Here is a 60,948-nt window from a genome sequence, read left to right as displayed (position 1 = left end):
TCTCCGGTTCAATGGGTTGATTGTCTACAGCCACTATTAAACATTTCTGAATATGGATGAGAAAGTCAAGCAACATTCATATCTTCAGCATTCACAGACCTTCTGCAGACCCCCTCAGCAAGTGGGGCGAGTGGATCTACTAACATTCAGGTGGAGAAAGGAAAGGAGAAATGGGGGAGTTTAAGCTTAGTGAGAGCAAAATTACTCCATTCAGCCTTCCAAGGCCAGTTGGGGTTGTGAGAGAGGTTTCTGCTCAATGTGGGACCTGGAGGGAGAGCTTTGATGTTGATAAATCTGCCCCAAATTCATTGGTTTAACTTGGATCGAAATACCATGTGAGTGTGCTCATCCCCATATAGCCCTACGACTATTGCCATTCCACTGTCCCGTGTCTCTTGAGAGAGCCTCTTCGCATGTTTTCCAAAATCTGTGTTCATTCTTCCTTTCTTCTCCTTTGTTCTTTTTGCTCAGAGATGTGACCAGCCACTGCCCCTCTGGGGCTTTCATTTGCCAGGAGAAACATCCCAAAACCAGCACTGTTTAGCTTGATACCTTTATAATGTCCATGTCAATTTTCAATAAAATTCAAAGAAATGCTCAGTGGCTGTGTGATTATTAGGTGATGCCTTAGGAGGAGTGGGTGGCTTCCTTTCAAGAGGGTGATTTGAGGGGCTCAGGGAGGCACCGTTACCCTGTTTGTAACCTTCCTGGGTGGGCTGCTGTGCCCAAACCCCCCATCTGGGTTTGAAATTTCCACGGGCTTGCTGGGTGGGGGAAGTCCTTTACTTTTCTTTCATTAGCATGGATTTCACTGATCCGTTGAGCTCATCTAGGATAATAGATGGAGAAAGTGGAGTGCCAGATCCTATAGAATAAGAGTTGATTGAGTTTTAATTCCAGAAGGAAAAGGACTATGCTGCATGGCTTCTCTTATTACTGTGATGTGAACATCCTGAAAATTCATGGGCATGACTCCAAAAGCCTTCTATAAATAGGATCCACTAGAGAGGGAAGCTTCCTTGTCCCTCCCAGCATTCAAGTGGGCAAGAGGGACAGTGGTCGGTTTTTATAATTCTGGCCACAATCGTGGTGGAATTTCCTTCCCTCGCCTTCATTTCCCGAATAGCCAGATGCTGGAGACCGGAAAGTGGTCGGTACCCTCTCCGCACCAAGCCCTTGGAGACCTCTGAAGGGAAGGGGTACCAGGGAAAACGACACTGGCCTGCATCTGTGCAACTCGCACCCTAGAGAGCAGCCGAGCAGGACAACAATCGCCCGTGACGTCACTGAGCCCCCCGGCATCCTGGAGGTGTGGAAAAATACCGGTTCTGGAGCCAGACACTTGCTAGCTGTGTGTGTTTGGGGGCAAGTTGTGATCAAAACCTCCCTGTAAAAGAATATCAGCAACTCCCTTGCAGGGATGATTGCAACGGTTTCGTGAGTTACTGTGAACTAAGGAGGTGGGTGTTCACTAAAGGAAATCCCTACTAAGGACGGAGTTTCCCCTTTACTAGAAATATCTTAGGTTCTTCCAATCCATGGTTTCTCACCCTCAGCACTATTATTGTCTTTTGAGACCAGATAATTCTTTGTTGTGGAGGCCGACGCGTGCATTGTAGCATCCCTACCCACTAGATGTCAGTAGCACGCTATACTACCCCATCCCCAGTTCTGACAAAACTGTCTCCAGATAATGCCAAATGTCCCCTGGAGGGCAAAATTGCCCCAAATTGGGAACCATTGCTCTGAGCCATGGGTCAGCAAACTTTTCCTGTAAAGGGCCAGCAGGCAAATATTTTAGGCTTCGCAGGCCACATGGTGTCAGAAACTATTTTACTGTTCTGCTGCTGCTGCTGCTAAGTCACTTCAGTCGTGTCCGACTCTGCGTGACCCCATAGACGGCAGCCCACCAGGCTCCCCCGTCCCTGGGATTCTCCAGGCAAGAACACTGGAGTGGGTTGCCATTTCCTTCTCCAATGCATGAAAGTGAAAAGTGAAAGTGAAGTTGCTCCGTCGTGTCCAACTCTTCGAGACTCCATGGACTGTAGCGACCAGACTCCTCCATCCATGGGAGGGTCATATAAACACAGGGAGTGTGACTGGATTTGGCCTGTGGGCCACCGTTTGTCAATCTCACTTCTAATGCATTTTGGTGCTTGTTAACACATCACAGGTGGCGCTAGTGGTAAAGAATGTGCCTGTCAATACAGGAGACACAGGTTCAATCCCTGGATTGGGAAGATCCCCTGGAATAGGAAATGGCAAGCCATTCTAGTATTCTTGCCTTGAAAATTCCATGGACAGAGAAGACTGGTGGGCTACAGTCCATGGGGTCGCAGAGTCAGACACGACTGAGCATGCATAGATGAATGCATCACAAAACCTAAAAGTCTTAGAAGTGACTGGCTGGTGAAAAGAAATCAGAAATGAAGGCAAACGGCTGATATTTTAATACAAGTTGGTGGGGAAATGGGCTTGGTTAACTAAAATTTGTATATCATTTTCCTAGAGCATAGATGGGGGCAAGGGTCTGCTGGGGTGCTCAGAGCCAGTTCCTAGGGACTTGCTAAGCAGTGAGAAGGCCAACTGCTTCTAGGGACAGAACCAGGCTTCTAATACCTTCAAAATGGCTAAGCAACCTTGGCTCCAGTTGTAAGCAACTGAAGTTAAGCAGTGTCCTTTTGTGTTTGAAAAGCCCCCACTCAGCTGAGTACCCTTGATGTTCATCTGAAACTATCACAACATTGTTAATCGGCTATACCCCAATACAAAATTAAAAGTTAAAAAAATCCTGCCATTGAGGTTCATGTCTATCTTCTCCTTGAAGCCTTTCTTGACCCCATCCACCTGTTTTGATCTCTTCTTCCTTTTCAAAAACCTCCTGGCTGAAATTGTTTAATCTTCTCTGCTTTTCATTTGAGAGACTTCATTCTTCAAGAGATGTTAAGCTTCCTTTAAGGTAGGAACATCATTTACAGCTCCCCAGCGGGCCCAGGAAAGTGCCAGACACACAATAAAGAGTGATTAAGAGATAGTTAGATGGCGATTCTTCTGGAGAAGGAAATGGCAACCCACTCCAGTGTTCTTGCCTGGAGAATCCCAGGGATGGGGGAGCCTGGTGGGCTGCCATCTATGGGGTCGCACAGAGTTGGATACGACTGAAGCGACTTAGCAGATGGCGATTCTTCACCAATTTAGGGAGCTATTGCACTTTTGAAAACATTTAATTTTGAGGTTAAATAACAATAATAGTGCAAAGTACACTCACATGCTCTTGACCCAGATGTATTTTGATAATATTTTGCCCCATTTGCTTTATCATTTACATTGAGGTGCCCTCTTCCCCCTCCCCTGGAGCCAAATAGAGAAAGATACATAACATTTTTTTCTGAACCACTTGAAGATAATTTACAGGTATCATGGCCTTTACTCCTAAATATTTCAATGGGTATTTCCTAGCAATAAGGATATTCTCTTACATAGCCACAGTTACCAACTTCAGTAAATTTAACCTTATTATACTACTTTAACCTATTGAATAGTATGTGTGCATGCTAAGTCACTTCAGTTATGTCCAACTCTGTGACCTCGTGTAATGTAACTTGCCAGGCTTCTCTGTCCATGAGATTCTCCAGGCAAGAGTACCGAAGTGGGTTGCCATGCCCTCCTTCAGAGGATCTTCCCTACCCAGGGGTGGAACCTGAGGGTCCTGTGACTCCTGCATTGCAGATGGATTCTTTACCCACTGAGCCACCTGGGAAGCCCATTGAATAGTATACTTTACACCAATTTTTCTTGCCATATAAGATTGGCTCTAGAATCATGCACTGTGTCCTGTTACTTTAGTGTCCTTTCATCTGAAACAGCCTTTCTTTGTCTTTCATGATACTGATATTTTTGAAGTGCCATTAAAAAAAAAAAGATTGTTGTCATTTTGGGTCAAGGTGTTGCCCAATTACTCCACTATATAATTATTTGCATCCTCTTCTTTGCTACTAATAAACAATCTGTGAGGAGAAAACTGTAAGTCCATGCAAAATCCTCCTCATCAAAAAATTCCCCCTAGATTTAGCATCTACTGGTAATTCTTGCCTGAACCAATGATGATTTTCTGACTCCAGCATTCCCTTCATATTTACCAGTCAGCACATGGTATGCTATTGTAAGCGAAGGCCCTCCCCTTTCCCTCATTATTTATCTACTTGGTCTCACTGTGGACTTATGGCCTCCTATTTTTTCAATGGCTCGTTACTGTCCTTAATAATTTGGGTACTCAAATTACCAGGCTTTGGCCAGCTCCTAGCTATTGCTTTTAGTCCATTAGTAGCCATTCCTCAAGAGGATATTGCAGTGCAGAATACTCTGGTTAAGAACTTTTGGTGATCTGATTTCTGGGATAATTTATGAGGGTGGTGCTGAGCCAGGTTCCAGGTTTCCCTCTTTTCTTCACTCACTGGCTCCCCCACAGGAAAGGGAAGGGAAGGAAGCTCAGAGCTGACAGACTATGTGTGTATGAGTGTGTGTGTTTATGTTTCATGTAAAAACAGTGGCGGGAGCCTGTGGTAGAGCAGAGAAAGATGATGGAGGGGAGGAGGACAGGTGATTACATGAGGTTTCTGGATTGTATTAGGATGACAGTGTTTGCCATTATCAGACTTCCCTCCTCCATTTCTCTTCAACCATTATTCAGATAATTTACTTCTGCTTAGGGGTTTCAATTCCTGCTCAGTGAGAAAACATCTGCGATGTGTGAGAAGGGAATGGACTGAGCTAGGTTGGCTGAAGAATTAGGAAAGAAGGTCCTGGAGAATCATGGGAATTTTTGTTTTGCTTCCTAGAGATGAAACTGCTTATTCCATAGCAGGATTTATAAATGCACTCCAGCTATGGCTGTTCCAGAGCAAATGGCCTCTAACAACAATTTCATCGCCTTTCACTCTGTAATCCAAATTCAAAAGTCAGGTTGGAATTATTTGTTCCTATATGATGGAAGAATTTTCATCCAATCTGAGAGGAAGGCGTTTTTCTTTTCTCAATTCCTTTTCTAAGAAAGATGTGTATTGATTGTAATGCTGATACTGATAAAAGTTGGCAGCTTAGGTGGAAATTAATCTATCTTAAAATCAGCTTAAAATGTAGGCCCTAAGAAAATGAGTTTCACAAATTTGAGACAACAGGAAGAGCCTTTATTCATTCAATCATTCATTTAATTCAACAAATATCTATGGCGTTCCTACAGGAGCCAAATGTAGGTGCTAAAAGCAAGACAGATGAGTTCCTTGCTCTCATGGTACTGTCACAGGGGGTGAGGAGGAGTCAAACATTTTTTTGAAGTTCAAAAGGTGGTACATACTGTGAAGAATAAAAAAACAACAACAACAGGGTAATATAATGGCAAATGAGTGGGGAGCACTGGATGAGAAGTCAGGTGACCTAGATTCTGATCGCAGCTTTGCCAGAAGCCACCTCTACAGACTTCAGTTATCACTCTACCTCTCCGACCTTATTTTTCTCATACAATAATGATTGGAATTTATGATCTCAAAGCTTCCTTTCTAGTATCAAGTTCTTTGATTTCATGGTTCAAAGACTGTCATTACTTCAATAAACATGAGTACCTACCACAGAGTCAAAAACAGCACTCCCTATGTAATGGGAGAGACAGGCATGAAAATAAATCATTATTAAAGTGAAAAATGCTGTGATCTTCTGCTCTTGTCAGTCCAAAACAGCCCTACATATAAATATGTCACATAATGATCAATACATCCTGGGGAGTGGCGCAGAGCTTCGGCGGATCCAGAAAAACTGAGTGGCAGCAAGTGGAGTCCGCAAGCTAGTATTTTTAAAATGACCACACCAAACAAGACACCTCCTGGTGCTGACCCTAAGCAGTTGGAAAGGACTGGAACAGTACGGGAAATTGGGTCACAAGCTGTTTGGTCACTCTCGTCTTGTAAACCAGGATTTGGAGTGGATCAATTACAAGATGACAATCTAGAAACTTACTGGCAATCAGATGGATCCCAGCCTCATTTAGTGAACATACAATTCAGAAGAAAAACAACAGTGAAGACATGTATTTATGCGGATTACAAACCTGATGAAAGCTACACTCCAAGCAAGATCTCAGTCAGAGTAGGAAATAATTTTCACAACCTTAAAGAAATTCGGCAACTTGAATTGGTGAAACCAAGTGGCTGGATTCACGTTCCCTTAACTGATAATCATAAGAAGCCAATTCGTACATTCATGATACAGATTGCCATTCTAGCCAATCACCAAAATGGAAGAGATCCCCACATGAGACAAATTAAAATATACACACCAGTGGAAGAGAGCTCCATTGGTAAATTTCCTAGATGTACAACTATTGATTTCATGATGTATCGCTCAATAAGGTGACCTTAGAACAAAAGTCATTAAACATCTTATCAGTTCATATTAAATCTGGTATCTTTATTGAAAAATAAATTAATTATTTTGCAAAAAAAAAGATAAATACATCCTAAAACAGTTAAAAGGGGACAATGGGTAAAAGTCACTTCATCCAACTGTCCTCCTGCTATGGAACACTGAGTTCTAGGCAGGACTATTTCTCCCCACCAACGCGATAATTAGTTCCAGGACAACAGAGAAAACCCAGTTTCTTTTCCCTTTGTATTGACTATACTGAGCACACAGTAAGTGCTGTGTAAATTCCTACCGACCGGGGGCTTTCCTGGTGGTCCAGTGGTTAAGAATCTGCATTCCAATGCAGCGAAGCCCGGTTTGATTCCTAGTCCTCGAACTAAGATACCACAATTAGACATAGCCTGGATGCCCCAAGGAAGACCCAGTGCAGCCAAATTAATAAATACATAAAATTGTTTACATGAAAGATACCAATCCCAACCTTATATAAAATAGATATATAAATTTCCGCTGACACTCATTAACTACTTCTATAGCACAGACGGGCAGACAGTGATTGAGGGGCTGGAGACCACAGGTCTAGTGAAAACGTTTGCCTACAGAGTGAGCCATTTGTTGCTGTGCACCTTTTAGTTTGGGGGCCCCTTTTGTATTTTGTAATATTCTGCACGTTTTAAATTGATACAGTTAATACAGGATTATTTGAAACCGTGATCAGAACTGTGTGAACACGATGCTTGTATTTGTCAGCAATTGGGATAGAGTATGGACGATAAGTGGGTTTGGATGATTTTTTTCTTAAGTATTTGGTTTTTACTATTACTTCACAATAAAACAAAGCTAATGGTGCACGACACACAGATAGCTTTTCAAGCTATCTGAAGAAAGGGCGCCTCGGAGAGCTTACATTAAGAAAAAAAAAAAAAGTGTGATATCCATTTCAAACCCAAGTCCCTCCCACTGTCAGAAACCCAGGGGAAAGCGTCAGGCGACCTGCCAACAGTCACCTGAGAGAGCCTTCTAGGGAGTTAACGGAACCATGTTCCCAAACCTCAGAAAAATCTTTCAAAAATCCCCTTCCCGGAGCCCCGCCCCACGCTTGTGATCACAGTACGTCAAAAGCCCCCTAGTCGTCATAAGAGGGGAAGAAAACGTACGTCGCGCGAGACTCAGCGACGGGATTTTGAAGTTAGGGAACAGCCGTGGCGCACGCGCACTGGTCTCACAACCTCAGGGCGGCACGCGGGTAGGTAGACTAGAACTCAGAGAAGGGGGAGCAGAGCGTGCAGGTGTCTTTTTTTTTTTTTTTTTTCCTTTTCCAGCGCAGTGCTTGAATCTGAGGATCGCCGGAGGTGCGGAGCGCTGGGCCTGGCTCGGTTTCCCCGGCGCGCGTGTGACTCTGCCGGGTGCCCTCGTGCTCCTCCACGAGTTGCAGGAGTGCAGCGGGCGTGTACCCGGGTTGCCGGGACAGGAGCTTGTGGTCGCCTTTCCCTTTTAAACGGTCGCCCCTCACGTACACACTCCAGTACCCCTGAGAGTTGGTCTTCGCGCCCCCCGCGCGCCCCTCCTCACCCGGTTCCTCCCACCAACCCCCGTTCCCGCTTGCTCCTGATCGGGAGTCGACTTCATCCCTGGGGTCCCTGCTTGGGGGCGGAGAAGATGGCTGGCGGACGTCTGCTGTTGGGGGGCGACTTCCTGTCGCCGCCGCCGCTACCCCCCCTCCCGCCGCCGCCGCCGCCGCCCCTCCCGCCGCCCCCGCCCGAGCCAGTGCTGGAGCAGTGGCGCTATAGCCACGAAAGTGACTGGCAGTGGGCTCTGCGGCGCAGCTTCATCTGTCGGCACCTGCACAGTTATCCCGGGGCTGCCCTAGACCAGCTCCTCGCGCTCTCCGCTGCCTGGACCAACCACGTTTTCTTGGGCTGCAGGTGAGTAAGGTGTGAGGGTCGGGCTGGGGACCCGGGTGGGGTGGGGATCAGTGAAGAGGGTCGGGATAGGGAAGGAGGGGGCGAGTATGGATGAGTGCTCAGAGACTGGAGATTTGGAGGTGCTGGAGGACTCCACTGTTGGCCCGGGGCAGGCGCGGGCGGGGAGGGCGGTTGGCTGAACGAGGTAGCTGCAGATGACATAACAGCTAGAAAGGTGCGGGGATCGCGGGAGAGGCCTCTCCAGGACCAGGGATGGAGATGAAGCAGCGCCTGGGAGAGGATTGCCGAGAGGTGGTCATTGTGATGGTGTTTTGGAGGGCGTGGGAAATGACGAATAGCAGAACCTCGGACCTGCGTAGGACCTTCCAGGGATGCGGTATCCGCAGAGAATATTCGACAGTCGGGGTTCCGGGGTCTATGGGGGGAGAGGAGAGGGGCTCTGCGGTTCTAATCCTAGTCTCTGGAGCGTCCTCTCTTTCCATTCCCGTTAGATTAAATAGCAGCCGCCTAGCTGGGTTTTACTGTTTTCTCTTGGGGAGGCGGTTTGTATGAGGTCTCTCAACCGCAGGGTCCGCCTTGCTTGTAGATTTGCGCATAATGTGTCTGGACGCAAACAAAGAAATGGTTATATCTACTGTAAAAGCGGATTGCCCTCATTTCACCTTAAATGTGATCAGTAGGATTAACATTTGGCCTCTGAGTGAGGTATGTGTTTGTCGCCGCCCCCCCCCCCCCGCCCCCGCCGCGCCCCGCTCCCCTTTCTTAGAACCTAGTGCCTGTTCTGAACAGGCCTCTTTGAAAGCTCTTTGCATTCAATGGAGACTGCAGTATGGTTCCAACGCATTTTTTTTAAAACAGACTACTTAGACCACTGTCCTTCAGAACCTTCAAATCGGCCCTATACTAGACTAATCATTCCTTTGATAGACTTGAGAGGTTTGGTTTTTTTTGACACTTGCTTCAGGGCAAATTTTTTAGGAAAGATGAGAAATTATGAAAAATGATCAGATCAAATTCAACCAGTTCAGTTCCAGGAATGATTGTAACAGATACAGATAAATAAGATTGTCTGTGGTTAATGCTTAATTATTGAACATAGATAGCATCCAGTGTGATACTTGTTTTGCTTCCATAACACAAAGATATTTTTTCTGTCTTCTCTAGATTAGTGTACTTTCTGCCTCCAGAGATAATGACTATTTCACTGGAGGAACTGGTTATGACTGGGAAAGCCTCAGTAATTAATCAAGTCAGATAAATCTGACTTGCACTTAACAATATTGTTCTGGCAATTGGAATGGTACCTTTATCCTATAATCTTAGATGTCCTTAATATCACAGAAGCCATGGGAAATCTGAATCCTTTAAGAAACAAACTTACAAGAGTTGCTATAATGTTACCCAATAGCTTAACTGAAGAGTAATGTTTACATTTTATCTGTTAACTTAGATATAGGAGAAAGGGAAGGGGCAATAAAGAATCTTGGAAGCTAGGGACCAAGTGTAATCTTCCACTTGAGGCAGGCTTTATGTCAGCTGTCATCTTCAGGTGAGTAAAATCTGTATTCCAGTACTTGTTAACGTCGGTGTTGGCAGAGCTCTTATTTTCTGGTCTATTTTTTCTGTGACAGAAGACTCTTCTTTTCTCCCAGGGGGACTGCAGAATGCATGGTGACACAGCCCACTCTAAACTGAAATCATTAATTTGTCATTGAAGGCCCATTCCCTGACTTTTAGAACAGATTATAAGCAGTAGCCAGAAGAGAACTCTTTGCATTTTGTTTCCCACTTGCAGGACTTGCTGTGTTCTAATTTAGCTGGAACTGAAAGAACTCCTAGGTCAGGGATAGCTTTTAAAAATCCTTGATCATAAGACCAAGCCAGGAGGAGCTCACATGAGCAGGGGAGCAAATCATGTTTCAATCCCTTTTGGTGATAGTGGCTATTCTCAGGGAACAAGTTTTAATATCTTCTTGACCATCTGTAACATGTTTCTCAGACTTAAGCAGCATCAAAATCTTAGGCTTCTTAAAACACAGATTGCTGGGCTCTACTGCCAGGGTTTCTGTGAGATGGGACCCCAGAATTTCTGTTTCTAACAAGTTCCCAGGTAATGGATGTGGGACCCGAGAATTTCTGTTTCTAACAAGTTCCCAGGTAATGGATGATGCTCATCCAGGGACTACACTATGAGAACTGTTGTCTTATAGGATAAATAAAACAATGTTTTCTAATCTGCTTTTTGATCATTTTTTCCCCTCAGTCTAGGCAATCGGGAAGCCCAAATAGCCGAAATTATTTCTCTTCACCTTTTCTTGTCTGTTTCATAAAAATAAACGTGTCAAGATTTTTTTTTTCTGTAGGCCATTTCTAACATATATCTTGTGGCTAATGAAAATTTAGTGCAGTCTTATCAACCTCATCTACAGCACAGACATAATTGTTCATATGAATGCCAAGGGACCTGTGCAGTTTTTACTTAAAATTGTTGATAGTGCGTGTATGTTTAATAAAGCAGAATGTTTGGTTAACTGGAGCATTCAGCTTTCCAATCATTCTTCATCAGTAGTATTAGAAACAGAATCCAAAAAAAAGAGAAAGAAACAGAATCCTGATCTATTGACTTTTGGTGAGATATTAATCAATAGAGAAAATATATCCTAAAATGAATCCAGTTTGCCACCTTGATTATTTGTCTCTTCTTGTTGATGTGAGACTGACGTTTGGAAGGAAGATGCTGACTGGGCTCATGTTGTGAAACTAACTTTGCACATAGTAGGTAGAGTGCATCAATCACCAGCTGATGAAATATGAGTGGGAGCTTTTAAAAGCTGTATCAGTAATCTTAGTTGTATGTTATTCACTATGTAGGAGTCTTTTGAATAGGTTTGCATAAATAATTTTATACTTGGAAATCCTAACCTTTGCTTAGTTTTCAAACCTCACCTTTTAAATTTGGACCTAGTAGAGCAGTTTAATAATTTTTTTTAATTTGAAAGAAAGCATCTATTACTGAATATTTATTAAATTTCAGGTGCCATTGTATATCATAAATACACACCTATAAGCACGTGTCTTTTTTCAAGAATGTGAGATTCATGAAGTCAGATGTCTTTGTCAATTAGAAATCATCTTTTTGTATGCTAGGTATGGTGGCACAGTTGTGATTTCCAAAAAGCTTAATACATGATAACCTTGGAAAACCTTAAAGACCAGCTGGGGCTTTTTGGTTTTCTTTTTTAAGCATTTACAACCAAATGGGTTGTAAATGCATAGTATGCATACATCTTAAAATTACTTTGTTGGACTTGCCTTAATGGTACTTTACATCATGATCCCTCCATGAGATAAAATACTGTATAGCCATTAAAAGTCATGTGCTAATGACATGGAGAAAAATCTTATGACATAATAAATTAAGAAAAACTTCAAAACCCCAGCAGATTACAAATCAACATAGATGATCTGATAGTGATTTTTTTTTTTTGCAGGGGTGGGGAGAAGGTGGTATGGGAAGCATAGAAAAAGGAATAAAAAGTAAACCCCCAAATGTTAATGAAATTATCAGCGGTTGGGTTTGTAGGCGTTTTCTTGATGGATTCTCTAAAATTTCTGGAGTAAAGGTGTTACTTTTTAAATCCACTAAAAAAAATGCACTATGGAAAACTGAGTGATGAAAGCTCTATTTACTGCCTTGGCTTATTTCAGATTTGTGGAACCACTTCTTTATCCCTGGGTAGGTACTCTTTGGAGAATTTTTTGAAATAGGACTGAAATCCTAGTGGTCTTCATAGTAAAGATTAATTAAAGATTAATGTAAAGATTAGTATTTGTTCTTTGAATAGTCAGGTGTTAGGTACTACACCGGAGAAGGCAACGGCACCCCACTCCAGTACTCCTGCCTGGAAAATCCCATGGACGGAGGAGCCGGGTAGGCTGCAGTCCATGGGGTTGCAGAGGGTCGGACATGACTGAGCGACTTCACTTTCACTTTTCACTTTCATGCATTGGAGAAGGAAATGGCAACCCACTCCAGTGTTCTTGCCTGGAGAATCCCAGGGACGGGGGAGCCTGCTGGGCTGCCGTCTGTGGGGTCGCACAGAGTCCGACACGACTAAAGTGACTTAGCAGCAGCAGCAGGCACTACACAGTCTGTTCCATTACTGTTCCAGCTGGTTGGGATTCTTCAGTATTATGACTTCCTAATAAAGGGCTGAGAAGATGACTATATTGGCAACCAACACAAAGGTTTATTTTTATAGCCTATGGGTGATGTTAAATTTTGTGGCAAATGTAATGAATAGGGAACAGTAAGTAGGTATAATCATTACTAATGCTGGAAGAAACCAGAGAGAAAATGTGAATGGAGTGGGCCCCAAATGCATCATTCATGCACACTGAATGGCATACATGCCATTACACTTGGATACCATGTTTGGAATCAGTCTATAAAGATCTGGAGAATTTTAACTGGAATTCAAGGTGAGTGGTTTGGTTGTAGTACCAGTTTTGGTAGCAAAATTGGCAACACCAGTTTAAGATTTATAGACTTTATCTCATTTTCATAATCTTTTGCTTTCATCTCATACCTTAGAAATTGTACTCACAAATCTTTTTTTAAATTATTTTATTTGTGGCTGCACTGGGTCTTTGTTGCTGTGTGCTGGCTTATTCTAGCTGCGCCCAGCAGGGGCTACTCTCTGGTTGTGGTGTGTGGGCTTCTCATTGTGGTGGCTTCTCTTGTTGCGGAGCACAGGCTCTAGGGCACGCAGGCTTCTATACTTGCAGCATGTGAGCTCAGTAGTTGTGGCGCAACAGCTTAGTTGTTCCATGGCGTGTAGGAACTTCCCGGCTAGGGATCAAACCTGTGTTCCCTGCATTGGCAGGAGGATCTTATCTACCACCAGAGAAGTCCCCACTCCCAAATCTTAATGAAAGTGATATATATAATGTATGACATTTTAGGCTATGCTTTTTGATGTTTAGATAAGACTAAATAAAAATAAAATTACAGCATTTAAATACTGGTGTTAGCAGCAGCAGTTATCAGTGGGTGCGGGACCTATTGTGTTGAAAATGGAAAATGTTATCCTCTTTGAAGTTCAGAGCCTACTCATGTAGAGGAGTGCTAGTTTCTCATTTTCAGAACTTTCTTGGGGAATTCCCTGGTGGTCCAGTGGTCCCTGGTTGGGGAACTAAGATCCCGCAAGCTGCACAGCATGCCCCCTGCCCCTGCCCAAAGAAGAACTTTCTTCTCACATACCACTAGAAGTCTTTTTTGGTCTTAGGCTTAGAAAGGCTCTGAAGGTGAGAAGAGTGAGTAGATACCATGATAACCAAAACTTCACTTGAGCCCATAGTTTTCTCTGCAGGAAAGTGATATTCTGTCAAGGGCAAATGTACTTCATAAGGAGTCCTTTTTATTTTTTTAATATAAATTTATTTACTTTAATTGGAGGCTAATTACTTTGCAATATTGTATGTCTTAAAGCTTTTTAGTAAGGAAGATCAAACACAAAAAGTAGAAGAGGTTAGTGGACACTCATGCATGCGTCATTCAACTTCAGCAATTGTCAACAGTCTGTCATGCTACCCTTCTCATTTCGTCTTGCCCCTAGTATTCTGTGCGAGGTAGTCCAGAATATATTAAAGAAAACCTTGCCATCATTTCTCTTGCGAATATTTTAGTATGTATCTGTACCGGATAATTTTTAAAAATAGAGTCATAATACCATTATTCATACTCAGAAAAATTAATGATAATTTCTCAAAATGATCCAATAATGTTTTCTCCATTTGTCACAGAATAGTTTGTTTCATCCACCGTCCACACATATCTGACTGATCTGTCACCTTTAACCATTCCCTCTCCTTTTATTTTCATGCTGTTTATTTGATGAAGAAATGGACTGTCACATAATGTTTCCTTCATTATGGATTTGGCTGGCTGTATTCTTGTGGTGGTGCATAACATGTTTCTAGGAGGTAGGGGCTTGATTAGGTTTGGGTGCAATTATTTGGTGGTCAAAAACACTTTTTAGATCTTTGCCCTGTCATATCACATCAGGGACACATGTCTGATTGTCCCATTTTTAGTGAGATTAAGATGATAAAGTTCTCCAACAACTTTTTTCAATTGAAAATTTTATTGACATAATTATTGATTCACCTGTAATTGTAGGAAATAATATGATGCCCTGTGCTCTTTACCCAATTCCCGCAATGACAACAGTTTACAGAGTTAATATATCATAATCAGTATAATGACATTGTTACAACCTGCAGTCTACACAGATTCCTCCAGTTTTACTAATACTTGTGTGTGTGATTCTATACAGTTTATCACAGGTGTAGGTTTGCATGTCCACTACCATCATCAAGATATTGAACAGTTCCAGTACCACAAGGATCCCTCACATTGCCCTTTCACAACCACATCCATTTCCCTCCCACTCATACCCAATACGGCGTGTATCAATAGTTTATTCATTTTTTTGCTGAGCAGTGTTCCATGGTGTGTGGTAAAGACATCTGGGCTGGTTGTAGTTTGGGGCTGTTACAAATAAAACTGTTATGAACATCCGTGTACAGTTGTTTGTGTGCACGTATGCTTTTATTTCTCTGAGATAAATGCCCCAAAGTGCAGTTGCAAGGTCATGAGGTGATTGCATGTTTAATTTTATAAAAAACTTTCAAGTTGTGTTCCAGAGTGGCCATATCATTTTATATTCCCACAAGTAGTGTACAAGTGATCCAGTTTTTCTGCATCCTTGTCAGCATTTAGTGTTGTCACCATTTTTCACTTTAGCCACTCTGATAGATACAGAATAATATCTCATTGTGGTTTAAGTTGCATTTCCTTGGTAGCTGATGATGTTGAACATTTCTTTTTATCTGCTTATTTGCAATCTGTATATCCTCTCTGGCGAAATGTTCTATTCATATCTTTTGTTCATATATACACATTATATATATGTATATATTTTACTGTTGAATTTGAGAGGTCTTGAGGTCTTTATACTAGATACTAGTCTTTTGTCAAGTATATGGTTTGTAAGTATTTTCTTGCTCTCTGTAGCTTGTCTTTTCATCCTCTTCACAGGATCTTTTGAGAGCAAAATTTTTTAATTTTAATGAAGTCAATTTTATTAACTTTTTCTTTTATGGATCATACTTTTGGTGTTAAGTATAAGAATTCTTTGCCTAGCTGGAGATCTTGAAGATTTTCTTCTGTATTTTTTGTAAAAACTTTTTAGTTTCACATTTAAGTTTATGATGCATTTTGAGTTAACTTTTGTATATGATGTGAGGTTTAGGTTGAGGTGGTTTGTTTAGGTTGGATGCCTACTTTGTCCAGCACCATTTGATAAAAAGACTCTCCTGCCACCATTGGATTGCTTTTAGTTTTATCAACAGTTGAACATGTCTGTGTGGGTCTGTTTCTAGGTTCTTCCCCATCAGCTTTTCACCTGATAAGCTTTTATTGTTGTTCAGTTGCTCAGTTGTGTCTGACTCTTTGTGACCCCATTAACTGCAGCACGCCAGGCTTCTCTGTCCTTCACCATCTCCTGGAGCTTGTTCAAACTCATGTCCATCGAGTCAGTGATGCCATCCAACCATCTCATCCTCTGTCGTCCCTTTCTCCTCCTGCCTTCAATCTTTCCCAGCATCAGGGTCTTTTCCAATGAGTCAGCTCTTCTCATCAGGTGGCCAAAGTATTGGAGTTTCAGCTTCAGCAACAGTCCTTCCAATGAATATTCAGGGTTGATTTCCTTTAGGATTGACTGGTTGGATCTCCTTTTAGTCCAAGGGCCTCTCAAGAGTCTTTTCCAACACCACAATTCAAAAGCATCAATTCTTTGGTGCTCAGCCTTCTTTATGGTCCAACTCTCACATCCATACATGACTACTGGCAAAAGCATAGCTTTGACTAGACAGACCTTTGTTGGCAAAGTAATGTCTCTGCTTTTTAATATGCTGTCTATGTTGGTCATAGCTTTTCTTCCAAGGAGCAAGCGTCTTTTAATTTCATGGCTGCAGTTACCATCTGCAGTGATTTCGGAGCCCAAGAAAATAAAATCTGTCACTGTTTCCCCATAGTTTGCCATGAAGTGATGGGATTGGATGCCATGATCTTCATTTTTTGAATGTTGAGTTTTAAGCCAGCTTTTTCATTCTCCTCTTTCACCTTCATCAGAGGCTCTTTAGTTCTTCTTCACTTTCTGCCATAAGGGTGGTGTCATCTGCATATCTGAGGTTATTGATATTTCTCCCAGTAATCTTGATTCCACCTCATGCTTCATCCAGCCCGGCGTTTCACATGATGTACTTGGCATATAAGTTAAATAAGCAGGCTGACAGTATACAGCTTAGACCTACTCCTTTACCAATTTTGAACCAATCCATTGTTGCTTTTTGACCTGTGTACAGGTTTTGCAGGAGGCAGGTAAGGTGGTCTGGTATCCCCATCACTTTAAGAATTTTCCACAGTTGTGATCCACACAGTCAAAGGCTTTAGTGTAGTCAATGAAGCAGAAGTAGATGTTTTTCTGGAATTATTTTTCTGTGATCCAACAGATATTGGCAATTTAATCTCTGGTTCCTCTGCCTTTTCTAAATCCAGCTTGAACATCTGGAAGTTCTGATACTGTTGAAGCCTAGCTTGGAGAATTTTGAGTATTACTTTGCTAGCGTGTGAGATGAGTGCAATTGTGCAGTAGTTTGAGCATTTTTTTGGTATTGCCTTTCTTTGGGATTGGAATGAAAACTGACCTTTTCCAGTCCTGTAGCCACTGCTGAGTTTTCCAAATTTGCTGGCATATTGAGTTGCAGCACTTTCACGGCATCATCTTTTAGGATTTGAAGTAGCTCAACTGGAATTCCATCACCTCCGCTAGCTTTGTTCATAGTGATGCTTCTGAGGCCCACTTGACTTTTCACTCCAGGATGTCTGGCTCTAAATGAGTGATCACACCATTGTGGTTATCTGGACCATTAAGATCTTTTTTCTGTATAGTTCTTCTATGTATTCTTGCCGCCTGTTCTTAATATCTTCTGCTTCTGTTAGGTCCATACCATTTCTGTCCTTTATTGAGCCTATCTTTGCATGAAATGTTCCCTTGGTATCTCTAATTTTCTTGAAAAGATCTCTATCTCTCCCATCTTATTGTTTTCCTCTATTTCTTTGCATTGTTCATTTAGGAAGGCATTCTTATCTCTCCTTGCTAAACTTAGCGGCCATTGATGATCATTTATTGTTGCATTATGGGTTGCAAAATGGTAGGAATCTATCATTCCTTCATTTATTAGCTGGAATGCTTCTGTAAAGGAGACTTTCTTCATCAACTCTTTAGTTTTTCCTGAGGTACAATTTGTACAGGGAAATGCTGGATAAATGCTTGCTTTCTTTTATGTTACTTGTTTTGGGAATAATGACTTGATTCCCCACCGTCCTCCAAAGGTGACCAATAATGAGTTTGTAAGTATTACTGTGAGCTAATGGATGTTTAACGTGCTTGATGTGTTTCAGTCCACTGTGGTTATTCTTGATATTCAAGTTGGCTCACTTCTGAGTCCGTTTGACAACAACCCCTGAGGTCTTTGACAGCGTCCTTGTTTCCAGGCATGAAAATATCTTCCAGATTCTACATTTCTTGGCCCAGACTTGGATCCAGCCACTTCTTTCAGGACTCTGATTCCATTTGGTGGGAAATGATAGAAACCACAATTTGAATGTTAACAATCCATCTCTTATTAACATTCTGAGTACTTTTACATTATCATTATCATATATGTATACATGATATACACCATATGTATATATGTATACATGATATACATCATAAATGTATATATGTAGATAAAAATAAATTACGAGTTTATATGGGTACTTTTAATTCAAATTAAAGATATGGTCTTCACCTAAATTTCTTAATATTTGTGTTTGTATGTCTTCTAATGACAGTAACATAATTGCTCATTTGATACATAACTATTTTAGGGCAGATTCTTCAGTTTTATAGCCAAGACATTCTGTTAGTAAAGTCCTGTGGGAGCAATTATAAGATGGGTCATCTAGAAACTTTTTCAAAAACTGCATTCTTGTCTGTTTTAACTGTAGATTATATTCACTTAAATAGGTACAGCCCACGCTTGATGGAAAAAATTCTCCAAATGGCTGAAGGTATTGATATTGGGGAGATGCCTTCATATGATCTGATGCTGTCCAAGGCCTCCAAAGGTCAAAAACGTCACCTCTCAACATGTGATGGTGAGTATACTGTTTCTGGAAGGTGGGATTTGAAGAAACAGTGTGGCTTCTTTTTTAAAGATATGAGTGTGGTATATGATTTTAAATAACATTGGTAACATCAGATCTTACACACTGTAAAAGTTTTAACTTTCAGTTTGTACATTTTTTTTTGAGGATGCTAAATAGAACTGAAAGCTAAGAATACTGAATTCATGCTATAATGCTGTCCTTGAAGGATAATGCTTCCATGCCATGGAACCTCCCTTAAGCATCTAAGTAACTAAATCCTCCTGGATGGGTCTGTGGTAGACCAATTTTCTACTAAACAGTGTTATAGGGAGAAAGCTCTAGTGTCTGGTATAGCCTCAGCAGAGTTCTTCCATAGCTTTAAATTTTATATACTCTGTAAATCATTCGTTTCCAGCTGAAGTTTGTTGTAGAAATAAAATATAGCAAACTAAAATTTTGAATTTGAAAATCTTTGGGATCTTTTGACAAATATTTTTTATTTTTTTTTTAGTCGCAACTATGTAAAGCATCATCACAGAGTCGGTCACTTCTGATACAAAAGAGAGGCTTTGTAAACGCCTCTGGTCATCATCTCTGTTGCATTAGAGCCATCTGTTCCATTTGCAGTCCTTAAGAAGGGAGCTTTTCAGCACAGGTGGTATGAGATCATAGTGGAACATCCTCTTACTCAGTACACTTCACCTGTGCTTTAACTCATTAGATGCAGAAGCATCTACCCGTCGTGCATGGTGGTGACCTGCATAGTTGAGTCAATGGCATATTTTCTGTCAAGTCTCCTCCCTTACACGTGGAAGGACAGGGAGCATCTCTCCTTATGTTGGAATCTTACATTGATATTTGGGTCCCTTCACCTAAATGACCTGAAGTTTTTGTGATGGGACATAACTTTTACCAGCAGTTCAGCTTGCAAAAAAAAAAAAAAAATTGGTTGGTACTGTTTTCCTGCTTGGTTCTTTTGAAATATCCCTTTTTAATGAATTGTAAATTTCACTCATTCTATAGGTCAAAATCCTCCTAAAAAGCAAGCCGGTTCCAAATTCCATGTGAGACCTCGTTTTGAGCCTGTACATTTTGTAGCTAGTAGTTCAAAAGATGAAAGACAGGAAGATCCTTATGGCCCTCAAACAAAAGAGAGAAATGAACAAACACATTTTGCCAACATGCCAAGAGACATCTACCAAGATTATACTCAAGACTCTTTCAGTATACAAGATGGGAACTCTCAGTATTGTGATTCATCAGGATTTATTTTCACAAAAGACAAGCCTGTCACAGCCAACATGTATTTTGACAGTGGGAACCCTGCCCCCAGCAGCACATCACAGCAGGCAGACTCTCAGTCACCTCCTGAGCCTTCACCATCACAGACATTTCCTGAGTCAGTGGTAGCTGAGAAGCAGTATTTTATTGAAAAATTAACAGCAACTATCTGGAAGAACCTTTCTAATCCAGAGATGACATCTGGATCTGATAAAATTAATTACACCTATATGTTAACTCGTTGTATTCAGGCATGTAAGACAAATCCTGAATATATATACGCTCCTTTAAAAGAAATCCCTCCTGCTGACATCCCCAAAAATAAAAAACTTCTAACAGATGGTTATGCCTGTGAAGTTAGATGCCAGAACATCTACTTAACTACAGGCTATGCTGGCAGCAAGAATGGGTCCAGGGATCGAGCTACTGAGCTAGCTGTAAAACTCTTGCAGAAACGTATTGAAGTTAGGGTTATCCGAAGGAAATTCAAGCACACAATTGGAGAGGACCTTGTGGTATGTCAGATTGGCATGCCTTCATATGACTTTCCTCCAGCTCTGAAACCACCAGAAGAGCTGGTGGTGCTGGCTAAAGATGCTTCTGGGCAGCCGATTTTTAATGCTTCCGCCAAACACTGGACCAATTTTATCCTTACAGAAAATGCAAACGATGCAATTGGTATCCTTAACAATTCTGCCTCATACAACAAAATGTCTGTTGAATACAAATATGAGATGATGCCAAATCGTACATGGCGTTGTCGAGTATTTTTGCAAGATCACTGCTTAGCTGAAGGTTATGGAACCAAAAAAACAAGTAAACATGCAGCTGCTGATGAGGCTTTGAAAATCCTTCAAAAAACACAGCCCACTTATCCATCTGTCAAAAGTTCGCAGTGCCAAACAGGCTCTTCACCCAGGGGATCTGGAAAGAAGAAAGACATAAAGGATCTTGTAGTTTATGAGAATTCTTCCAATCCTGTGTGCACGCTGAATGACACAGCTCAGTTTAACCGAATGACAGTTGAATATGTCTATGAAAGAATGACAGGCCTCCGATGGAAATGCAAGGTGATTCTCGAGAGTGAAGTAATTGCAGAAGCAGTTGGAGTGAAGAAAACTGTCAAATATGAAGCTGCAGGGGAAGCTGTGAAAACCCTCAAAAAGACCCAACCGACTGTCATTAACAATTTGAAGAAAGGAGCTATTGAAGATGTGATTTCCAGAAATGAAATTCAGGGCCGCTCAGCAGAGGAGGCTTATAAACAGCAAATCAAAGAAGATAACATTGGAAATCAGCTGCTGAGAAAGATGGGTTGGACGGGTGGTGGTTTGGGTAAATCTGGTGAGGGCATTCGGGAGCCAATCTCTGTCAAAGAGCAGCATAAGCGGGAAGGGCTTGGTCTTGATGTAGAGAGGGTAAATAAAATTGCCAAGAGAGATATTGAACAGATCATCAGAAACTATGCCCGCTCCGAGAGCCACACGGATTTAACTTTCTCTACAGAGCTGACTAATGATGAGCGGAAGCAAATTCATCAGATCGCCCAGAAGTATGGTCTTAAGAGTAAGTCTCATGGGGTGGGCCACGACAGATACCTGGTGGTAGGAAGAAAAAGACGGAAGGAGGACTTACTCGACCAGCTCAAACAGGAAGGCCAAGTGGGGCATTATGAGCTGGTGATGCCTCAAGCAAATTGATATCTTGCTAATTTATTGTGCAGATGCCTGAGGCAGATTTATGAATTAAAGAAGTGATGCTATATGTACTGGTTGCAGAGTATATTCATTCTTACGATGTTTCACCTTGTTCATTTCATATAGTGCTTTATTAGATATTGCAACTTGAAGAATACTGTCCACTTGTATTAGCTTAATCCAGCAGATAATATTGTGCAGTTACTGTTTATGTCTTTGATGTTGCTGTGTCCCTCAGATTTTAGTGGTTTGTGCAAAGCAAGAACACATATCCAAATGGAATTTCACCCCAAGAAAGAAATTCCCATTTTAAAGGGCATAGCACAGCAATCTGCAACAATATGTAAAATTGATGTTGACTACAATAAAACTGCTAAGTCGCGTCAGTCATGTCCGACTTGGTGAGACCCCATAGACGGCAGCCCACCAGGCTCCTCCGTCCCTGGGATTCTCCAGGCAAGAATACTGGAGTGGGTTGCCATTTCCTTCTCCAGTGCACGAAAGTGAAAAGTGAAAGTGAAGTCGCTCAGTTGTGTCTGACTCTTTGCGACCCCATGGACTGCAGCCCACCAGGCTCCTCTGTCCATGAGATTCTCCAGGCAAGAGTACTGGAGTGGGTTGCCTAGAGTCTTAATTCCAACTTAACTGAAAATGTCAGATCATTTTGTATTATCTATTTTCATCTTTATGTGAAGCCAGTTATAGAATGTTTAACAGTAAATTGTGCTGTATGTGTAAATGTCCTTACCAACTAAATGATGTAAAACTTTCTTAAAGTAATTTGTGTCCATTTATTTATAAGTCTTCCATGTGGTTTCCAGAATATTGGAAGTGATTTACTGTATCTTGTGATAGGAGTTTTAACAAATTCTAGTCTTCACGCTGAGAGAGCACTACTTGAGAGATGAATTGAAAAGTTTTCAAAATTTTGATTCAGTCTGAAGAAAGGAAGCTGGAACTGTCTGTTCTTGGTGCCTTGCAGAGAGACTCGCAGCAACTCTCCGTTACAGCTTTCATGTGGCTTGGATGTACAACACATCCAAGGTGGCCACAGCTGTGGTAGAGCTTGGTAAAAGACTGAAGATACATTGGTGCTTTGATGAAAAGGTCAGTTGGCTGGTCCTCTCTCAAAAAGCTTATTTAGCCCCCAAAGCCAACTTTGTAACATATTTAAAACTGCTATTTTCGCTTATTTCTGAAATGTAAAAAAAATGTATAAAAAGAATTAGCGTATGCTTCCTGAATAAAAAGGAGCCAAAGTTGATCAATGTGGTGGTGTGCTCATTTCTGGGAAGCAGCCTGGTAGCAACACTTTGAGTCTTTGGAGAAGAGAAGTGGTGTTTGCACAAAACATTTCAACACTAGAACACATATGGATGAACATGATGACTTAGCAGATAGGAACAGCCAGTCAGCGACCCATCATGTTTTCCCTGGGAACCAACATGCTGGCTGCAGCCAAATCTTAGGCTGTTTCCTTTTACATGATTTTGTTTTTGTATCTCAGGTAAATCAACTGTTAATATTCAGAGGTGAATGTTGATAAACACCTCCGGTGACTTCATATTTAGAACAGTTAGGTTGCTTACAGTGTCTTAAAACATTTAGCACCAAACTTGACATTGGCCCACAATGAACAACTTCCTTTCCCTTCTTACGTATATTTTGCATTAAGAAGCTGTCCGTTGTACTTAAATCAGTATGTAAAACATAGAAGGGAATTTTTTTTTTTTAATGCCTGGATCTCTATGGCTTTCAGTCACCTACAGTGATTAACACAGTGTATGATGTTTGCTTTCCACTAACTTTTGTCCTACAGTGTCTGGCCTTTCGTAATGTTAGTAGGATGGGGAATGAGGTGTGCATTTTATTTTGGCCCTTAATCTTTTAACAGTGGCAAAGGGAACTGACCTAAAATGTTTATAGACTTTTTAGGATTATGTTTTTTACCTACTAGTCTCATGCCAACTTTGAGAAGCTATGGTTCAATTAGTGTACTAGAAAAGCCCACCTTCACCTCTCTTGGGTAAGGGTGGCTTTGGAGATTGAGTGTACAAACTCCTTTCTCTCTTTACATTTCTTTCCTCTTCCCAAAATGATTCAGGGGCCAGAGTAGGGTAATGTTATATAAATCTGATTTATTTGTATAAGTTAAAATGAATAGAATATTAATGTAGTTAGTTAAGCTCTGAAACAATGGGGCCAAGTATATATTTGGTTCTCAGTTTGAGGGTCCAGATTTCCTAACTTCTTAGGATCAGCCTTGGTATTGATGTGGAACTAGGGTGAAGTCATCTAACTCTGCTTGAGAATATGTTGAGAAATGGAGTTGGCAAGAATAAGCTGCTGACAACTTTGCTGTTCTATTTTGTCCCCTTTTTGTTGGTTCTTGTATTTTCCTTTTCTTTGAGACATGAGACAGCAGTCATTTTAACCCAGTACTGTAACCTTGCTATAAAACCTGCACAGGTACATGAGCAGCTTTAAGTTTTGTTTGAATAAATTATACTGAGGAACTAACTCTGCTTTCAGTTACATATATATTTATAGCATTAAGGCTCACAGATCTACTTTTTAGATTTCTTCCCTCCCCTTTGATTACAAAATAAATGGAAATTTCATGCATTGTTGGGATTCTTTTAAAAATAGTATACAGTACATTATTCACTGTGCTATGAGTAACTCTTGAAGCTGGAGATGGGTCCTAAATAAAGTACTCTTAATTACAACTCTAGCTCTTCATCATACCCCCTTTGCCATACCAGCAGGTGCAGAATTGAAGATTCAAGTTCAATCTGCCATTTGAAAGGTGACCTCACATATGTGTTTTAAACTTATGATTGTTATAAATTAGTGTATGGTGGTGTTAGCCTGTGGCGTTTAAAAAAAAAACTGTAAAGAAAAAAGGCAAATCTGCATTAAACTTTGAAATGAATGATTCGTGGTGCCTTTGACCATGGATATGATGCTTTGGGGGAAGTCAGTTTGTTGACGCTGTTGTACGATTTTAAAAGGATTATCCCATGAAAGATACTGGGAACAGTGTTTCTCAGGAGGTATACAAAAGAAAAAAATAATAAATATGCATATTCCCAATCTCACCTTAATTTTTTCAAGTATGAGTAACAGTGTCAATATTCAAGATACCCAACCACAGGAACTCCCTCGTGGTCCAGTGATTAAGACTTGGCGCTTTCACTGCCATGGCCCGTGTTCAGTCCCTGGTTAGGGATCTAAGCTCCCAGAAGCCGTGTGGCACAGCCAAAAGAAAAACAACCCAGCCACGTAGGATGAAGAAATTTATGTAAAACTAATCCGCCAAATAAAGACTAATTTAATGTCATTCTACTTAGAAGCAGAAATGAACTTACTAAGGATGTTGTTCCTAGGTGAATCTAACCAGTTTGTGTTCAGTGTAGGATGGGCTCCCTCACGTTGAAGCTCCTTTAAATACACCAGAAGGACTTAAATTTCATTTATCACCACCCCTCCCACCAAGTTAAGTGAATTTCCAGTCATTGTCCTTGTCTCTATAAAATGAACTAGGTTGCTCCTTGGAAGAAAGTTTTGTTTAAACAAGGTTAACACTGAGGATACCTGTATTCCCAAACTTTACTCGAGACTTAAAATACCATTTTATAGTAGTTTGTTTTTTAAGCTAAGGCTTTAAGAGGTAGAATGTCAGGATCAATGTTAGACCTTGGTCTCTAAGGATGATGGTAAATCTCCAGGTTAATTCTCCCCACTTAGCAGTTTCATTCCCTTAACTGCCTACAATATATGCTGAAATAACTGTTTGAATAGTTTCACATTGTTAGAATGTTTTAAGAAGCATAAAATACTTAAGACTGAAAAGAATAAAGGTCCTCTCCAGCAATATCTTCTCTTTTCCCTCTCCCAGGATCTATATTCATACTCAGCTAAAACATAATTATACTTTGACTACAAAATTTTAAGGTTATTTTTATTTACAAGTTTTGAAAAATGTACATTTTTTACATGGGTTACTTATGCAAAGTTAGATTTAAAAGAGTGATAAATGCACAAAAGGTGTCAATGGAACATCAGACCAAACATTTACAAGCCTTGTCCCACACTGCTACTTAAAGGTACTGTCTGTCTAAAACTATAAATATTCAAAGAAAAGACTGCAAACATTGATTTTAATGTTCTTATAATACTGAAAGGGGAAGGAGAAACTAAAGCATGCAGCATTAACTGAGGATTTGAGTGGAAAATAGTTTGCCATAGATATGTTCCCTTCCTTGGGTTAATTAAAAGAAAAACAATGTGGGATTATAAATTTGTTTACATAGGGCAGAACAGCTCCTTTAAAAAGATTAAAGTTTCTCCAGCCTTTCTAGCTTAATTAAAAACTAATGATTGTTTCCATTCCTCTGCTCCCACACCTCTTTAGAAAGTGAAAATCCAGAAGACTGCAGTATTCCGAAACTTAGCTTGGGTGTGTCCAGTGAATATCTTGCAAGGAGAGAATGTGTGAGTTACATGACTGTGGTACTCCTTTGGCCAAATCTTTAACATTCTCCTTCCTACAGTAAAAAATAGTTCAGATTGATTAAATCTTAGTATCATAGGCTTTTAAGCTTCCACTGCTCTTTCAAAGTGGGTGTTTACAAGGATTTGTTTCCGTTTTCTACATGCGATATTCCCAAACTTCATTTCTAAATCTAACACAAGTGAAGGACCAGCCAGGGTGAAGGCTTCAGCAATCATTTTGTTAAAAACGACATTCTGGTCATCAAGCTATGCATAAGCACCACTTGTAAAACAATTTTAAAAGCTTAGTGTAAAGTAGAGTAACACAAAACTGCCCTAAAACTGGAAATAAGATACAAGAGAAGGGAAAGTAAGCATTAGTAGTTTTTGCACGTAACCCAGGTACAGTACATTTGATCTCATAGAGGGTGTTCTCTGATGTTTAAGGAGAGGGTAGAAGGGATAGGAAAAGCTTGGCAAGAGACGATGGAAACGGCACAACAGCTATTTTGCTTTTAATAAAGTAAATGTAATGACACTGAAGAACAAGAAGATGACAAACACATCAATACATATTTTTCTTATGACTGCTGCTTCTTTTCTTCCACCCAGGTCAACAGTCACGCCAGCTCTGTTCTACTATCGCAGAAACACGTTTTTCATACTCCCGCTTGTTCTCCTGGTACAGCTGAGCAGCCTGGCTATTTGCTGGACTATTGGGATTGGGTTCATCCAGTAGAGACTATAGAGACAATTTGTAACAAGTCAGTTCCTCAGTGCCTAGATATAATCACTTGAATTATCCTAGGTAGCAGCTAAATTTGCTCTCAGCATAATAATCTTCAGTTACATTAGTCTGCTATAGCTAGGCAAATATGTTTTCTGGTGGCTTAGGTCTTAATGACCTACTTTTTACTTAACTATGACTTTCAAAAAACAATTGCTAATATAAATGTATCAAAGGATAGTCACATTAAGGAAAATTCACCTGTATGGATGTTAAAATGGAAGACACATCATAGGTTGGACTCCAACGGTTCTGAAGTATGTCCAGACATATGCTACCATCTGCATAGACTAAGAGCATAGAAGTAGGTTATGTTAAACATAACAAAACCATTAAGGTTTTAACATCATAGTCAAGACAAATAGAGTCAAGAATACTTTGCTTTTGAGGTTTAAAAAGATTCCTAAGCTGCTTCTCAGTTATATTTCTAAAAGAAGTGTCATAATCACTACTAGTGAAACAACTGGGATGATCAGAGAATGTCAAATATAATTTGTGTAAAACTGGAAGATACTTAATGCTTGTTATTCTGAAAAGACTGTCCTGTTATCCAGGAAACCACACATATTTTTTAAACAGGGTTCCTAGTCATCCACAGACTTATGGGAAATTCGTTCCACCAAATTTCTAAACACTACCTCTTCTCTGAAATAACAAAAGATAGCTCAGAGTTCACAAAGTTTCGTTTTGGCATGAAGATAAAAATATCTGATGCCCTGGAATATTAACCTGAATAAAAGGCAAGTTGTTCTAGGCTTGCTACTAGGAAGGGAAAAAAAGTGAAGTACTAAGTTAGAATCACCTGTGGTACTTTTCTGCCGCTGCTGCTGCTGCTAAGTCGCTTCAGTCGTGTCCGACTCTGTGCGACCCCATAGACGGCAGCCCACCAGGGCTGCCCCATTCCTGGGATTCTCCAGGCAAGAACACTGGAGTGGGTTGCCATTTCCTTCTCCAATGTGTGAAAGTGAAAAGTGAAAGTGAAGTCGCTCAGTCGTGTCCGACTCTTAGCGACCCCATGGACTGCAGCCTACCAGGCTCCTCTGTTCATGGGATTTTCCAGGCAAGAGTACTGGAGTGGGGTGCCATTGCCTTCTCCGGATACTTTTCTAATATACTGTATACCTGAACCTCAACCACAGAATCTGATATTCAGCAGGTCTGGAGTGAGGCCAGGGCATCCATAGCTTTTAAATGTTCCATGCTAATTCTGATATGCATCCAAAGCTGAAAACGGTTGTTTTAAATGCTAGTGAATATAATTACAACACAAAACTACCCAAATCTGGCCTTACATTAAAAGGAAACCTCAAAGACACCTTTATTTTTGTTTATTAAGTAAATTATAAAATCATCAAAACCAGAAGGCTCTCAGATTCCAGACAAAGGCAGTGTCCCTTCTAGGACCTAAACCAAGACAGCAATAGGCCACCATGAACAAGACCAGCTTTCAGAAAACAGCAAGATGCCTACACAAATACTCAGGTACTACAGACAAATAAATAGGAAATGGGGACTACTTCCCCAAATAAACAGTACAGCAGTTGAAAATACTCTATTCAAAAGTGATACTTGCCATTTGGATGGAACATCTTAGAGACAAATCTAACCGTCGGTGGCTTATTTGGATATTCCTCAGTGAATTCTATTGTAAGCTTAAAGGTTCCTATAATTAGAAAAGCAAGGGTTAAGAAAACATTTATCATTTTGTTCAGTAGTACTTTGTTTTTAATGCTACATGACTTGTTTTTCAAGTATTATATGAAATAATGCAAAGATATAGAGTAGGAAAGAGACCAGGTAAGAGGTACAGCTCTAGGAACTGCCCTAAAAATGAACAGTGTGAGAACCACCACTCAAAGGTGATTCATTTTTTGTTTTTCCATTATTCTCCCCCAAACTTAAATACAGCTATCTTAAACTCAAAATTACTGCCTGCGGGATAACTTTAGCCCCTGTACATTTTGAAGACATCCTTAAAATGACAAGCAACTACAGCCAAAATTTGGCCTTCCTCCTTTAGAAGACTGAAAGACCTTAATAAAGTCCAATTTTCATCAGCTGTCATCTTAAACTCTCCAGTGATTTTTAAATGAATGAGCACAAAGGTTCAAAAACCAATGCTAGAAATACAAATCAACAATCAAATTATTTTTAAAACAGCAGGGAATAAGTATAAAAGTGTTCCCTGGCTCCTTTTCATGTAATAGCAACTCTATAATGAAAACATAATTGAATGTAAGCCAGAAAAAACTTCACAGTCTCTCTTAAAAACCCTTAAGTATGACTCACAAGGTACTTAACTATAAAACCAACTCAATAATTCACACTAATGGAGGGAATTAATGGCAGAAATAATTTAAAAATCACATTAGATTGCATTCATGTCTCCAGTAAATTTCTTTCTAATGATGTTTGTTTACGCTACCATTGAAACAAATTATTTTTCTTGAATATGTGTCAACTAAGGTCATGGGAGGCCCTAAAACATACTAGGTTAGAAACTTACAAGAAATGGACAAGCTGGATCTAATTCAAGAATTGTTGGGGGACTTCCCTGGCGGTCCAGTGGTTAAGACTACACACTTCCACTGCAGGGGAGCAGGGGATGTGGGTTCATTCCCTGGCTGGGGAACTAAGATCCTACATGCCATGAGGCACAGCTAAAAACAAAAAAGAATTGTTGGAAGTTGTGATTTGGGGAGATTATTTCCTTCAAGAAGTTATTTTTAATTGGTTTTAATAAATTCAAGAAAACAACTGGGCAACTGTTTTTTCCTGACTGAAATTTCTTCAAGTAATCTTAAGGAATCAGTTACTATCTGGTATAAGCTGATGCATGTTCCACTATATTACTCTGATCCATTTAATACATTACTTATTCTAATACAATAGACCACATTTCAGATAAGATTATAATGTGTTACTGGTTCCTTCAGAGTTAGCAATTTATTTCTTCCTTGCTTCCATTCCACCTTTCCACTTAAGAAAAAAGATCACAGTCATTTTACTCCTAGATGTTACATATAACAATACCAAAATGTGTGTTTTCTTCCAGCAAACTGACAGTAAACAATTTGCTAACAAAGGTGCCCTTGGTATGAACATGTGTCCCAAAGTTTCAGCATAATGTAAAACGCAACATACGGAGACGTACTCCTCAAACTATTTTTACTCCCTAAAGTTTAAAGTCAGATCTAAAGCTACTATGAATTATAACTAAGGACAAACAGTATGCTGCTGCTAAGTCACTTCAGTCGTGTCCGACTCTGTGCGACCCCATAGTCAGCAGCCCACCAGGCTCCCCCGTCCCTGGGATTCTCCAGGCAAGAACACTGGAGTGGGTTGCCATTTCCTTCTCCAATGCATGAAAGTGAAAAGTGAAAGTGAAGTTGCTCTGTTGTGTCCGACCCTCAGCGACCCCATGGACTACAGCCTTCCAGGCTCCTCCATTCATGGGATTTTCCAGGCAGGAGTACTGGAGTGGGGTGCCATTGCCTTCTCCGAAGGACAAACAGTATAGTATTTGGAAATGGATAAACATGCTATAGTCCATCAGAACACACCTCACCTTTATTACCACCTGGTCATAACTCTTCCTATTTTTGAGGGAGAAAGCATAGTTCTTTCTTTTTCAGTTCTACTAATATTACAATATGCAAGAAAAAGCAGGAATGAGTGTTAGTTCAAAACTTTGAGCTTCCTTATGTATCTCAAGTATAAACACATTTGGCTCAGTGTTGATATACACTTAAATTATAGCTTGGAGATTTATCATCAAGAAATTGCTCTAAAATTGGGCAGATTTAATACTATACAGAGCTCCCAGGTACTTTAAATTAAAATGATCATTAAATATGGTACTTAAAGGTGGTAAAGCCACACAGAAGGCAAGCATAAGTATAAATAGTAGGGCAAAGCAGAAGCTTTGCACTCAGATCTAGGTTCAAAGCCTTGCTTTGTGACTTGCTCATTATGAAACCTTGGGGGAAGCTGCTTAACTTGACTATACCTCAAGTTCCTCATCTGTATTATTAACCCATCAAAATGGGTTAATAATAATGCCCACTACATAACATTGTTGTGAGGTTTGAAAGAGAGAAAGATGAACAGTGATATAAAACAAGTGCTTCATAAATACTTTAGTTACAATAATTCTACAGTTTCACATCTCTAGACCCAGTTGAAGTAGGCAAAACCCCAAAATCCAAACTATTATCAGAAGAAAAATACAATTAATGAATTCAAATACTAGACAGTACTTTCTTTCTGACCTACATCAAACACTCACAGTGAAACGCAAGTTGAGAACGTACGCTGGTGGTTCGCAAAACCCTTGACTTGAGCTTTCTGCCTACTGCTTGCTGAGAAGTTCAACAAGGTGGTTACCTAGCTACCCAAGAAGTTAATCAAGTCTTTTAGAACAGCTTACTTGATATCTTGAGAAGTGAAACCACCTGCTTATGTCAATATGAATATAAATTAGTAGGACTTACCCACATCTTACTCAAAGTACACATTTAAAGGGATGTTTCATACTTTTAGGGCTTCCCTGGTGGCTCAGAGATTAAAGTGTCTGCCTGCAACATGGGAGACCCAGGTTTGATCTCTGGGTCAGGAAGATCCCCTGGAGAAGGAAATGGCAACCCACTCCAGTATTCCTGCCTGGAGAATCCCATGGACGGAGGAGCCTGGTGGGCTACAGTCCATGGGGTTGCAAAGAGTCAGACATGACTGAGCTACTTTTTCTTTCTTTCTTTCTTCATACTTTTAGCTGCATTAAACAATAAGAACCTCTTCAGTACAACTTTCAATGCAATTTCTGAGATCCAAAATGAACATTAAGGATATTTAAAATCCTAGAATTAATGTTATGCAATTGAGCCTAAGCTTATCCTCTGAATATTTAGGAGGCTAGGCTTTAAAATAATTGAAAACTTAAGCCTCACCATTGTTGTACACAACCTGTACTGATTTTTTATCTTCCTGAGGAGGCCACAACATTGTAAGGAAAGTAGGAATTAATCCATCTATACCTAAGGACCTGGACAATTACATAAATGTGTTAAACGGCTGGTGTAGAGCAATAGGGAGTGATCTGGCTAGTGTATGTTCTGCCTAAAAATAGTCACAAATTCAACTTTTGAAAATATTGTACTGGCCAAAGAAAGCACCTCTGTAGGTGTTTTTTGCCATTTAACCACCAGTTTGTGACCCTTGAGAAGGAAGCAAAGCACATATACTTAAATTTTTTTGATGATTGAAAAAGTCTGACTTATAAGATAATAACCAACCTTCATTACAGGATTTATATACCTTAAGAACACCCCTTGTGGACTTTTAAGTGATTCATTAAAAAAAAAGACACCAAATTCTTAAGAATATATCCACTGTAAAAATCAAATACTAGTATCTTACTGTTTCTATTAACAATTTTCAGATGACGTGGTGGAGAATATATTGTTTCTTAACCTTCATATTCAGCATACATGCCAAGATATTTTATAAGGATGAATTTACACCCAATGTTTTGTTTGGTAGTGTAAGCCCTTGGGAACATAGCCCTCTTACTTCAAGTGTGTGAAGTTAAATCAAAATACCTTGAAGAGTTCCTGTTTTTAAAAGTTCAGCTCTTTAACTAGGACCTAGCTGTTGTGGACGGAGAAGGCAATGGCACCCCACTCCAGTACTCTTACCTGGAAAATCCCATGGACGGAGGAGCCTGGAAGGCTGTAGTCCATGGGGTCGCTGAGGGTAGGACACGACTGAGCAACTTCACTTTCACTTTTCACTTTCATGCATTGGAGAAGGAAATGGCAACCCACTCCAGTGTTCTTGCCTGGAGAATCCCAGGGACGGGGGAGCCTGGTGGGCTGCCATCTATGGGGTTACACAGAGTCGGATACGACTGAAGTGATAGCAGCAGCAACTGTTCTGGAAACGTCTGCTCCAGATAATTACAAGGAGTTAGCAAAAGTAGTTCTGAAGCTGTTGATTTATATCATACATTGACAACAGCAAAATCAACTATGCCACTTGTTCCTAATCGGGCCTTTCCAGTAAATTTCCTAGCTATAAATAACAGGTATTTTTAAATGGTCAAAAAAATTCTTGTAACCTTGGTTAGTGTTTGAGACACCTGAGGAAGCATTCATGGATAGCAGACTGCTCAAAAGAATGAATCAGAAAAGGGTACTGTCATTCAGCCTGAGTAATTCCTTTCAGTAATGTCAGGGTGGAGAGACACATCATCAAAAATAGAACCAGTAATGTCAAGGGGGAAGGTCCAGGTAGATAATGGATTCCATAAGTACTTTTCCAATTCATACCACTTAAAGCGAGAGAAGCACCCTTGAAATATTTAAGTTGCCAACCCCTAGCAAAGCGATGTACTATTAATAAAGTTGTGCCCAGCATAAAGCAGTCCGAATAAAATCAGGAGGAAAAAAGAAACCAATGAAAATAATTTGCTTTGCTGGAGCTAAAGCAAATACACAGCTAATCTGCACATAAAGCTTAAGTATGAAGAACCAGCAACCGATCTAATGGAGGAAAACTAAGCCTAGCTAGCTTCTGCTATGGATCAGGATCAGTTCAAATGATTTACCTCACGCACCAAAGTAGTATGCCTTCAGGATCACACTCCCTTGCTGTCATTTCTTTTTATCAAAGCACTGAAGAACAGTGATATTTACCCAGGAGGTGAAGGCAGAGGAGAAACAAACCATCTAGATTACTGTTTACAATCTGCTAGGGAAATCTGAGTGTTTGAGACGAATCCTAGAATTGGTTTGTATTCATTTACCTCACAACATGCTGTGGTTGGTAACATCCAAAGGCAATCTGACTTGGCAACTTTGCTTGTACTGAGTAGTTTGTAGAAATGCTTTTGTTGCCACCTTCAAATGGAGGTGTATGCATATGTGTGTGCATATGTGTACAGATTTCTCTCAAAGGCTATATGACCAAAGGAATATAAGGCATTGAGAAGAAAATAAATAACAGAAAGACCCTTTTCTGTTTAAAAATACCTCAAATATTAAAGATGTCAATCAGTAGTTCAAATACTTTTAATCATCTTTTTAAATGCATTAAGCTTTCAAAAGCAATTAACTATACACACATACACACACACTTGAGTGCACATAAAACTATATCAATGTCAATTTCCTGGTTGTGCATAGTCATTCAAGATGTTACCAAGGGAGAGGGGGGAACAGGTGAAGGGTACACAAGGTCTCTCTGTATTATTATTTATTACAATTCCACACAAATCTATAATTATATCAAAACAAGTAGCTTTAAAAAGTCCTTAAAAAGCAACTTAGTGTGTTTTTAAAAGTCAAACCTAAACCTAAAAATCATGTACCCATAAGTACGTGTAGTATCTTGAAGTAGGTTGGACACTGGTAAGAGAGTACTTTAAGGCTCCCCTCAATTGTGAAACTGCCTTGAGATTACTGATCATAAAGTCTTGATAAAAGCACACGCTGAAAACTCATTTAAAAATAAGAAACAAGGAACTGGCTATTGAAGGTGCCATTAAAGACCACTTTAAAGCAGTGAGGCTGAAAAGCACTCAATGTCAGATTATAGAAACCAGACAGTTGTGTGCAAGGGATTCCTGCATCCATTCAACATCCAACACCACACATGAGGCACCTGCTGAACACAGTTCCCACCCTTGTGACAGAATTCTGAACCAGACAGTCCCTGGGGTCTCCGAGTTGATCAGCAAGTGGTTGGGTTGATCCTAACTCAGTATCCTGATGGAGGGGGCGGTGGTCCTGAATTTAGCAAGATCACAAACCCAAACCTCACAAACCCTTAACATCCGTGGTATTATGCTCCTTTTAAAACGTGACTGCCTTACTCAGATTTTTTTTTAAGCAGCAGTTCTAGTCAAGCGGACAATAGCCAGAACAACCTGCCACAGACTGGACTCCTCTCAAGTCTTTAGCAGGCAGAGGCTAGGGAGAAGCGGGTTATTAAGTAGGAGGCACTTCCAGGCTGACTGGGAAACCCTTTCCCCAGAAGATCAGGGTCCCAAAAGGTGGGTAAAGAAACTCTCTTACCATCCTCAAACGGGGTCCCTTCAGGCCTACAACACAGAGAGAAACAAGTCAGTTCCCGCATCAGGGGCTCCTCTCTCCCCGGTTCATCTGTTCGCCCCACCTCTGGTAAACCACCGCTTCCCGGGTTGCAAAGCCACGACCAATAGAGCTTTGGGGCTCAGAAACCCCAGGCAGGCCGAAGCGCCACCGCTCCCCGCCCCGCCCCCCTCCGAACCCCAAACGGTTCCCCTGGCAGCGCGAACCGAGCTAATCGAGGCACAGGCTCCGGGGAGGCGCCTAGGCCCAACGAGCCCCAAACCTTCTCTCTCAGTCCCCGCCTCCGCACCGGGTGGGTCCCAGCGGGCACACGGGTCCCCCGGCCCTCACCACCATCCGGAACGCAGACTCACCCAAAAATGACCGCGTTCCAAACCATGATGTTGTTCTCGGACGGAGCCCCGCTGACTCCGGCAGGAGGATCCTCCTGTAACCTACAGGGAAACACCACAGGAACCTCCCGCTATCCTGAACCCGCCGCCCGCCCGGCCCGCTGCCGGCCCCGCCCTGTACCCCGGCGGCAGCCCCCGGCCCCTAGAGTCCCGGGCGGGTTACCTCTTGAAGTCCCTCATGAGACGCCGCCGAGCCGGGGTGGACATGTCTCTAGCGGGGTCAGGGGTGGGGCATACACCGAGCTCTCGGGTCCCCGCGGGTAGTGAGGAGGCTGAGGAAACCGGAGGAACCAACGGAGAAGCGCCTAGAGGAACCGCACTGCCTCTCCTAAGTCGAGGGTCGATCTGGCGCCGGCTTAGCACCACCCCGGAGTAGACCGGGGCTGAACCAACCTGGAAGGAAACGACGGGGGTGGAACGCCAAACGACGGACAGACCGTACCAAGACGGGACGGGGGGGGGGGGGGGAGGAAAGTTGCTTAGGTCATTAAACCCCTGAGGGGCGGGGGGAGCGAGGGTGAGAAGCAAGCTGCGGGCCTCATGTAATTGCCGGGAACTCAATAGGATCGGGTGGTGGAATCGGTCCACCTTCACTTGCCAATTCTAAGACGAACCATGGGAAGCTTTTTTTCTACTTTTCCTTTTTCTTCTTCTTTTTTTTTTTTTTTTGAGATCAGATCACTTATTAAAGTGCGCACAGTGGCTGAGGGGGAGAAGGATGAAGTCTCAATCTCAATGAGGACAGAGTGGATGAAGGCGAAACCAGTTCTCCTAAAGCTGGAAATCTAGGGGGTACACCTCCTACGGACACGGGAAACTGGGGAAGAAGCTGTGTGACTGGTCAAAATCTCTGAACATCCAAAGAGTAAATCGACCTCGATGGTGAGGTCGAGGGTCCCTTCTCTATGGGATGAATGTGCGGGCCCCAACATTTAGGCCGATGATCACCCCCAAAGCAGAATGAAATGGTGATGTGTGTCCTGGGGGAGGGAATGAGAGCTGGAGGCAAGCAGAATGAGGCTTTAGCTTTGGGCACTCACAATTTGGCTCTGGAACCACATTTCCCCTTGACAGTTCAACAAGCCAAGTGGCTACTATATGTTCAGAAGAGTCCAAGGGTATGAGAATATCCGATTGCAGAGAATTGGAAGAGCAGTGAGTCTGAAGTAAAAGGAACGGTAAGATGCACGTGAAAAAGCTGTAGGTTGCAGGGAAGAGTCACAGTTAGTATGTGGACCTGCAAAAGCAATAACAGTTTTAAAGAATGTTTTTTAAAAAGGTAAACTCCAAATAACATAGAAGGTAGGCAAAATACTCATTTAAGAATTTTTTGGAAATATGAGAAAAGTAGGTCTAGGTTCACTCAGGGAGAGTTTTGAATGCCAAGCTGATGGCTTCCTTGGAAGTTGAGCAGAAAGGCAACATGATCAGAGCTGTACTCATTGGAGACGGGTCCCAGGACAGCAATTAGAAGACTCTTGAAGTATTCCAGGTGAGAGGTAGTGAACCAGGCGATGACAATAAAAACGGACAGGACTTGCCAACAAAACGTGGGGACAAGAGAGAGGAAGGAGTCTATGGAGGCTCAAGTTCTGGGGACTTCCCTGGTGGTTCATGGGCTAGGGCTCTGTGCTTCCAATGCAGGGGACACCGGTCAACCCCTGGTCCCAGAATTAAGATCCCCACAAGCCTCCAAGTGCAGTGTAGCTAAACAATGGCTCAAGTTCTAACCCCCAAGATAATTGGGAGTTTGAAGTACCATTACCTGAATTAGGGAAAAGAGGGGAAGGGCAGTTTGGGGAGAGAAAATTTGGGGACTTGCTGAGTTCATGGGACTAGTGAGACATCTACCTGAAGATGTCCAGAAGATATCAGATGTGCAGGAATTTGTTTCTAAAATGGGAGACAGGAGGCACTTGACAATGGTAATGATTCTAGCTGCTGCTTTATAACAGGTACTCTCATGGCCAAGGATTTATATCTCCCATTAATTCTAATATATCAGTTAAAGCAAATCTCCCTAATATACCATCACATTATGGCTGTGGTGGGAAGGGGATACAAAAATAAATTTAAAAACTTCCTTTTCCTCTCATCTAGGAGCTTGCTGTCTACTAATACACACATATGGAATCAACAAAAGCAAGATTTATGAAAGCAAGTGCATTAGTTTTCTATTGATGTTTAACAAATTGCCACAAGCTGTTAGCCAACTTCAGTTCCTGTGGTTGCAGGACTGAAGGCCCCATTTCCTTATTGGCTGCCAGCCAGGGACCAGTCTCAGTTCCTAGACGTTACCTACACTCCTTGCCATGTGGCCTACTCCATCTTCAGATCCAGCAGCAGAGAATTTCTCTCCCATCAAATCCCTGTCACACTTTTAAAAAATGTATTTCTTTTCCTCTCACAATTTGAATCTCTTTTTTTAGGAAGAGCCCAGCTCACTTTAAGGTCTTATCTGATTAGGTTAAGCCCACCCCAGAAAGTCTCCTAATCTTAAAATCATCTCATTTGGCACCTTAATTACATCTGCAAAATTGCCTGATAGCAGAACTCAGATTACTATTTGACTGAATAGCTCGAAGAAGTGACCAGAAATCTTGAGGAAGGGGGTGGCATCTTAGAATTCTGCCTCCAGAGCAGCAGCAAATTGCAGAGCAGAAACAAGTGACTCCACAGATGCTGAAGAATCTGTACAGCAGGGGAATCATCAATCTGGTGGGGTTAGAGCAAGCTTCCTGAAATGGGTTTATTTCAGTGTTGCTTCAGAAAAGATGAAAGCAGGGCTAGGGAGGGAAGAACACAGGTAGTTCCTAAACAGCACAAAAGTGGACATGGAGCTTAACCAGGATCTGGGGATAGTGGGCAGATTAGAGAGGCTAATGCAGACTGACAAGACCTTGACTTGGAAAAGTGAGGATGACAGAAGTTGATTAAATGCCCTCAAATATGAGGATGAGGAATTCAGGCTTGCGAGGCAGCTTTTATAGGTGTTTGAGCCTGAGAGAGATGTACTGAAAACATCCCACTGAGAAATGGTATATAGTATACTGGAGAGAAGGTGAGGTCTGGGAGGTTTCTGGATATAAGGGACTGGGTATAAATGTCTGAAACTCATTGAAGGCTAGAGATGCGTGTGAGTGTGTTGTGGGCTTGTCTGTTTTCTGAAACTCCTTTGCTGTATAGCTAAGGAGCAGCTCTCTGGGAGCCCCAGGGCACCAGGGTATGGGGAGAGCATTGCCTGACTGCACAGTGGAATTGCATTGCAGGAATACTGTACCCCCACATTCCTCATCAGAAGCAGGGTTGTCATAGCAAGCAGCACACAGAAGATCGTTCTCTAGCATAGACGGTTATAGGACTGGAATGTACTAACTACAGCAGAGCCGGCCAAGCCTTCCTTCCACTCTCCTTACCACCTTGATATCTTGAAGAAATACCTTCTTCACAGGAAAGCATCCCCTCTTCCCTCCCAAGAACAGGAGTCAAGAAACTAGAAGTCCTTTTCAATTTAAAGACAAGTTTGTCAGTGATGTGGGCTTCCCTGATGGCTCAGGGGTAAAGAATCTGCCTGCAATGCAGGAGACGCAGGTTCAATCCCTGAGTTGGGAAGATCCTCTACAGGAGGAAATGGCAGCCCACTCCAGTATTCTTGCCTGAAAAATCCCATGGACAGAGGAGCCTGGTGGGCTAAAGTCCATGGGGTCACAAAAAGTCAGACATGACTGAGCGACTGAGCATGCATGCATGTGTTAGCAATGCCTGAAAAATCCCATGGACAGAGGATAGTATTTAATCATATTTCATGACACATAAAGATGATATGAAGTTCAAATGTCAATGTCCATAAATAAAGTTTCACTATGGTTGCTTTTGTGCTGCAATGAAAGAGTTGAGGAGCTGTGACAGAAAGTGTGTGTGGTGCCCTCACCACTTCCCACTGTTGGTCAGTCCACTACAAATCACAGTGACATGGTTGTAATGCAACAGTGTTTTGGGAACCACTTCTTTCACCATGTTTCGGCATTAAAAAAAAAATTACAACTGCATGCCTAGCATGTCAAAACAAGAAAATAAGAAAGTGGATTTCAAATGTTGTGCTTTCAAGGCATGGTGGAGTGTAGATGACTTGGTCATCAATGTAGATGTCAAAACACTGTGTTTATTACACAGTGATGCTATAGCATGGCTAAAAGAATACAATATACCTCGACATTACCAAACTAAGTACTCATCACCATGTTCCCAGTTCACAGGAAAGCAATGGTTAGGTAAATTAGAAAGTTTAAAATAGAATATCTTATCATAGCAGAATTCTTCACAAAAGTGAAAAATGAAAACGAGGTTGCTGCCAAAGTAAGTTTCTGAGTGGTTCGATTGTTAGCCAAGCAAAGAAAACCGTCTACTTACTGGTGGTGAGTTAATTAAATTGTGTTTGATTGCAAAAGCCAAAGAAATGTGTCCAGGGAAAATAAACTTTTTAAAGTTTATTTTAGGCTTTCAGCAAGAACAGTGGCTCAGAGGTTGAGGACATTGGAAGCAACACCAATAGTAAGTTTTAAAAAACAGGGCAAATGGTTTCAAGTGTTTTCCCTTGGTTCTTGATAAGTTGACAGATCTTAACATTACTCCTCAATTGTTGTTATTTACTCAGAGGGTCAATGCTGAGTTTAAAATGATGGAAGAATTGGCCTGTACGGATAGCCTGTGAAAGTCGCTCGTTGTGTCCGACTCTTTGCAACCTCATGGACTATACAGTCCATGGAATTCTCTAGGCCAGAATACTGGAGTGGGTAGCCTTTCCCTTCTCCAAGGGATCTTCCCAATCTGGGGATTGAACCCAGGACTCCAGTATTGCAGGCAGATTGTTTACCAGCTGAGCCACAAGGGAAGCCCAAGAATACAGATAGCCTTGTAGATGGCTGCAGATGAGAATATTTTCAAAAAAGTCAGGAAAGCACTAGTTCAATACAACCTGAAGCAGAATCTGCTAACATGTATTTCGAATATGTACGAAGGAGAAAAAGGCTTAGTTGGGCAAATGTACAAAACTTGCAAAAATGGAAGTTGTTTAAATCCTATAGTCATTTGTTATCTTACTGAACAATAGGTACTTCACAGGAAAATATTTTAGTCTATCTTGTGTTACTCAACCATTTGTGTCAACAGTGAACTTCATTCACTCTCGTGGACTAAATATTGTCAATTTCATGAATTTTTGTCAGATATAGAGGCTGAATATTCTAACTTGACCCACCAACAGCAGCTCAACAGTTTAGCGATTGTAAGGGTTTTTTGTCGTCGTTGTTTCATCTGTTTGTTTTTCTATTTTTATAGCTCATGGCTGGAATTGGGAAATTTTTCTGAGCCAGAAGAACCACCCTTAACCACTATTATTGAATACTGAATGGAATTAGCTTTTGCTGGAGACTTAATAATGTTACTTAATAAATTTAACCTAAAATTACAAAGCAAAAATGCTTCTTACATGTGACATTTATGCTGCAGTGAAATCATTTCAATGACAACTGACACTTTTGAACCACAAGTAATGTCTAGTTACTTAATCACTTCCTGTGCTGTTAAAAGTTAAAACAGACTAGATTTGCATTCCCACACGAATTTTCTGTGGATATATTTTCTGAGCATAAAACCCATGGTGTTTTATGGACCCTGATGTGAGTGCAAAGGAAATTTCTGTATTTCAAAAGCAGTTTAACTGTGTGATTGAGAAACTCCCACTTAAACATCAATTGGAAGTGATCATTCTGCAATGTAAGAATATGCTAAAACACAAATGTCAAGAAAAGAATCTGATAGAATTCTGTAAGTGCTATCTAAGAGATCAATTGTTGTTTAGTCGCTAAGTTGCATTCGACTCTTTTGCAACCCCAAGGACTGTAGCCCAGCAAGCTCCTCTGTCCATGGGATTTCCCAGGCAAGAATACTGAAGTGGGCTGACATTTCCTTCTCCAGGGGATCTTCTCAATCCAGAGATCAAACCTGCATCTCTTGCATTTCAGGCGGATTCTTTACCGCTGAGCTACCAGGGAAGCCCCAAGAGATGAATATGCTCAATTAAAACTCAGATGCTTGTGGATTGATATTAGTGGCAGTAGTTATCTGTGTTAAGATTTTTGTCAAAGATAAAATACATAAAATCTCATTACTACAGATAAGCATTAACAGATAAATATCTGTAGCTGATTTTTTATTAAGACCTTTATTAACAGTTGCTTGCAATTTGTTGATTCTTTTGAAAAAATCAAGTTGTAAGTTTTTATTACAGATTAAAAATGAGATTCTTAGCAATCTTGACAAATTGAAACAATTTATAAACCTTTAAAAATGTATTAAAAAAATAAAAGGGAATTTCCCAGTGGTCCAGTAGTTAGGACTCTGCACTTGCATTGCAGGGGGCATGAGTTCCATCCCTGGTTGGAAGCTGAGATCCCACATGCTGCGAGATGTGGCCAAAAAAAAAAAAAGTGTAACTGATTTTGATAATAGGAAACACTCACTTTGAATGCTAATTAAGTGAAATATTATCCTCTTCATAAAAGAATGTCATTCCTCTCACTAGTAGATCTGTATTATGACAAATTATACTCAATTATTATATTTTGAATTCCATTGATAAAACATTTGTGAAAATTTGTTTTCTCTAGTGATATAAATACCTACATAATGTTCTTGATTTTACCTGTTGGCTTTCAAAGCCTAAATTATTTACTCTCTAGCCCTTTGCCCATCCCTGAACTAGACTAAGCCACATGAGGGAGGGAGACTATTTATAACTGATCACTATGCAACCAGTATGTATTATTAAGCACATTGCCTGCACACAGTAGAAGATAAAGAAATACTAAATAACATAGACTTATAGGGATGACATTGCACTAAGACCTAAGGAGAAAATGCTGTGAGTCTTAAAGACTTGATACTTCTTTTATGCTTTAACTCAGGTTCATTTGAAGGCTAGCAGATGGCTTTAAATTCCCATTGGTTTACATCTTGTATATCTAGAACACTTCCCTTCTTCCAGCTACTCTGTCAATTTTCTGGTCACCAGCTCCTGCTTTCTTCAGTAAGTTCTCTGTTAAAAATCCACTATTTTGGTGTCATCATTTGAAATGATCCAATGTAAGCTGTCTAAATGTCCTTATTCTGGGTGGCCCCAGGTTCTGGTCCTCCACAAAGAGCATTCTGGGAGAGTTTCTGGGTTGAGGAAGGAAGGGTGGGAAGATGTTCCCTAAACCTGTGGCAAACGGGATCATTCAGATGTCTCTATTTGCAAATCACCTGATTAGCATAGAGTATCCAAAAATATATAATGAAGTCTCATGATTCAACAATACAGTAATAAATAGCCCAATTAAAAATGGGCAAGGATTGGAGTAGGCATTTCTCCCAATACGATATTTAAATGTTAAAAAAAAAGTATATGCAAAGGTGCTCAGTATCATTAGCCATCAGAGAAAGGCAAATTAAAATGGCAATAAGATACCACCACACGCTCACTAGGATGGCTATAATTAAAAAAAAAGATTATTAGTGAGGACATGAAGAAATCATAACCCCACATACACTGCTGGTGGTAAATGTAAAATAATAAACCTGCTTTGGGTAACATTCTTAGGAGTTCCTCAAAAAGTTAAACATAAGGTTATCATATAACCCAGCAATTCCACTCCTTAGTAAACATCTGAGAGAACATATGCCCTCACAAATCATAAAAGTATAACATATGTTCTTACAAAAACCTGTTCACCACTGTTCATAGTAGCACTGCTGTACTCATTAGATTACAAAAGTGGAAATAACTCAATTGTCCACCAACTAATGAATGAAGATACACAATGTGGTATATCCATACAACAGAATATTATCCAGTCATAAAAAGGAATGAGGTTCTTTTTTAGTGATTATTTTAACTAATTGATTCATGGTACAACATGGATGACCTTTGGAAACAAAACTGAAAGAAACCTGATACCAACAGCCACATATTGTATGATTTCATTCATTAGAAATTTCCAGAAGAGGCAAATCCAGAGAGACAGAAAGCTAGATTAGTGGTTGCCAGGGGCTGGGAAAGAGGTGGAAAGAGTGCCAGCTAAGGGATTTCTTTTGGGGAAATGATGAAAATATTAGGTAGTGGTGATAGTTGCAAAACTTCATGAATATACTAAAACCCACTGAATTATGCACTTTGAAAGGGTGAAGTATATGTTATGTGAACCAGATTTCAAGTTCTAAGATTCCTCAACTTCGTTAGGTACTCATCCTGAATCAGTCAGTTGAGTTCAGTTGCTCAGTCGTGTCCAACTCTTTGTGACCCCATGAACCGCAGCACGCCAGGCCTCCCTGTCCAGCACCAACTCCCGGAGTCCACCCAAACCCATGTCCATTGAATCGGTGATGCCATCCAGCCATCTCATCCTCTGTCATCCCCTTCTCCTCCTGCCCTCAATCTTTCCCAGCATCAGGGTCTTTTCAAATGAGTCAGCTCTCCGCATCAGGTGGCCAAAGTATTGGAGTCTCAGCTTCAACATCAGTCCCTCCAATGAACACCCAGAACTGATCTCCTTTAGATGGCCAATCAAATCACATTTAGAGGCACATTTAAAATCTGTATTATGCATATAAAGTGTAAATAGCCCTTTTTTATTTCTAGTTACATATATGTATATACATATGTAATGTGTATAGTAATATAAATGAATAATTTAAATGATTAAGAGTGTCCCAAGTAAAGCAGTCCCCCAGAACTTAGGCCAAGGCAAAGGAGGTTCTGGCAGACACCAGGGATCCCCCCGTGCATCTTAGACTAATGGGACGGCCCGGAAGTTCACGTGAGTGCCGTTAACACGTGACCAACTTTCCGTTGGAGAGAGCCGCGACGCGTGTGTGACGTCACTTTTGCGCGACCCTTAATTTTGGCTTAGCGTTTTCTGGCTGCCGCTGTGAAGTATGCCTAAGGTAGTGTCCCGGTCCGTCGTCTGCTCTGACACCCGGGACCGGGAGGAATATGACGACGGCGAGAAGCCCCTTCACGTCTACTACTGTTTGTGCGGCCAGATGGTCCTGGTGCTGGGTGAGTATTCTGCAAGGAGTGCAACTTCGGGTTCTCGAGGGCGGATTTCCCCTGGCTGTGATCTGAGAGCCGCGTCTCTTTGAAGATTTTCCCCTCCATTAAAATCCTCCGTTCCCATCGCCGCCTCACTCCAGGGAGCTTTTCTGTATTGTGCTTCATCTTGTAATTCTGTATGCAGACCGCCTTCAAAAGGAAATTCCTCCTTTAGAAAAAAATATACTCCCTGTTCTCCCTCTCTGCCTCTAGAAACTTTGTGACCTTTCTGCCGCGTACAAGGATTTTGTAATAGCTTTTATCAAGTGAAAAGAACTCTTCCCCATTGAGCCTACATTTTCCTCGAGCTATAACCTCATTTCTTTGCTTTTTTTACAGCAAAATTTCTAAAAAGAATTGCGTCTGTGGGCTGTCTCTGCATCCTTATTTCCCATTCCTTCTTGCCCTCACTTTTTCATCTAACCATATAAACGTTATTTGTCAAAGTTACTAACGAACGTGTTACCTGTTTCAGTGCTCAATTATCAATGCCCATTTAAATCCCCCTCTCAGTAGCACTTTACAGAGATGATCAGTCCGTCTTTCTTGAAACCCTAACCCTAGCCCAGTATCTCAGAATCTTTCTTGACTTCTGCGTTCAGCCCATCAGTACATTCTTCAGGTGCTTCCTTGAAAAGCTGTCCAGAATCTGACTACTACTTACCACGTCCATTTTTACCACTCTAGTCCAAGCCCCTCCTTTCCTAAGCATATGTACCAGGAACAGAAAGAGTCATAGAAAACTTGAAAGGCAGTGCTGGGAAGGACTTTTGAGGTAATATAATCAAATAAGGGGAAAGACTCCCAAAGAGGAAGTGGTTTGCCGAAGATCACCAGTAACACAGCTGGAGCTAAATCCAGGTCTCCTAACACCAAGTCATTTTTTGTTGGAAAATTTAATAATAGCCTTCAATAAATGTGATAATTTTAGTAAAAATTACAGTGCAAAGGCCCCCCGCCGAAAAGTTTTGATTGCCTCAGGGTATTTTTCAGTGACTCTTGTGACCAAATCTTTCTTCATTCCTTTAGACTGTCAGTTAGAGAAGTTGCCCATGAGGCCCCGGGACCGGTCCCGTGTGATTGATGGTGCCAAACACGCCCACAAGTTTTGTAACACCGAAGACGAGGAGACTATATATCTTCGGAGGTAAGACGTTGATGTTCTGTCTAGGATTTTCTGCTTGTGTTGGGGGTCTAGTTCTGAGAAGTATAAATACCCCATCTAGTATCAAACAGGTCATGTATTTGGGGCCCAATACTTTGACATTTGTGGTGGTTCTTAACTTCTGTTAATACAGCCATGTTTTTATTGTGCACATGTTTTTATTGTGCTTTGCTGAAATGGTGAAATGTGATTCTGTTGTCATTTCATAGCTGTAATTTGGGGGTTTTGCAAGTAAAATGAGTTTATTCAACTTGTAATCTCTTGGAGCACACCAGGGCACACTGCGTTAATGACTGGATCTGCAAAGATGAGTAAGGCACCGTCCTTACTATTAAAGAGCTCATGGCTCAACAAGGGAATGGACTACCTATTGTGATATGATAAAATACTGGTGTGAACAGAAGGCTCCGGGAAAACAGACAGGAGCAGGTCATCTTGCCTGACTGGTGGTCAGGAAAGACACCAAAAGGTGGTGGCATTTGTGTTTGGCCTTGAACTAGGATTTCATCAAGTAGATGAGGAACATTCCAGGCGGAAGGACTATAGAAGCTTTAAAAGCATTGAATACAGTGTGCTTGGGAAATTTAAGTAGTCCCTTGTGGCTAGAGCCCAGGTTACCTTACCAGAAAGGGTTCGTGGAGCCTGGAGTAGGGACAGAATAAAATGCTAAAGTAGACAAGTTTGGATTTTATCTATAGGCAATACACTACATCCAGTAAACAAGCAAAGAACCCTGCCCTTACAGAGCTTATATTCTAGTGTTGAACCAGAAAAACTACCAGCTGACATCTAGCTATGTGTATTTAAGAAACCGAACTGTTATCAGCCCACACTGATGAAAAGAGTTAGAAACTATTGCTAGGCAACATTCATTGCCAAATCAGGCTAGAATTATGCAGTTGAAGAGGAAAATGGTTATATACAAAATACAAATGGAGGGTGCAGATTATAAAACATATGAAATTCACAAAAGAAGGCCCCCCAGGTAACACTGGGGAAGATTTATACATAACACGCTCTATCTAAAGCAAATTCCTTCTCTTGTGCTTTTCCTCTCTCTGTTAACCTTTATTTGGGTTTCTGATTTTGAAAATTATTAACTGACTATCTTTAGGATTATCAAAATATTTATTACATGTATTATATTAGTTAATACAGACAGTAATCTAACAACACAACTAAGCCACAGGCTCCTGTGGCACTATAAGGCAGATGCCCTCACCTCTAGGCCAGAAAACTGGGTGGCCCCAGACTGCAGTGGCAACCCTGGAATCCAATCAGCCTGATCCTGGGAGTGAGCCAGCTTTGGGTCCAGCCTTTAGTGCCCGATATTGCCCAGGCCAGTGGTCTCTGGCCAAGTGCCTCTGTTGGGCCAGAGTTCTCAGAGTTTACCAACAAGGCATGGTAGACTTCGCCCTTGGTTGACGTAGTTCTTGCTCTAATCATGAACAGTCTTTTCAAGGGCCCACTTGAGCATGCTCCCTTCCTAACCACGGCGAAATTTCAGTCTGATCGTACCCTTCCTTTTTAGCCAGCTGAATGTGGGAGCCCTGGTTACTGAAAATATGGCAGTCTGCCTAATCACGTGCCCTGCAACCTGTCACTTTCCACATCCACTACCAGCCTGTCTTGATTACAGTGTCTTTGTATTAAGTTTTGAAATTAAGTGTGAGTCTACCAACTTTGTTCTTCTTCAAGATTGTTTTTTGGCTATTCTGGATTCTTTATAATTCCATGTGAATTTTAGGATCATCTTGTCAATTTCTGCCAAAAAGAAGCCAACTGGGATTTTGCTAGGGATTATGTTGAAGTTGTACGTTCATTGGAAAGTATTACCATTTTGACAACATTAAGTGTTCAGTCCATGAACATGGAACATCATTCCATTTACTTAGCTCTTTAATTTCTTTCAGTGATGTTTTGTAGTTTTCAGTGCACAGGTTGTGCACTTCTTTTGTTCAGTTTACTCCTAAGTATTGTATTCTTTTTGATGCTGTTGTAATTGGAATTGTCAGCTGATCTTAGAGGAAAGGTTTGTTGTTTACCAGTGAATATGATGTTCATGTATGTGGCTTAGTAGATGGGAATTTTTCATAGATGCCTTTTATAAGGTAGAGGAGGTTGCCTTCTACTTCTAACATATTGAAGGGGCTTTGAATTTTGTCAAATGCTTTTTTTGCATCTAAGATGATCTATGTGTTTTTTCTCTTTTATTCTGTTATTATAGTGTATCACATTGATTGGTTTTTTGGTACGTTGCACCAATCTTGCATTCCTGGGATAAATTCTGCTTGGCCATGTGGTGTAATCGTTTATATGCTGCTTGATTCAGTTTTTGCTTTTTTTTTTTTTTTTTGAGGATTTTTGTCTGTATAATTTTAAGCAATGTTGATCTCTAGTTTGTTGTTTTTGTTGTTCTTGTGATAGTTTTGCCTGATGTTCAGGTAATACTGGCCTCACAGGATGAATTGGGAAGTGTTTCTTCCTCTTCCGAAACGTTTGTGAAGCATTGGTATTAATTCTTTGAACTTTTGGAGGAATTCCCCAGTGAAGCCACTGGTCCTGGGCTTTTCTTTGTGCGAAGTTTTTTGATCACTAAATCAATCTTCTTATACTTGTCATAGTCTAGTCAGATTTTATTTTTCCAGTGAGTTTTGCTAGTTTGTGTCATTGTATCATTCCTGGAATATGTCCTTTTCATCTAGATTATCTGGTTTGTTGGTGTATAGTTATTCATAGTATAATCTTAAAATCTTTTTTTTTTTTATGTCTTATCAGTAGTACCCCCTTGATTTTTTTAGGTCCCAAGAACACTAGACTATTTGTAATTCTCTGAATATGCTCTGCTGTTTTGCCTTTTGCACAGAGTTGCCCCTCCACTTAAAATCCCATTTTTCTATCAGGACTGCTGACTGCTCACGAAGCCTTTCATAACTGCCTCAGACAGATTTGGTGCTGCCACCTCTGTGTTCCCGTCACCCTGTTCACTTTCCTCCATCTGAGAACTTACCTCTGTGGTTATAATTTTCCTCGCTAAACTTAAATTCTTCTAGGAATTCATTTAGTCAGTATTTATTGCAGTACTGTGCTCAGCTGTGGGAATAGAGTGTTAGACGGACAGGCATGGCCTCTGCTGATCTCTGATCTCATGGACCTTACAGTCTAGTGGGACGACAAAAAAATAAAGTAATTATGATTATGGAAAGTCATACGAATGAAACAAAGGGCTCTTCCAGGATCACATGAGAACCTCTTCAAAAAGGTGTTCAGGGAAGGCTGTTATAACTAGGTGATATTTGAACTGACACCAAAAAAGATAAGAATGTAACAGGTGAGAAGTGCATTCCAGGCAGAGAGAAGAGTGTGTGTGAAAGATCAGAGATGGGAAAGCACTTGTTTATTCCAAGAACAGAGGAAGGCTGGTGTGGAGAGGTCACAGTGAGCGGGGAGGAAAGTAGGAGATGAGGCTGGGCCGGATTCTCTGCCCAGCCAGTGCCTAGAAGGCCATGGTGAGGAGTTTGTGTTTTATTCTAGCTGTCCTGGGAAGCCACTCTTGACTCTCTTCGGAGAACGATTAAGAATGAGATAGTAATGGAAGCAGGTTCTAGAATAAGTGCTCAGAATTTTTATTTTAGATATGAACTTAGAGTGGTGAAGTCCTAACTAAGTATCATATACACGATTGATTTGATCACACAAAAATCTAAAATTTCCACGTGGGGGGAAAAGTCAAAGACAAATGCAGCTGGAGAAGAAATATTTGCAAGAACCCTTAACATTTACAAGTTTCCTTAATATAAAATAAAGAGATGGACTTCCCTGGTGGTCCAGCGGTTAAGACTCCATGGTTCCATTGTAGGGGTGCAGGTTTGATCCCTGGTGGGGAAATAAAATCCCACATGCTGCACAGCTTGGTCAAAACACAACACAAAACAATAAGAATAGAATAAAATGACAACTCAGTAGGCCAAAAATAGACTGACTGTTCATCAAAAAAAGAAAATACAAATGTCTATTAAATATATGAAAAGATGCCTAACTTCACTCTTTAAAAAAAAAAGAAATGCAAGTTTTGAGATCTCATTTTTCCCATGCCAGACTGGCTGTCATATATTTTAATAACACACTGTGTTGGTAAGACTGTAGGGAAACGGAAAGTCTCACGGTGGTGGTGGGGTATACAGTGGTTCAGCTTCTGTGCAGAGTAATTTGGCTGTTAGCTATCAGAATCTGAAGTGAACATACTCGGAGGATTTACCCAGCAGGTAAGACATTTTGGTTCATTCATACAAATAGATAGAATGGAGCCCTTATAAACAATGAGGCAATTCTTTATCAACCGATTGGGAAGGATCACATATTTTTTTAACCAAGATGTAATTTTAAGTGAACAGAGAGGCTGTTTCACTGTAAGTGAACAGGTGGGCTACATTTGTCTAAAAAGGAAAAGTTTGCTGTGTCATCAACTCTGGGAGGAAGGGAGGAAACCAGTAACAGTATTTGCCTCTGGGGCTGGGGGAGGGAACTGGGTGCGTGGAAGATGAGAGGATATTTACCTTTCACTTTATACTCTTTTCTGTACTGTCTGCACATACTGCTTATTTAAAAAGTTGAAACAGGGAGGGGATGGGAGGAGACTGAGGGGTAGCTGGGACAATAATCTGGGGAAGAGATACTAGTGGACTGGGCTGAGATGGTGGCAGAAGGGTGGAGAAGAGTAGGTTCAAGACCTTTTATGGAGCTAAAATCCACAGGATTTGTGGATGAAGTAGATTGTGGGAGATGAGGGAAAGAGAAGACAAAGATGAGTCCCAGGTTTCTATTGAAGCAACAGGATGAGTGGAAGAGTCTTTACCTCCCAGTTGATTATCTAAGGCAATGTTGTGTGGGCTGGTGAGCTTGACCACCTTAGTTCAACCTAGGGCTTGAGCTCAACCTATTCTACTTCCTAGCTCTGTGACCTTGGCAGACTGTGTAACTGCTTTGTGCTTCTTCACCCTTGTCTGTAGAATGGGAATGATATCATGACCTACCTCATGGGGTGGTTGTAAGGATTAAAGAGTTTAATACATGTATACTTTAGAATAGCTCCTGGTACATAATAAAAGCTATACAAGTGATTACCACTGTTGTTATTGTTGGTGTTATTGTTACTGTGAACCTGACTGCTTCTGTGACTATAACTACTACCACACTGCCTCCTCTGTCAGGAGGGTGCCTGTGGATGGAAGAAGTGGTTTAAAATAAATACATGTGTAAATCAACAGCTGATCTAGGAAAGGAAAGCTTTTGAAAAGCCTTTTTAACATTTGAAGAAATGAGCAAGTGAGGTTGGTAGGTTATGAGATTTGTCCGTATCTTTTTTAACTTCTATTTTCTGTGCAGACCGGAAGGCATTGAACGACAGTACAGGAAGAAATGTGCAAAGTAAGTGTTAACAGTGTGGGTTTCCCTGAGCATAAGAAAGTCGAGGTAGTGATGTGTTAGGAAAAGCATCATTTGGAGACAGTTCTCTGTTATATCTTTATCCTTATAATCTTAACCTGCCTTCAGACTTCAGTTATGCAGATAGGCTTCTTGAAGAGCTGCAGTTGGCCAAATAACATCTCTGACCAGCTGGCCACAAAAAATGGGTTTTGAAACATAGAATTATTTTTTAATTGAGATGTAACTTATATATAATAAAATTTGCCTTCTTAAATGGACAGTTTGATGAGTATTGACAAAAGCATACAGCCATGTAACATCACCCCTCCTGTGACATAGTACATTTCCAGGGCTCCTTTGCAGTCAGTCCCCCTTCTCCTGGCCAGCACTGGCCTACCTTCTGCTGCTGTGGTTTTACCTATTCTAAAATGTGACATAAACTCCGCAGTGTGTGTTCTACTACATACAATGTGTATCTCTTTGATCTGGTTTCTTTCACATAGCATGATGCTTTGGGGGTTCATCCAAGTTATGTGTAATGGTAATTTGTTCCTCTTTATCACTGAGTAGCACACACAGTTCATTTAACCATTGACCCATTGAAGGTCATTTGAATTGTTAATGGCTTTGGCTATTACAAATAAAGCTGCTGTGAACATTCCAGTATAAATCTTGTGGGAACATGTATTTTCTCTTGGAATGGAGTTGCTCAGTCTAACATAGTGTAATTTAATCCAAACGTATTTATAAAGTCTGTTACAGGACCACAGCCCCAAGAACTGTAGAGAGTATTATTTAAAGATATATATGATTTCCAGCTTTAGGTTGTTAGTAGTGAGAATATTAAACTTTAACAAATTTAATCTTGTTGATGTAATTACAATTCACTCTTGGATCACCGACTCAATGGACATGGGTTTGGGTGAACTCTGGGAGTTGGTGATGGACAGGGAGGCCTGGCATGCTGCGGTTCATGGGGTTGGAGAGTCAGACACGACTGAGCGACTGAACTGAACTGAACTTAGCTCTCAGAAGACTCAGACTAGGAGAATTAAAGCAGGGAACTGGCTAAGAAGATGTTTTAGTTTACAGCCACATTAGATTTGTTAGATGAATTTAATCATATCTTATGGTGTGGGTCTACTTTAGCTGAAAATGTAGAGTAGAAATGACCAACCACAGAAAATACGCTGTGAACTTAGTTCTGATTGCTCAGAACTTAATTGGCGGACCAGCCACAGTGGAGCCTTCTGGCTGCTTCTTGACTCTGCTATAATAGAAGAAGGCAGAACCCCACACTAGTTCCCCAGACTTCTAGGAAGAATGGCAGCAGTTTTGACTGGAAAGCAATCACTAGCAGGAGCCAGCGTTTGCCATACTTGTCTAATGATCAGAACTGCATGGGATGCTAAAAGAGATTTGTAGGCCTCAGCCCCCAGAGTAGCTCAGTCAGGATCCCCTGGGGGCAGGACCTCGGAATCTGATTGGCAGTTGTGACAAGCGCCCTCTGTGATTCTTATCAAGTAGTTTTTTGGGAAACATCGGGAAGAGCTGATCATAAGTTGATGCCACAAACACACATAGTTGCAGAGTCTGAGCCCACTTTATGAAGCAGTGTTTTGGGGGTTTGGATCCTGAGGCCTGCCTGAGATTCACTCTGTTATTTGTAGGTGTGGGCTGCCGCTCTTCTACCAGTCCCAGCCCAAGAATGCTCCTGTGACCTTCATTGTGGATGGAGCAGTGGTCAAGTTTGGCCAGGGTTTTGGGAAAACAAACATATACACTCAGAAACAAGAGCCTCCTAAGAAGGTAATTATCACTGAAGGAGACAGATGGGTTAATGGAGCTACAGATGTACTCCTAAAACTTTAGGTTATGGTGCATGACAGCGCGCCCCTTGTGTATGCTCTCTTTATTAAGAGGATGCCATTTTTGTATAAGCAGATGTTACAAAACTTTAACATCTATCGTATGTTCTTTTTTCTTTCCTACAGTCTGCTTTATGAGTAAAGTTGAAAATTGTATGGCTTTTATTCACATGTACTTCCTTTGAAATTTCTTCTTTTTCCAGTGTGAGCAATTAGAGATGGAATGCAGAAAGTTAATCTTTAAATATATTTTGAAAACCGTTGATGTCAAATATTAGAAAACGATAGTGCAGATTAAAAGATGGGCACTTTTAGATAGGCCAGCCTGTCCCAAAGAGGTGGATATTCCCCCAACAGTCCCTCCCCTGCAACACCCAGGCTTGGGCACTTGCACACTCACACTCATACACACTCAAGCACACACTGCTCAGAGAGATGAACTAGACTGGTTCCTCTTCCTGCACCTCCAGGTGATGATGACCAAGCGGACTAAAGACATGGGCAAGTTCAGCTCTGTGACTGTGTCTACTATTGATGAAGAAGAAGAAGAGATTGAGGCTGTAAGTGCTTTTGCCCTCAGGGGAGTTGGATGGAAGGGGGTGAAGGGGGACTCTCAAACTAGACCATTGAATAGCAGAAAAGCTAGAAACTTCCCTCGTAGACCTCGCTCTAGCTACTAAGGAACACTGTGACAGCGGCTAGTTGCTGTTTCCCTGGATTTCAGGGAAATCTGTTTCAGGGACATCTGTAGGATGAGGCACAGGGAGTTGGACTAAATCAGTCATTTTTTTCATACTGTTTTTTGAGAGGCCTTAGGAGGTGCATCCTTCTTCAGTTGAAAAACTACCAGGCTCAAGGATTTCCGGTCCCTTTCAGTCCAGCTCTGACAGTGTGGGAACTGTCCTTAGCAGAAGAAGCAATTCCCTTTATGGTAATTCAATATAACGATGTTTACACAGAGATGTTCTCTGTTATTTAAACATGGTTTCAGCTGAAACCTGACTCCCCCAGATTACTGAAAAGCTGAAGAGTGGAACGGGAGCCGAATTCAGCCACTTCAGTAGTGATTTCATAACCCGAGGAGTATAAACTTCTCCAGAAGTCTCTGTTACTCCTCTTGGGTGAGACTGCTGGCCTGAGGATGCTTCATTCTTCCCTCAGAGAGAAGTTGCTGACTCGTATGCGCAGAATGCCAAGGTGATTGAAAAGCAGCTGGAGCGCAAAGGCATGAGCAAGAGGCGCCTGCAGGAGCTGGTGAGTGGCGTGGGGTCGGAGGGGGCAGGCACTGGCCTGAACTGTTCCAGTTCCTCCATCTGAAAGACCCTCGGGTGGGCAGGGGAACCCTTTAGGAAGTCTTTTGGGGATATGGTGTAGCTGGCTGCCAGGTGTCTAACCCTGGGTGTGGCTATCCGTACATACCCTGCTCTGTGATAGTGAGCAGGATCCCAACCCCCAATAATAGTTCTGGTTAGCCAGCCCCAACCAGAATGATCATTTAATCTGCTACTTGTGGTCCAAGGTCAGGAGTCCAAGATCAGGGTGCATGGGCACGCCCCCAGGATGGGAGGTGTACAGTGAGGCTACACTGGGGGGCCAGGATTGGGACTTTTCACTGCTGCTTAAAGCACTGCTCCCACCACCACTGTCTGGGCTCTTTGTTGAGCACGCCTGTCCTTGTGTGATGGAGCCTACATTTCTGTTTTCCTGATAATAATTTACGTATGATGTTTCTTTAAAATAAGACATCCTCTGTAGAGGATATTTTTGGTGACACAGGTAGTGGGTCTTGAGAGCCGTTTGACCTTGCCATAGTGATCTAGAGAGAGCCATGCTTAGCAGATTTTCTGAAGTGAAGGGCCAGTGCATCTTCTTTTTAAAAAATTTGTTAAGAGCAGGTTGGTAATTTATAAAATGTCATAAAAAGGAATTTGCCTTAGTTCCTTTTATGAAATTATTTTATTATTCTGTCAAATTGCTATGCGGGTGTACATGCTAAGTCACTTCAGTCATGTCTGACTGTGACCTTATGGACTTTAGCCTGCCAGGCTCCTCTGTCCATGGGATTCTCCAGGCAGCAATACTGGAGTAGGCTGCCATGCCCTCCTCCAGAGGATCTTCATGACCCAGGGATCTCTGGCATTGGCAGGCAGATTCTTTACCACTAGCACTACTTGGGAAGTCAGATTGCTATAAAAGCTTCTAAATGCTTACTGTCAATTTTTGTTTGTATCTTTGTGGACTGATAACAAACAGTTCATGGACTGCATAACTTTTAAGTAGCACTGTTCTAGAACAGGGTTCAGAGAAGGCAGTGGCACCCGACTCCAGTACTCTTGCCTGGAAAATCCTACGGGCGGAGGAGCCTGGTAGGCTGCAGTCCATGGGGTCGCTAAGAGTCGGACACAACTGAGCGACTTTGCTTTCACTTTTCAGTTTCATGCATTGGAGAAGGAAATGGCAACCCACTCCAGTGTTCTTGCCTGGAGAATCCCAGGGACGGGGGAGCCTGGTGGGCTGCCGTCTATGGGGTCGCACAGAGTCGGACACGACTGAAGTGACTTAGCAGCAGCAGAACAGCATTATTCCTCCTGTTCTGCTAAGAACAGGATACTGGTATGTCCTAATATTGATTCCCCCAGCTCTTCAGGGGTCCTGGAGCTGTGTAATCCTTATACTGATTGCCTTTGACCCACAGTCCTGTGTGTTTACCCCATTTTACCATACAGATGTTATCGTCTATATGTATCATAACATCAGAAAGGTTGGAAAACAGTTGCTATTCATCACAATTTTTTTTATTTAAAAAAATATTTATTTGGCTGCACTGAGTCTTAGTTGTGGCATGTGGGATCTAGTTTTTTCCCTGATCAGGGACCGAACCCAGTCCCTCTGCATTGGGAGTGTGGAGTTTTAGCCACTGGACCTCCAGAGAAGTCCATCATGATTTTAGATACACGGTTCTAGTTTGTATACTAAATGAGCATGAGGGGATAGTGTTGGGGAAGTTAGAATAAGGCAGGAAAATCAGAATTTAATGTCATGTATCCGGATATAAACTTTTCTTCCTTTCCAGGCTGAACTGGAAGCCAAGAAAGCAAAAATGAAGGGAACCTTGATTGACAACCAGTTCAAATGATCAGGACCTTTCTGTGGACCCAGGCTGGAGGCAAGCATTTAAGATCAGGATGAAAAAGAGTGTTTTCTTGACTACATGGACTTATGCTCCAGCAGAAAGCTTTACGTGGCTTTCCAGTGATTTATCCTACATTCAGTGAGGTCTTTGAGTCCATCTGACCTGATTTCTAGAGACAGATTTTTCTCAGTCTTTCTGTATTTATGTCTTCTGTACTATTTTTTGTTCATTTGATGTAAACTTCTTCATCTGTGTAGAAGAAGCTCTATGAATAGATCAATGCTTGTGTGTCTCTAGTTTCTGAAGGAGCTGTTCTTATTCCTTCTTCAAAGTTAATAAAATGTTTAAAGATTTTTGAAAAAAGAATATTGTGATGTGTCATAGAAAAAAGCTGCATGAGTTATATTTAAAGTTACAACAGGCCAGATCCTTTTACATGGCTCTGTCTCTGTTCTTAGACTGGCAGGTATTGGCTAGGGTTTGAATCTCTCCACTGTCTGAGGAAATCCATAACAAGCCAGAATCTGCTTTAAGTTCCCTTTACCTCAAATATTAAAACTTCAGGCAAGTCAGCCCTCATCAGACATTGTGCTAACAGAGGGAAAAGTCAGATTCCAGTAAGAGGGCAAGATACCTCTGATCTGAATGAAAATGGGATCTGGGTATGCAACCCAAGGGAGCTACCATCCTGTCAAGTAGCTGAGAATGTTGCTTCCTTGTGTGGACATGTGGGAGGGACACGTGATAGAGTAAGACATGATAACTGAGATAAATAAAAGTTCTCTGTTGACTCTTTTGTTTCACATTTGCTGTTTGTGAAGGAGCGTTGTATACATAAATATTTAATGTCACGCTGCTTCAGTGACACCAGTATGTAGTATTTGTATCATGTTTTTATCTGTTCATCTATATTGCACGGTGTTGGGGCAAGAAGAGTACTTTCAGTTCAGTTCAGTTCAGTTGCTTGGTCGTGTCTGACTCTTTGCGACCCCATGAATTGCAGCACGCCAGGCCTCCCTGTCCATCACCAACTCCTGGAGTTCACCCAAACTCATGACCTCCTTATATTACTTACATGGCTTGTGCTTAGCATAAGGCATGTAGTGAGAGACCAATGGGAAATAATAGGGCATTTTTCTTTGCTATTTCCCTCCTGATTTCTGAATTTGGAAGGAGAAGTAGTTTAGAGTGAGGGTAGATGTGAGCTAGCAAGAACTGGGAGAAAATAGGGGTGGGAGGCCTGGGAAAGCCTGAGATTGGGCTGTGTGGCCAGGATCTCACACTGCATTTAGCTTTCATGTCTCTTCAGTCTCCTCTGATCTATGACAGTTTTTCAGTGGTATCTCCTACTTTTAATTTGCATTTCCCTAATGACAGATGATGTTGAACATATTTTTCTTTTTTTTATTGTGGTAAAAAACATGTAACATAAAATTTACTGTCTTAACCATTTTGAAATGCACAGTGTTGTGCAACAGATCTCTGGAACTTTTTCATCTTATAAATCTGCAAGTGTATACCCGTTAAACAATAACTCTCCCTTTCCCCTCTCCCTAGTTCCTCGAACCTCCATCCTACTTTCTATCTCTATGGATTTTACTACTTTAGAAACCTCATATGAGTGGAATCATCCCAGTAGTTGTCTTTTTGTGATTGGCTTATATTTTGCATTGAATAATGTTCTCGAGTTTCATCCATGTTGTACCATATGATAGAATTATGCATAGACCATGTTTTGTTTACACATTCATTCATCAATGGATATTCACGTTGCTTCTACCTCTTGGCTGTTGTGAATAGTGCTGCTGTAAAAACACTGGGTACAAATCTCTTTTCAAGACCCTGCTTTCAACTCACTTGATTATATATCCAGAAGCGGGATTGCTGGAACATATGGTTGTTGTTATTCAGTTGCTCAGTCATGTCCGACTCTTTGGGACCCCATGGACTGCAGCATGCCAGGCTTCCCTGTCCTTCACCATCTCCTGGAGCTTGCTCAAACTCATGTCCATTGAGTTGGTGATGCCATCCAACCATCTCGTCCTCTGTTGTCCCTTTCTCCTCCTACCTTCAATCTTTCCCAGTATCAGGGTCTTTTCCAATGAGTCAGCTCTTCGTATCAGGTAGCCAAAGTATTGGAACTTCAGCTTCAACATCAGTCCTTCCAATGAATATTCAGGGTTGATTTCCTTTAAGATGGACTGGTTTGATCTCCTTGCAGTCCAAGGGACTCTCAAGAGTCTTCTCTAATACCGTAGTTTGAAAGCATCAGGCTTTTTATCGTCCAGCTCACATCTGTACATGACTGTTGGAAAAACCATAGCTTTGACTGTACAGACCTTTGTCAGCAAAGTAATGTCTCTGCTTTTTAACATGCTGTTTATGTTGGTCATAGCTTTTCTTCCAAGGAATAAGAGTCTTAATTTCATGACTAGTCACAACGGAAACAGTGATAGACTTTATTTTCTTGGGCTCCAGAATCACTGTGGATGGTGACTGCAGCTGTGAAATTAAAAGATGCTTGCTCCTTGGATCATATGGTAATCCTGTTTAATTTTTTGAGAACCCTCCATACTATTTTCCATAGTGACTGTACCATTTTTCATTCCCATCAGTAATATACAGGGCTCCAATTTCTCCACATCCTCACCATTTCTTTTCTTTTTTTTTGTCTGTTTCTCTCAGCTTGTACGATCTTAGTTCCCTGCCAGGGATTGAACCTGGGCCCTTGGAGGTAAAAGCACGGAGTTCTAACCACTGGACAGTCAGGAAATTGCCTTTTTTTTTTAATAGCAGCCATCCTAACAGCAATGATATATCATGGTTTTGACTTGCATTTCTTCAGTGATTAATGATGTCGAGCAATTTTTCATGTGTTTTTTGGCCATTTGTATATTATACTTGGAGAAATGTCTATTTGAGTCCTTTGCCCAGTTTTAAAATTGGATTATTTGATTTTTTTCATTGTGAGCATATTTTCACTTGCTAATTTTCCATCTATGTATCTTCTTTGGTGAAGCATATGCTCAGATCTTTTACTTAAGCTGGGTTTGTTTCTGTATTGTTGATTTTTAAGAGCTCTTTATATAGTCTGGATAGAAATCTTTGATCAGGTATGTGATTTGCAATATTTCCCAGTCCATGGTTTGTCTTTTCTTTCTCTTAATAGTGTAGTGCCTTTCTGCATGACCCAGGATCATGCAGATTTTTTTTCTGTATTCTAAAAGGTTTATATTTATATTTAGATCTATGATCCATTTTGAATTAATTGTTATATAATGTATGAGGCATGTGTTAAGGCTTTTTTCTTTCATAAACATGCCCAGTTATTCCAGCACCATTTGTTGAAAAGACGTTCCTTTCACCTTTCAGTACCCTTTGTGCCTTTGTCAAGTCTGGGAATTCCTTGGTGGTCCAGTGGTTAGAACTCAGAGCTTTCACTGCCGTGGGCCTGGGTTTGATTCCTGGTTGGGGAACTAAGATCATGCAAGCCGCATGGCATGGCACGGCCAGAAAAAAAAAATCAGTTGACTATATTTTTGGACTTTGTCTTCTGTCTATTGTCTGTCTATTCTTGTATCAATACCACACTATTTTGATTTGAGTATTACAGCTTTATATATATCTTGAAATTGGGTAGTATGACGCTTCTTTGTTCTTTTTTAGAATTGTTTTACTTACTCTAGTTCCTTCGGCTTTCCATATAAATTTAGTGGAATGGTATGGTATATCCAGAATTCTTGCTGGGGTTTTGATTGGAACTGTGTAAAATCTAAAGATCAGGTTGGAGGACTTCCCTGGTGGTCCAGTTGTTAAGAATCTGTCTTGCAATGCAGGGAACGCAGATTTGGTCCCTGGTTAGGGAACTAAGATCACACATGCCATGGAGAAAGTAAGCCTGCGAGCTGCAACTACTGAGCCTGTGCTCCACAACTAGAGATCCTGTGTGCTGCAATGAAAGATTGTGCATGATGCGATGAAGATCCCACGAGCTACAACTAAGACCTTAAGGTAAGGTAAGGTGAACTCGCTCAGTCGTGTCAGACTCTGCGACCCCACGGACTGTAGCCTACCAGGCTCTTCCATCCATGGGATTTTCCAGGCAAGAGTACTAGAGTGGGTTGCCATTTCCTTTTCCAGAGGATCTTCCCGACCCAGGGATTGAACCCAGGTCTCCCGCATTGTAAGCAGACGCTTTACAGTCTGAGCCACCAGGGGAGTCTCTAACTAAGACCTTATGCAGGTAAATAAATAAATATGATAAAAAAAAAAAAAAAAAGATCCAACTTGGGGAGAATTGACTTCTTAATAATATTGCATCTTCCAACCCATGAACATGGTCTATCTCTCCATTTATTTAGATCTTTGATTTCTTTTGTCAGTGTTTTATAGTTTTTCATATATAGATACTGCCAATATTTGGTTCAAATGTATACCTTCATTTCTTCTGATGCTATTGTAAACCTTGTTGTTGTTCAGTCACTAAGTCGTGTCTGACTCTTTGCAACCCCATGGACTGCAGCACACCAGGCCTCCCTGTCCCTCACTATCTCCCAGAGTTTGCTCAAGTTCATGTCCATTGAGTTGGTGATACCATCCAACCATCTCATCCTCTGCTGCTCTCTTCTCCTTTTGCCTTCAATTGTAAACCTCACCTCCTCTCAAACAAGGGAAATCATCTCAAGATGTATTTCCAAGCTCGCTAGGCTTATTCTTACATAAACTCAGGCTGTAATTTCCATTTATCTCCTGACCCCACGCCCTGAGTCCTCAGTATGACTTGTCTTATGGTGGTGTTCTGACTCCCCAGAACCAGTGCCTGAGTATTGCTCTTTTCTAGTTGACAGTAACTCTGATCATTGC

At 41.2% G+C, this 60,948-nt stretch overlaps 4 protein-coding genes across 4 annotated transcripts; 3 read left to right on the top strand and 1 right to left on the bottom strand.

The window, feature by feature from the left end:
- The first annotated feature begins 5,844 nt into the window (after positions 1 to 5,844).
- On the top strand, positions 5,845 to 6,405 carry LOC128070329 (anaphase-promoting complex subunit 10-like). Its single transcript, XM_052663635.1, has one exon. It carries the CDS (start codon positions 5,851 to 5,853, stop codon positions 6,403 to 6,405), a length of 555 nt encoding a protein of 184 aa, XP_052519595.1. The 5' UTR covers positions 5,845 to 5,850.
- Positions 6,406 to 7,758: 1,353 nt separating this feature from the next.
- On the top strand, positions 7,759 to 22,749 carry NKRF (NFKB repressing factor). Its single transcript, XM_052662892.1, has 3 exons — positions 7,759 to 8,339; positions 18,479 to 18,609; positions 19,624 to 22,749. The coding sequence occupies exons 1-3, from the start codon at positions 8,074 to 8,076 to the stop codon at positions 21,579 to 21,581; spliced, it is 2,355 nt and encodes a 784-aa protein (XP_052518852.1). The 5' UTR covers positions 7,759 to 8,073; the 3' UTR covers positions 21,582 to 22,749.
- Positions 22,750 to 26,574: 3,825 nt separating this feature from the next.
- Positions 26,575 to 35,761, bottom strand: UBE2A (ubiquitin conjugating enzyme E2 A). Its single transcript, XM_052662893.1, has 6 exons — positions 35,526 to 35,761; positions 35,324 to 35,404; positions 34,935 to 34,960; positions 28,436 to 28,525; positions 27,064 to 27,152; positions 26,575 to 26,817 (listed from the first exon to the last, which is right to left on the bottom strand). Exons 1-6 carry the CDS (start codon positions 35,567 to 35,569, stop codon positions 26,689 to 26,691), a joined length of 459 nt encoding a protein of 152 aa, XP_052518853.1. The 5' UTR covers positions 35,570 to 35,761; the 3' UTR covers positions 26,575 to 26,688.
- An 8,539-nt stretch (positions 35,762 to 44,300) lies between these two features.
- STEEP1 (STING1 ER exit protein 1) lies at positions 44,301 to 56,729 on the top strand. The gene is made up of 7 exons (XM_052663528.1): positions 44,301 to 44,459; positions 45,522 to 45,639; positions 51,043 to 51,084; positions 52,755 to 52,893; positions 53,423 to 53,512; positions 54,114 to 54,206; positions 56,026 to 56,729. Exons 1-7 carry the CDS (start codon positions 44,336 to 44,338, stop codon positions 56,086 to 56,088), a joined length of 669 nt encoding a protein of 222 aa, XP_052519488.1. The 5' UTR covers positions 44,301 to 44,335; the 3' UTR covers positions 56,089 to 56,729.
- Positions 56,730 to 60,948: the final 4,219 nt, after the last annotated feature.

This window comes from Budorcas taxicolor, chromosome X, assembly GCF_023091745.1.
Source record: "Budorcas taxicolor isolate Tak-1 chromosome X, Takin1.1, whole genome shotgun sequence".
Taxonomy (NCBI): domain Eukaryota; kingdom Metazoa; phylum Chordata; class Mammalia; order Artiodactyla; family Bovidae; genus Budorcas; species Budorcas taxicolor.
Note: the sequence above shows the minus strand (reverse complement) of the source record. Positions and strands in the feature narration are given on the sequence as shown.

Bases quoted from the DNA above. Each gene is read 5' to 3' on its own strand.
- LOC128070329 (XM_052663635.1), top strand. From the start codon at position 5,851: ATGACCACACCAAACAAGACACCTCCTGGTGCTGACCCTAAGCAGTTG.
- NKRF (XM_052662892.1), top strand. From the start codon at position 8,074: ATGGCTGGCGGACGTCTGCTGTTGGGGGGCGACTTCCTGTCGCCGCCG. The intron at 8,340-18,478 runs GTGAGTAAGGTG...TCACTTAAATAG, and splicing joins CACGTTTTCTTGGGCTGCAG to GTACAGCCCACGCTTGATGG. The intron at 18,610-19,623 runs GTGAGTATACTG...CTCATTCTATAG, and splicing joins TCACCTCTCAACATGTGATG to GTCAAAATCCTCCTAAAAAG.
- UBE2A (XM_052662893.1), bottom strand. From the start codon at position 35,569: ATGTCCACCCCGGCTCGGCGGCGTCTCATGAGGGACTTCAAGAG. The intron at 35,405-35,525 runs GTAACCCGCCCG...GTTTCCCTGTAG, and splicing joins CTCATGAGGGACTTCAAGAG to GTTACAGGAGGATCCTCCTG. The intron at 34,961-35,323 runs GTGAGTCTGCGT...TCTGTGTTGTAG, and splicing joins TGGAACGCGGTCATTTTTGG to GCCTGAAGGGACCCCGTTTG.
- STEEP1 (XM_052663528.1), top strand. From the start codon at position 44,336: ATGCCTAAGGTAGTGTCCCGGTCCGTCGTCTGCTCTGACACCCGGGAC. The intron at 51,085-52,754 runs GTAAGTGTTAAC...TGTTATTTGTAG, and splicing joins TACAGGAAGAAATGTGCAAA to GTGTGGGCTGCCGCTCTTCT. The intron at 54,207-56,025 runs GTGAGTGGCGTG...CTTCCTTTCCAG, and splicing joins AGAGGCGCCTGCAGGAGCTG to GCTGAACTGGAAGCCAAGAA.